Genomic DNA, 69,220 nt, shown 5'->3' with positions numbered 1-69,220 from the left:
ATTCCCCCCTAATTTGTTTTTATACAAACTGTAACATACCCAAATGGTAACATACTATGCACATTGCTTCTTTCTGCACCTTGTGTTTTCCTCTTAACAATAGACCTTCCGGGTCAGTCAGAATTAGTCCTCAGAGGGGAGCTTAATTTTTAAAATAGCCACAGAATATTTCATCCTCTGCAGGTACCATCAGTGTCATCACTGAACACTTAGGTGTGTCTAATCTAATGCTGTTACAAACAAAGCTACAATTTCCCCCAAATCATAGACTGGCTTCAAAACTAGGATATCTTGAGTGCACCCGAGGTAAGGGAAAGAGAAATCCCACATTTCTGTAGACACCTCTTTAAAGAAGTACAGCTGTGCATGGGAACAGAGCTGGGGAAGGAGATGTGGGGTTCAGAAAGGGCATTCGGAAGATGGGAGATGGTTCAAGGGAAGGAATACAAGAGGGTAATTCAATAAAGAGTGCATAGGGTTGGGGGAGGGGGCGGCCAGGAAGAGGCTCTGCTGTGATATTTTAGCAGGTGTAGAAGGATGACTTAAAATGGTATCAGTCTCCGTCCTGGGTGCTGTGCAAGCACCAGGATGGGTGGATGGATAGATGGACACAGGCCATAAGGAAGGTTCCACTCCAGCAGGGAAGCTACTGTGTTTCACAAATCAGTTGCAATATTGCTAGAAAGCAGTTGATTCTGTTTCCGAGGTACAAAGATCTACAAACTTCCCACTGGGGTGCCTGCTGGTGGAGTTTTCTCACATTTCCAACGGTTCCCTGGGTTCCCGAAAAAACATTAGCTGGGGAGAGGAGAATGATACTTTGCCTGAAATTTGTACATTTTCCCATAGGGATTAAATGACATGTGTGCCCTGGAAGGCTTAAAAAAAAATCAGAAATAAATAAATAAAAATCCCAAGAAGAATTTATATTCCTGATGGCTTTGCTGATGGTCTTGTAAATTGTATATTTAATCAAAGGCACTCAAATGTCTTTTTTTTTTAACTATTGAAGAGCCATTTAAATGTCAACATAAGTGATTCCCTCCCAAATAGTGCTGTTTATACATTACTTCCCCTAATAGACCATAATGATTCATAAGGAGGCATTTCGCGCCTCCAAATTGTAGGCCTATTGAAATATAAATTAAGATGATAAATAATTTGACCTTACCTGAGAGTACTAAGTATTTACATGTGTCAAATACGAAATTACCCTGAATATCAGGGTCCCTAAAAAGGGCTTCCTCTCCTGGCTGAATTCAATAAATGACAAAGGTTTAGAAATTTCCTTTAGCGTGTGTAGGAAGAAGAGGGGCATACACAAAAGAATGAGCCCGGGGACCCGGCGGTCCTCGCGCTCCAGGCAGACTTCCCATTGGGCCGGCGGGGGGTGGGGGGCGGTGGAGCGCGGATTTCCACCCACCTCCCGGGTAGTGAAAGGCGGGTGCCGGCCGCCCCCGCACGCTCCGCGCATTCTGGCTCTCCCCCTCCTCCCGCAAAGCCGCTGGAGTTTCTAAACATGGAGTTTGAGCAGGAACTTTGCCAGGCCGAGCTCGCGGCCCTCCCGGATCCCCGCCGCGCGGGATTCGCTCTGTCGGCGGCGCCGCCTCCCCGCCCCCCACGCCCTCGGGGAGCCGCTGCCCCAGCGGTCTCCAGCTCCGCGGAACCACTCCGCCGGGTTCAGAACCCGAGAAGGTGCGGAGCCTTCCGGGCTCAGCGCCCCCGCCCCACCCTGCCCGGGCCCCGGAGAGTGGCAGCTGGGCGCCCTCGGCGGGGCCCGAGCCGAAGCCACCCGCGGGGCCTGTTCGTTGCCCGCCGCCTGTGCTCGGGGCCCGGGGCTCGGCGAGCTCTCCGCTTCCCCGGCCGGGGCCGAGAAGCGGGGGTCGCCGAGGCGGCAGAGGGGGGGTAGGCCTAGTTGGCCGCTCGCGCCGGGTTTTTGTTTTGTTTTGAAGCCGGGCGTGGGGGAGGGGCAGCACCTTGTCAATGAGAAATTTCCTGTTCGCAAGACTCCGCTTGCAGAGTTTCTGTCCTGCCCTTGAACTGACAAGTGGATCTCGGCAGGGTTGGCCCCCGAGTCCGTCCAGCTGCGCCGGGCGCGCGCGGGAGGTGGGGGCGGGGGCACCTTCGCTGCGGCGCCGAGGCCCCGGGAGCCCGGCAGAGCGGGGCCGCCGCCTGCCCTCCCGGTTCCCGGGCGCACCCGTGAGTGCCGAGCCGAACGGTGACTAATCTGCGGCTCCGGGCCTCTTGGCGCGCAGCCCGGGCTCGCCTCCCGCCCCCTCGTCCCGCCTCCCCCCCCCCCCCCCACGCCGCCGTCCTCGCGGCCCCGCCGCGCCGAGCTCCGCCTGGAGGATCGCGCGGGCCAGCGCCGCCGCCGCCGCCGCCGCCACTGCGTTCCCGAGAGTGTGGGAAGCGGGTCGAGGCAAGCGGCTCCCAGCCGTCTCTCCAGTCGGCCTTCTTCGACCCAAGCCCGAGTGTGCGTGTGTTTCCTTCCCCGTAAGCACTTTGATCAGCGTTTCCTCAGCGCCGCCGAGGAGCCAGGGCGAATCCGAGCTTTTAACCGCCTGCGCGCCGCCCCACGGTGGGCTCCGTGGGGAGGGCGCCGCGGGGAGGCTGGTCGGCACGGGGGCGATCAGTTTGGTTTGGCAAGCCCGAGTATGGAGGAGCCCAACAGAAACTGAGGAGCTTGCCCAAGCGCGGGCAGGCTCTCCTGGGGAGAGCAGGCCGCGAGGCCCCGGGCGCCTCGTTAATGTTCAAGCCCGCCCCGGGGCCGCACAGTAACCCGACCTGCCCGGCGAGGCAAGGTGCGGGCGTGAGAGTCCCAGCAGACGGAGGCTTCTGGAGGGAATCAAGACGCCCCGGGGGGGGGGGGGAGGGGACCCGCCTCCACGCACCCTGGCCGCTGGCGCGTGGACGGCTCCCAACCCGGGGCGGGGGACCTTGCGCTCGCCCCGCGCCCTCGGCTCTGGCCGCTGCTCCCTCCCTCCGCTGGCCAGGCCTCGCCGGGGAGTTAATGATTGATTTACTGGCTCCGCGCGGCCGGCGCCCTCCCAGCTATTTGTCCTAGCTGAGGAGTTGCTGGCGAGCGGCGCAGAGGCCGGGAGAGCGGGGGTCGCCGGGGATGGGAAGCCGCGTTGCCGACGGGAAGAGCGGCCACTTGATTAGCCTCTCCTGAGCGGCTCTCTCCGTGTCCCGGGCGAGCCCGCTGGAGGCCCGGGCCAGGCGAAGGGAGCATTGGGAAGCGCCACACGTAAACGGGTTGGCAGCTGGTGATTAGGCCGCCCGGTTTTATGAGTCATAATGGGCCGCCCGCCTGGCCCTCAACCTGCTCGCTGTGGACTCGGCGCGCTGGGGTCCAGGCGGTGGACCTTTCTGGGCCGCGCATTGGGGGGATGATGCTCTGGGGGGCCTCGGCCGCGGAAGGCGTTGCGCAGGGTTTCCTCTCATTTCTCGCAGAAAGCAACACAAACACCCTAAATCAAACCGCTCCGACAACCGAGGGCTCCACACAGACACATCAATAAGGATTTCGCCTCCCGCGTTCGAACGCACTGAAACACTTGTCCTATTTTTATGCAAATGACACCACACAAATAGATCTCGCAGGCCCGGCAGTGGGGCGAGAGGAGGAGGGGCGCCGCCGCCCCAGCCTGGGGGCTGTGGAGGGGGAGGGAGTCCCAAGCCCGCACCCCGGGGCCCGCGCCGGCTCGGGCGCAGGGGGCTGGTACTGGCCAGGCGGCCCGCCCCGCGCGCGGTGGCTCCCTGCCAGCGCCGCCAAGTCGGCCGCGTCCCCAGGCTGCCTGCAGAGGCGGATTAGGGAAGGAGCGAAGCGAGCCTGTGACTAATCGCGGGGCCTCGGACCGGAGCACCAAGGCCATGTGCGACTGACAGGATCGACACTAGCAGAGGACACGGCGACGCCTCGCTTAATTGCAGGCTTAAAAAACTGCCGCCTGAGCAGATCCGGTGCGGAGAGCCAAGGCGTGCGCGCTGGGCTGGGGAGCGCGCCTGGGGGAGGGGTGACGGGACCTGCTCTCTTGCCCAGGGGAGGGAGGTCTGGCATTTCCTGGATCCAGGGATCTGGCCCTCCCGTCCACGACTCTGCAGGGTCGTCCCACCCTTCGTGCGGGCCGTGTAGCTGAGTTGGCTAGCAGAGTACGTTCCAGCTCCCAGGCCTAGGTTTCTGACCCTTTGCCCCGTGGAGCCCCCGTTCCCCCTCCTTCTCGCCCTAGATCCTATAAAGGAGGCTGTACGGTTGGGGGTGAGAGATTCCAACAAACCCTTAATAGAAAAGCCACACACACAAACCACTTTCTTCTCTTCCCTCCCCTTCCTCCCCGCCGGCTGATACAAAGCCCCGAATGACCAAAGGGAGGGAGAGGCCCATCAGGGCTGCAAGGATGGAGGTTACCGAGTGCCCCGAAACTCGGGGCTCGCAGACACGCACCCTAGGCTCTTCACCCCTGGTCACCGTCCCTCTGGCCCAGACCTCCTTCCTGGACCGCCGAGGCCTCTCACGGGAGAAGGGGAAGCGTCGGCAGACCGGCTGGCCTGTGTCTGTGAGGGGAGGGGTGAAGGGAGGGAAAGGCGGGGTGGCGGGGAACCCAGCGAGAGAAGTTTCCACCACGCTCTGGTCGGCTTCTGCCAAAATCCCCGGGCCCCTCCCCGCCCGCACCGCCTTCCGTTGCCACCACAAGTTTGGTTTAACGAGAGCTCGGGACAAAAGCAAACGTTTTCTATAGACCCGGAAAACAAAGGGGAAAGAGACGCGCGGGGCCGCCGAGAAGCGGCTGCTAGCGTAATGGTGTCGGGCCGACAGCAGAGCATTAGAACTGCAAAAGCCGCGCGGGCGGGAGGAAGTGCGAGGCGGGAGGCGGGAGCGCGGGGAGGGCGGGCGGGGGAGGGGCGCTGCGCCATGTTTCCGTGTCACCCGCCGAGTCGCCGGCGCTGGACTCGGCCGCCGGCTCCCGCCTGCCTCCGTAACAGCAGAAAGCGTGCGATTAGCAGCCAGACAGGCGGGGACTCCGGGCCCGCGGGGCCGCCGCACACGCCGCCCGCGGCCGGGGCCTGCGCCCCCCCGCCCGCCGGGTAATCATCCTCCTCGCTGCAGCGCTGTGTGCACTCTCATTAGAGCAAGGAGGCTTTTCTCTGCGCACTCGCTCGGCCCCCGCTGGCAAAACAACGCCTTCCCCGGCCGGGCCCTGGGCCAGGAGCGCCAGGGAGGGCGGAACGGGGGAGGGGGGGGGTGAGGCAGGGCAAGCAGCGCAGGTCATCTCGGCCGCCCGATCTTCTCCGGGCATGGAGAAGATGCGGAGGGTCTATCCGCCCTCCCCACCCTGAATGGCAAAGTCCGAATCCCATACCAGCCCCTTCGGGGGAGGGGGAGGAGGTGCGGGTGCCGCCATGACCCACTCTCGTCCCCCGCCGGAGGCTAGAGTCGGGGCCGAGGGGAGATGAGTGTGTCTGGTTTGGAGAGCGGGGGCGGACACTGGGAAGGCTCCCAAAACAGGTTTTGCCCCATCTGTCTTGCGAACGACCTCTTAAGGACAGAAGTCGGATCCCAGGGGTGGCGGCCCTTCGATCCCCCGGAGACCCGAGCCCCCAGGCTTCGAGCGTGATCGCATAGAAAGGGTGGGAGATGGGGGCGGCCGAGACACGGCTGCGCCTGGCCCGGAGCTTCGGAGCCCCGTGCTCTCTCCTCCGCGATCTCTGCACACAACAGTAGGCAGCCTCTCTCGGCACCACGCGCCCAGCTGCAGGGCCCCGGGAGCAGGTGTTCCTGCCCGGCCGGAGTGGCGGCTCCGAGCCCCTCCCGTCCCAGCTGCGGGGCTGGGATTGGGGGCGGGGCGGGGGGGGCTCTTATGGCGGTCACCGAAGGAGGTCTCCCTGGACCGCGAGAAGGGTCCTCCGGGCTTAATTGGGGATGCCCCAGGGCGAGAGCGGCCGCCCGGGGCCAGGAGGGATGGAGGGTGACGCGCGGCCAGCCCTCGTCTGGAACAACCCTGGGGGCCAGCAGAGGCCGCTCCGGGCGGCGCGAGGGCTTCCGGTCCCGGTGACTGCGGCGGCGGCGGCGGGGCGGCTGGGAAGTTCCCGGGGCGGCCGCGAGGAGCACCCTCCCCTGGCTGCTGCCTCCGCGCAGCTTTCGGAGCAGCGCCCTAGGAGCTTCTCGGCGTCCGGCAGCGCCGCTCTCGGCTGGAGCGGGGACGGGGCTTGCGGGGTGGTCCCGGCCCAGCCCCCCAGCGCGGAGGAGGAGGAGGCGGGGGCCGGAGACCCCGCGGGAGCTGCGGCGCGCCTCCCTGCCCCCTCTCCTCGCCGCCGCCGCGGCCGCTGATATGGCGGGCACGTGAAGCGCAGCTCGGCGCCTCGGCGTCAGCCAGGGAGCGGCCCGCCCCGGCGGCTCAGCTTACCCGCCGGCCCAGGAACGCGGAACCGAGCCCGGCCGGGTCCCGCAGAGCCCGCGTCCCCGCCCCGCTCCCCGATCGCTGCGGCCCCGCACCCCTCCCCGCCCGCGCCCGGCCTTGGGGCCGCGCCAGACGGCTCGCCCGAGGGGAACTCAGGCTGACTAATGGGACGCGTGTAGGCCTTACGTGAGGCCCGGCTGTCAGCGGATGCCCGTTCGCTCGGCGCCTACGCCGCGGCCAGGCTTTTCGGGGAAGGGCAAGAGGAGGGGTTTCCCCGCTCGGCGGTTTCGGCTCCCCGGGGGACAATCCGGCCGCGGCTGGACCCGGGCTGTAGGTCGCACAGCCTGGCCCGGAGGGGGCAGACTCGGTGTGCTGTCTGGCGCCGAGGCGCGAGCCCGGGATGGAGGGCGAGGTGGTGGGAGCCTAGGAGCTCTGAGCCCGAGATGAGCACTGTGGCTCAGCCACTCGGCCGGGGGCGCCCGCCTTGATGTTTGCGATCTGGAGCCAGCGCCTGGGCTGGGGGGAGTTTACAGGCTGCCCTGAGAGCCTGGAGTTCAATACCGAAACCTCCCTAAGCAAATACAAAGTCTTCCGGAAATCCCTTCGTGAAATATTTGTGCGGGGGTGGGGGGTGGGGAGGATTTTACGAAACTCCCCGAGAGTCCGGTTCGGCTGAGAGTTCTCGGGTTCTGGTGTGCATGATATGATAACCTTTTCCTTCCTTGATGGGGGACTGCAAAACCCAGCAGAGTGTCTTATCATTTCGCATTAACAACCGCTTCGTGTCGACATAGGTCTATAAGCCTCCCAAATATACTAACTACCTGTTTAGCTTCAACACGCGAGCGCGATGGAGAAACACAACACTGGTCAGTAACTAAGAGCAGAAAGCCGGGCTGCGAGCTTGAGGTCGGACGCAGGATAAACCCTCATCACGTATCCCTGGTTTTATTCAGCCTAATTACACTAGTAATCCTGCCTACCCCTCCACGAGAAAGCCTGAAACCCTGCAGTCGAGGTGCGACTTTTCCTGAGGAGCCCCGCGGACGGGGAAGGGTTTGCTGGTGTAGAGGAGGTGGGTTTTAAATGTCACTTCCAAATGAAAATGCTTTCCTTCAGCCTCTTTCTTTCTCTCTCTCTTTTTCTTTCTTTCTTTCTTTTTTTTTTTTTTTTGATGCAGTTTTCGAAAGCATTTTTTCGAGATAAGAAGTGACCGATCAAAATCGCTGAGGGGAGGTTGTAAGCAGCCGCTTTGCCCCAGCTTAGCGTTATCTTATCTTTCACACTTGCATGGCGGAAAAAAAATTGGCTTATCTTTATCCCCACCCCCTTCTCGCCTTAATTGCTAAAAAACACTGGTGTGTTAAATGGGGAGGAAGGAGGTCTCCGGATTGTCAGTGGAAAAGCAAGATTCAAAATGTGGGAGCCTGGGGTGGGGGAGGGGGGAGAACAAGGGTGGCAGGATTTTTATTCTTTCTTCCAGGCCTTTCTAGTATAACTAGAGGGTCCAGTCTAGCATGGAAGGCTTCGATGGCCAGATTAAAAAAGAAAAAAAAATTCTGGGGATGGCCTTGGGTCGTGTGGTTTTCCCTAGGCCCTGCTTTCTCGGTGCTACGTTTACCAGCCTCTCCTTCCCTTGTCTCAAAAGCTGGCGGTGGGTCTCGGGTTGAGGCCTCTCACTCTGCCTTCATTCCTCCTCCCCATACACATCCCCCCTTTGGGGAGGGGGATGCAAGACTGGGACTCATGGCCTGCTGGAAATCATTAAAATATATGCGAGTGTCTGCAAACACACACTTTTAAATCATGGCGTTTCCCCTCCACGCTGGTATATTTAAACTCCAGAGCGAGCTGGATCCCCTCCCTCTCTCTCAGTCGTTTGTCTGTGTCACCGACAGGCCGCTAATGGCCGGGCTTCCAGGCGCTGTGCATTATGCATTAGCCTCCTCCCTCCGCCGCACACAGAAGGTTCTGTCAGGCCTCGCAACACAAACCACCCTGCGCCCCCCTCCCCCCGCACTCACGGCCAGGGGCTGCGCGGCTGCTAACGCGCTGGGCTCAGGGGATGGGGAGGAGTCCCCTAGGGGCGAAGGCAGAGCAGAGTAGGCCGGAGGGGGAATGGGAGCAGGTAAAAAGTGCCGTGGATCAGGCCGCGTGGAATCCCCTCCTGGCGCTGGCCCCAAGCTTTGCTCCCGGCTGACCTTCCCCGAAGCCACCACCCGGGGCCACTCACCTCCGCGCCCGACTTTGCGGGGGCCTTACAGGTTTCTAGAGACAGATCAGCGCCGCACTTCCCTAAGCGGGGCCCTATTCCCTTTCTGCCCTAAGGGAGAGGCTGGTGGAGCCTTCTAGATCCCTCCAGTCCCCAGGTGATGCCCGCGAAGGGGCTGGGGCTCCCGGGGATGCATTTCCGCAGGGCTCCCCTGGGAGTGGAGGAGGGAAGCTGGATACAAAATGGCTGGGGAGGAAAGCCAGCCTGCTGGGTCCGCAACCCAGGAGTTGATGGTTCTCCGCCCCCTTACCTCGCTGTTCCCACTCACTGCCCCCCACCCCCCGACCCCGGCAGGGTCAAATAGGAGCGGGAGGCCCACTTGCTAGGTAAGCAGCTGGGGCGGGTCGCAGCGTCTGGGTTTATCTGTGGGAGCATGCGGCCCCGCGCTGTGGCTTTGAGGGCTCTTAAGCCAGGACCAGGTGGAGCTCAAGACAAGGCCTCCTTGAAGCCTCCCGGTATTTATGCTCATTAGGCTGACACCCATTGACTCAGCGAACCCCTCAGTGTAAACCAAAGGGCAGCTCACTCAGGGGTGCCTGGGTTGGAGGAGCCCAGAGCCTGCCACTAATAGAGCCCAGACCAGAAATTGCAAGAGGTGGTTAGTTGGTGCTATCATGCTGGGCCTGCCTCTTGGACCCTCCTCCCTGAAACACCCAATGACCCCTCAAAGGCTAGGCAGAAAGAACAGCCATCTTCAACCTGGGGACCCCTAAGTCTAGGAGACTTCTGTACAGAAAGCAGCTACCTTTAGATGTTTCCAGATGACTGAACTCCCCGGAACAAGGAAGCCCTGTGCTTGGAGGGGGTGGGCTAGTAAATCTTCCGGGGCCGGTAGGTAAGCCTAGAGTTCTTTCACAAAGAATCAATGAAGACTGTTAGTATGTGTTGTTGAAAATAGTTACCGTTAAGAGGCTGCCTCATACCATATGAAGTGAAAATACATTATCTGTGATCACCCAGATCCCACCTATCACAATAATCAGCGGCATAAATGTGAGAACAGTCTCTGAAGAGCATCACCAGGGGCCTACAGAGCCTTATGCTTTAGATCCTATGCATAGGTTACAAATGAACCGCGTCCACAATGCTGGAACCCCAGGGTCCCCCAAATACCAGGTAAGGACCTCACCATGGGATGTGTGGCTTTCCCCCCAGACTTGGGCGGTGGTTGATGGTGTTGAAGGGGTCCTGGCAGGTCTTACACAATCAGCCTGGGTCAAAAAGTGTGGCCAGGCTCCAGGCCTGCTCCCTGAGGCACCAACCTGCTTGCCTAGTTGCAGAGGTGGGATAGAATCTGCACCAGAGAGTGCCTGAGAGCCCGAGGTCGAACCATATGTTCTAACCAGGAGACACTTTCCAAGGGAACAAGAGGCAGGTGGGAGAGGGTTAGCCCCGCGCCTCTCCTTTCGGAGCCCGTTTCTTTCTTTCTCCACTGCCCATGCTGCCTCCCCTCCCTTGCGCTCACTCACGGCCTCTCGCCGCCTCCTCTTCTGCTTTCATTGAAATCCTCCCGTTGCTGAGCGCTGGGTATAGTGGCCTGACCCCCAGGTCAGCTCCCAGGGGACTCCTGGGAGGGCAGGGGAGGAGGGAGCCCTGGAAGGCCACGGCTGCATGACACTCTGCTGGCTCCAAGGTGTCCCCAGCTCCTGGAGTCCCTTCCTGAATGGGGGATGCAGGATGGGACTGCCCTGTGTGAGCTTTCTCCTCCTCCACCCTGGAACAATTCCAACTACCCAGGCCAATAGGTGTAAACTCCCCAACCCTTCCCTGCCTTAGAGCACCTCCGGAAAATCTCACATTTTAATTCCCAGTGAGTCACGAACCACCTTCCCCACACACACACTCGTGCCTCTTAGGACTCCCTTAATAAGATATTTTTAAAATCCCACAGAGTTGGAAAATGTATCCCTCAGAGATGGAAGCAAAACCCTTTAATCCCACCAGCCCGCACAGGGATACCAGGGAGGCTCGGCTCCTTAAAAAAAGTCGGGGGGGGGGTTGCGGGTGGTGAACACTGCAAATTACGTCAAAGGCGAATTTACTGGCCTGTTTGTCTCCAGCATCAAATTTCTCCCACAGTCAGCCCTCCTCGCGGCCCCCTCGAATTTACAGCACCGCACCCCCGCCCCAATTCATTTTAACTCTAGGACTTCTAAAGTTAGACAAACAGGCCCCTTTGTCAGCAGCCCCAGGAGGCCACAGGGTTCTGAGAGGCTGCAGGCTCCGCGTCTCGCTTAGTTCCTGGATTTTCCAAAAGTTCTGGACGGCTACATGCAACTCCGGGAAAAGCCTGTGCCTGGGGGGAGAGTTGGGGAGGCATGGGAAGGGGAGAGAAGGTGGCCGGGCATGGTGCCAGGGTCTCTGCGGCGGCCTAACCGAGCCGGAAGAGCCTGGCACGGTTCCACACTCACCCAGGACAGCTCTCCTGCGAGGCCCACAGTGGCACGGCGGCCTCCTCGCCTGGAACCACGTTCAGAGACTTTCCCCACAAATACCCAACTTCAGCCTTCCCAGTTATTTTAGACTTGTTTTGAATAAAAGGAGTCGCTTCAAAAAGAAATGTTGCTACAACACACAACCAGAGGCCTTTTCTCCAGCTGTGTCTGTAACTCGCATGCGTTCAGTCTAATAACTTTTAATGTCTGGCCCTAAAATGTCTTTATAAAAAATAGCTTTACAGCATAATAGTCCAGGTGTCTTTCTGCTTGTTACCGGAGATTAAAAAAATGTGTGGGTTAGCTTTCAGAGACATCCACCTCCAGAAAGACCGGGAAGAAAAAGGCGTGCATGCCATTATGCAGGCGCGGGTCCTGGAAGTGGTGGCGGCCCAGCAGGGCTGGGCACTGTTCTCAGGGGGCACTTGCCCGCCTGTCTTTTACATCAGTTGTTATAAGCAGCTCTGGAGCATGAAGATTTAATTCGGCCCGAAGTTTCGGGTTTCAAACGGTAGAGATGTTTCACTTCTGCTTTGAAAGGGGCTCTTTTTATAACTATGTACTGAGAACTAAAACAGAATAAATAACATCGCACCTAACACCAGTCCCGCAGTCAGTATTAAGTCTAATTTTTGAAAGGGCTCTGCTAGCTAGAGCTGATTTTGGCCTTGACCTTGACTTCGTAATCAACTTGAGATGCTTTTGATTATTTTTGGCATGGAGACACTCCAGGATATTTTAAAACTTTCCGTGTGGATTTACAAGCTACCTCCATTTCGGATTGATGTTCTCATCGTGCCTGCACCATCTTGTCCTTAGGCAGAAAGAGACTTCCCCCACCCTCAGCATAAAAAGACTCTAGCGAAGAGCCCAGTAGGATCATCTTTTGCGGTGAGGTCCGGGCCCCCGGACTGGGTGCGGCTAGGCCGGAACACCCCTCCCCCACTCCCACCCATTCCCGCCAGCTTCACGAACTGGGGCTTCACGGCTCGCCCTAGAGGCTCTGCGCTCCGGGGAGGCCGGAACCTCGCCTCTCCGCCTCCCCCTCCCGCCCGCCGGCCCCCGCCCTCCCCCCGCGGCCAGCGCCGCGCCGGGTGCGCTGGAGAAGCTCAATACGAGTCAATTGAATTGAACTGCTGCGGGCGCAGGCTGTACGCCGCCGCCGAGCACCGATCAGCACGACGTTACCGAGTGGAAATTTATGGGGCGAACGGTGTAAGCCAAAAGTTGCTCCCTGCCAAGGAAAATAAAACGCGGGAGATAATCTCCCGAGGCCGGGGTGAGGGGCCAGGACGGAGCCTCCAAGCATCAGAGGTGCAGACTACGAAAATATCCGTGAACGGGGGAGAAATTCTGGCGGATCTCCGCTCCCCTGCCGCCCCCACCCCCGCTTCCTTGTGCCCCACGGACTGCCTTCCCCACCCCACGCCCCCACCCCTGCCTCTCCAAACAATTCCCACACAATTGAAACGTCCGGGGAACTCGGGTGCGGAGTTCGGGCGAAACGGCCACCGGGGCCCGGCGCGGTGTTTCCAGGTGGCTCTGGACACCAGAATGGGCCAGGGCTCCTCCCGCAGGAAGGGGCGACCCAGGGCGAGGGTGGGCGCCGACGCGCACTCGCCGGGCTCTGCCGGGTCTCGGAGGGGACGCACGAGCGGGAGAGCGCAGCGCTGGTGGCGAGAGGAGGCAGCGGCGGCTGCCGCTGGGGTTTGACAGCTTTGGCTGCGCGGAGTGCGAGGCGCTTTATGGTAATTGCGGTCCTCCACTGGCCTTCTGGGTAGCGAGGGGAGTCTCGGCGCGCGGGGGGGAGAGCTGCCCCCGCCGCCCCCCATCCCCTCGGCTCGGGATCAGCGGGCCGCCCTCGCCACCGCCGCCCGAGCCGGTCTCCGGCTCGCCCAGGACGCGCGCCCGGGCCGGGTGTGCGCAGCCAACTCGGTCCGAGCGGGGGAGGGGAGGGCAAGGGGCGAGGTGGGGAGCCACCCAAGTGGTCCGGGCTCCGGACCCAGAGAGGCGAAACGCTCCCGGCCGGGAATCGATGACGGCTGGGGAAACTCGGGCAAACCTTTCCTGGGGAATCACCCCTCCGCAACCCCACCGCCGAGGCGCCGCAGCGGAGGGTGAGCGGAGGCTGGGGGAGCTCAAACTTGCGAGAGCTGGAGGCGGCGGCGGCGGGCGGGCGGCTGTCGCCCGAGCGCTGCGCCTGCGGGGGGAGGGGAGGCGGCTGCTGGGAGGGAGGGAGGGAGGGAGGGCGGGCGGAGGGAGGGGGAGGAGGAAGAGGAGGGAACCGAGGAGGGGGACGCGTTGGGATCGCGGCGTGCGGCGGCAGACGGAGCCCGGGCTCCCAGCGGCAAGGTGAGGCAGAGCTACGCTCCTCGCTGAACGCGGGCCGAGCTCGGCGGCTGCGGGGGAGACGCGCCGGAGCCCAGACCGCGACCGAGAGCCGGAGCGAGGCGGGCGGCGGCGGCGGAGGGGGAGCCCGCGAGCCGCCGGGCGGGGAGCCCAAGCCGCGCTGTCGCCGCGCAGGGACGACTTGGCCAACACACACACACACACACACACACACACACACACACACACACACACGCACTCGCACACTCACATACACCCAGCCCGAGCGGGCGCTCGCGGCGATCCGTCAACATGGCGCTGGGGCTCCTGCCCGAGCGCGGGCGGCAGCAGCAGCGGCGCGGGAGCTGCTGAGCCCGGCCGAGCCCGGCCCAGCCCCGGGAGCCCGGAGGATCGCGCGGGGCCGTCGCCACCTGCCCGGAGGCTTTGAGCCCGCCCCGCCCCGCCCCGCCCCCACCCGGCCCAGAGCCCACCCCTCGGCGGGGCCGACCCCGAGGGCAGCCGGCTGGCAGCAGACGGCGAGGGAGACGAGCGAGCGCGGCGCCGCGAGCGGGCTGCGGGCAGCCGGGGACGGCAAACTTTGCTGCTCGCCGCGCTTCCCCGGCCCGGCTCCTTCTCCGCTAGCTAACGTCGCCACCCCACTTTCCTTCAACCCCGCACACCTCTCCCCACCCAGCCATCCGCCCCTCGCTCCTCGCCACCTCGACTCTGCTCGCGGAGGAGGGGGGGGGGGGAGGAAAACTTCAAAGCGCCGGATCGCAGGCTCCCTGCCTACTCCCCGGCCGGGGATTTCAGGTCAGTGCTCGGAACACCTTTCCCCGGGGAGGCAGGCAGCGCGGGAGGCGGGCGGGCGGGCGGGCGCGCCGCGAGCTGCAGTCGGTCCCCTCCCTCGGGGCCCCCGCCCGCAGCGGGTCGCTCCTCCGATTCTCTCGCGTACCCCGTGCAGCTCGAAGCTTTCGCCTCGCGCTTCCCTTCGGCTGCTTGGCTCGCTTTCGTTTTATCTCCTAGCTGTAAGTTATTAAAAATGCAGCCACCCTAAGCGGCCCCGCGTGGGCCCCGGGGAGGGAGGGGCGCGGCGAGGGGGCCTGCCGCCTCCCCGGGGGCCGGGAGGAGAGCAGGGAGTTCGCGGAGTGGAAGTTTGCAGCCCGTGTGTGTCTGTGTGCGCGGGAGCGCGGTCGCCGCTGAGCGCCGCGAGTCGGGCGCAGGAGGGGGGGGGGCGGCTGGGCTGGAAGCTGGGAAGCTCGGTTCGGCGTTAGCTCGCGAGCAGGAAGGGGAGGGCGGCGGGTTCCCGTCTGCTTTCTTTTTCGACTCGGGAAAGAACTGTAAAAACCCCCAGCCGCCGCCGCCTGGTCTCGCCTCTCCAGGGGCCGGTCGTTCCTCCTAGTGGAACGACGGCGTGTGCGTGCGCGAGGGTGTGTGGCGGGCGCCCCGGGCCGAGCCGAGCTCGACCTGCTGCCGCCGCCGCCGCCGCGCAGCTCGGGAGGGGAGTCCCGGGTTTTTTCTTGGCTTGCCCCAAAGCGCGAATCACGTGGATTTTAAAAAAAGAGGGGGGGAGAAACTACTAGGAAATCGAGCCGAGCGAGGGGTTCCGACTCGTCCCGCCCGCCCGCCAGGTCAGACGCTTTGTTTTTTAAATGTTCTTGTGAAATTATAATCCGCGACTCCCTCCCACTCCCACGCCCTCCCCGACGTTGCGGGGTAGTTTTTAAGTTGAGAGCCGGGGGGGGGAGCGGAGAGGTTGGGGATAGAATGTGCGGGGGCGGCGGCGGGAAGGGAGGGCGCGGACGGCGGGGAGGGGGGGCAGAGACCGCGGCCCTCCACTGGGCAGTGGGGAGTCTGGTGGGGAAGCTGTTTGGGCGTGTGCGTGTCTGCGGCCGGAGGAAGTTGGTCCCACTCGGAGGGCGTGCGGCGCAGAGGCTGAGGGCGAAGAGGAACTTGCGCACCCGGGCGCGATCCTCGGCCGAGGCGGGGAGGGCGAGGCGCTGCCGCGCCGCGGGGCCCGCGCTCGGAGCAGGCGGGCCGCTGCGCCGCAGAGCCTCCGCCAACTCGGGGGCTCAGGGCGGCGGCGACGTACGCCTGCTGTTTACCAAGCAAGCCCTGGGGCGCTGTGTGCGGAGTAGGGCGGCTCGAGGCACGCGTGGTCCCGGCGGGCCTCCCGCCGTTCGCACTTTCGAGTGGGCACTTCCCCGGGTCTCCGAGACGGCGGAGTCTGGCCGCGTGTAGGCCGAGGCCGGGCGAGGCTTAATTTGCTGTTAATGAATCTTTTCCAGAAGTCCGCGATCTCCAGCTAGAGGCTGTGAGTGCCTGCGCGCGAGGGCGCGCGCCGCCGGCGTCTGAAGGGTGGGGGTTGGGGGAATTGAAGAGCGAAGGAAGGGGGAGGGTTATGTGTATTTAAAAACAAACCTTAAAAAGAAACCAGCGCGCTTCAAATAGGTATTCTCACAGCCTCTCTATGTCTAGACCAGACAGCTCAGGGTTTTAGCTGGTTTTTTTTTTCTTTTTCTTTTCTCTTTCTTTTTTCTTTTTCTTTCTTTCTTTCTTTTTTTTTTTAAGAGAAGGCGAGAGGAAGGGTAGTGGTATTCGGTGCTAGGGGTAGCCTCTTGTCGAAAAATCCTGAAAAATGGCCTAGAAGTGAAAACAGGGAGGAAATGGCCCACCCCAGAAGGTAGTGGGTGGCGAACGCAGACAGAGTTGGGTATTTCTAGCCATCTGACACTTCCTGTGGCACTGGAAACGGACACCGCGGGCCGAAATCAATCCTTACGAGGTGTTGGATTCGGTTTTGCCAGCGGAATTGCTTGTGTGGAAGGCATTTTAATTGTCGGCCTCGGAGACTTATGTACGTGGGCACTTGGAGAATACGTTTGTTTCTCGACCCTTCCCACTCCTATCCCGACCTGTTATCTGGTCTGGGCTTTGCAGTGTCGGTTTTCGTGTTTATTTTGGGCACGATTTCACCGCGTGGAGGGACCGGGGGCTGGGGAGGGGAGGAGATGGCGGTGATTAATATGCCGTCCAGCTTTAACGTGAGGCTGGCCTTAAGTGTGCGGGTATCCGCCGCCCCTCGCCGGGATTGCCTGGGGTAGTGAGGGGAGCGCGCGGGGTTCGGGCGCCAGGCGCTCGGCAGGCAAGTCGGGGCTGGGGCTCGCACGGCCCCTGCGCTGTCCTTTGAGGCGCTGTCACCAGTAGGTGACTGAGAGTTAATTAGGAAGTGTTCTCCGGATCAATGGGCCGCACAGCTCATTAGCGATTCTCCCCAGCCCTTTGCAGGGCCGGCCGGGCCTCTGCCTCCCACACAGGCCGGGGCCCCGCGGCCCGGGCTTCGGAGAGCGCGACTGGAAAGTGGGGAGGGACGGGCAACGAGGGGCGGCGGTGAGGCGAGTGTAACTTCTCCCGGCTGCGCGTTGCGTGCGGCGCTGCGAGGCCCGCGCAGCCCGCTCTTTCTTCCTGCTCTCGGTCGCCTCGACTGTGTCTTTAACTCGCTCCTGCTCGCGTCGCTGCCTGGCTGCTCCTCCCCGCCTCCCTCGCCTATCTCTTGTTCTCTAAGCACGACGCCTGTGCTCCCCGCCCAGTTTGGGATTAGACAAGATAAAAATAGGACTGCCCAGCGCGCAGAGCTGTGACTGCCCCGGCAGCCGGGCTGGCGGGAGCGCCGGGGGCCGGGGCCAGGGCCGGCAAGAACCTGCGGTGCGCTCGGGGCGGCCCGCGCCCGTAGGCTCCCACCCCCGACCCCGCAGGCGCGGTCACGCTCCTTGGGTTCTGTCCGCCGGGTACCGTGCGAGCAGGGGGACCTGAGCAGGGTCTCCGCGCTCTCGCGGGTGTTGTTGGTGTGCCTGTGATAGATCGGTCTAGACAGGCATGCAGGCTCCCTCCCGGCTGAAGGACGGGAAGGGGGGGCGGCGGGCCGCGGAGGCGGCGGCAGACTCCCGTGAGCAGCGAGTGAGCGAGCAAGCCTGCGGGCCCAGCGAGCGGGGTGGAGGGAAGGCTGTGAGGATTTCTCTTAACCCTTTAAAGGCAGTGGGGGAGTGTGATGGGGGGTGGGGGGCAAAGTTCGTGGTAGAAATTCCTGGAGGCAGAGTACCCCCCCCCCGGGGGGGAGCAGGGCGGTAGTCTGGGCCTAGGGTTTTCCTTTCTCTTCTGTGCTTACACGCTCGCATCCTGGTGCATTGGACTCGATTCTTCGACAAACCAAACGCAGCTGCTAGGTGATCTACTTTGACCCAGGACTTCTCAACGGGAGGGAGGCGTGAACACACACAGTGGGCACCCCTCACTTAAGGAACTGAGTTTGGGAGATGCAGAGCTAGACCTCCCAGAGGGAATTTGTGCAGACGATCTAGTAATGGGAAGGTCGGCTCAGAGCCGTACTGGGGTGGGGCTTCTGACCAGGACTGCTGCAGACGGAAGAATTGAGGCTGAAATGCCAGGCCAGTGGGTACAGGTATGCGTTGGAGACAGCCAAGAGACTTGAGTTGTCTGCATAAATAGATGCACTTTTAACCATGAACTTGTGGGGAGTTCGAATCAGATAATGTGCAAGGAGACTACCTCTAAACAGGAGTTGGGTAGGGATGTGTACAAGATCGAGCATTTGTATGCACAGTCGTGGGGTCAGCCTTGGACGGGTCTAGAAATTTAAACTCTACAGACAGTGGTCTAGTTCTTTTTAGAGGTAGAAATTGGTGGGTGGGTTACCCTATATATAAATAAATAATTAGTTAACACACCTCTGCCTCCTTCCTCATCCTCTTTCAGGGTTTGTGGTCCAGGGGATCCTCTAGTTATATTTAAACTGCAAACCCCTGTTGGTCTAGCCTGGGAACGGGCCACACATTACTGGCAAAGCAAGAATGTAAGTAGTGGGGAGGTGTAGGCGCTAGACAGGAATGTTCAGATTAAGATGTGGGCCCAGATGACATGTGCTGAGACAAATCAAGACACTCGGGCTCCGATGCCCACATGGAACAAGAGATACAGAAGAGATAAAGAACTGGCCAAGAAGAATGTAAACACGGGTATGCAAATATGGGGATCTATAGTGATATTCTAAGAGAAAATCCCAGACTTTGTTGAGCTGGAAACTGGGGCAGAATTTCTGTAAGTGCGTTCCAGAGACAAAAGCCCATTTAAAGGTGTGAAGAGGGTCACTTGGAAACACAAAAAGCATTCATATGCATACATCCATGCTTAGATACACAGGCTGAATGACAAAAACTCCTCCTTGGCCGAGGAAGACTTTCCTGCCGGGGGAGACCAGCGTGGGCGCGGAAGTGTGGGCCGCCCAAACACCTTCGTGCACTCCCTCGCAGGGAAAAAACTGTGTGGTAGGCTGGAGGGAAACTGAGGGCAAAAGCGGCCTAGCTAAGGGTGGATGGCCCTTGCTCACTAACAGGACTTCTGGTTATAGTTTCTTCCCTTTCAGGGTAGGGAACAGGGCATGTGTGGAGCAGATAGGAGGATCTCTGACAGATTTTGAGTTCTTGACCTTGAGTGGATGGATGGTGGAGGAAAAAGAGGAGTAGGTCGGAAGGAATAGATAGATGGGGCCCTGCTCTGAAGTCCTGTTTGCTAATGTGGCTGTGAGCCTGGTGGACTGATAAAGATAGAACCGAAAGAAGTGCGAAGTTCGGCCTCCGGGAGGAATAAAGAGGAGGTATGCTTTCATTTTGGTATGCTTTAATTTTTTTTTTCCCCTTTTCTGGAGGAGACCTTGCGGGGACGGCCTGTGTAGGGTGGATTAGCAGGCGCCTGTGTGACCCCCAGACGCTCACGTAAACCAGGGTAGGGTTGGGTTTGCCCGCGGCGTCGACTTGCCGCGGTCCCTCTTTGTCTGAGCCCAGCCGGGAATTCCAGCTTTTATTGGGAAGACCGCACTCGGGTGGAGCCCGCGCCGGGTCGGGCGGGGCAGGGCTGGGCTGGGCGGGAGGCTCGCAGGCCGCCGTGCCGCCCCAACTCCGGGACGGTCCTCAGGAGCGCGAGGCAGCCCTGACAATGCCACCTCGGTGATTTCCTCGAGGGCGCCGGGCCCGGCCGAGCTAGCCAGGCGCGGTGGGGGCGGGGTGGGGGGGGGAAACTCGAAGGTCCACTACGGCCGCGGAGCCCCACCGCTCCCTCCCGCCGGCCCCACCCCTCCCCCCTGCCAGCCCGAGGCCGAAAGGAGCTCAGGAGGCCCTTTGTTAGGCCCCAGGGTCACACTCGTGCCCTGGGGGCCGCAGAGGGGCCGGAGAGCGGTGCTCTCGGCCAGAAAGGACCTTATCCTTGCTCCAAGGCCTCCGCCGCCCGCTCACACGGTTCGGGTAGGGGAGGCCGAGGCCCTGCCCAGCTGCTTTGCGGGTGTGTATGGCCCTCAGGATTCCGTCTGTCTGCGGAGCAGGCTGTGCTGCTGGGGCCTAGGTGGCGGAGGCGGCGGGGTTGAGAAGCTGCTGGGGCAGGAGTGGACGGCCTCCTCGGGCTGCCCCGCTGGTTGGTAGCCCAGCCGTCTTCCGCGCCAGTACTTGGCCGGAGACTTCCCGCGGCCACCAGCCCGGCCCGACGGCTTTTTGCTGATTGTCCCCAACGTGTTTCCTCTAGAAGGGATATCTGACTTTGTGCTGGATGGGAATTAATGAACGATGCTTTTCTGCGATATTTCTGTAGAACGTCCCCCTTTCCCATCCCAAGCTCATCTGTGCCTGTCCCCAGTCGAGGAGGTCTCCGAAAAGGGGGTCCCTCACTTGGTTATTTTTTTGAGCCATGTCTCCCCGAGCCAACCATCCCCTCCCCACCCCCCAGCACCCACGGGCTCAGCTCCCCTTGATTAGACTAGCGGGGAAGTCCGCTGGAAGATCCTGACAGCATAAAATATAATTTGTGATCTAAAAGACAGTTTCCAGTATAATCTCATTATGCACCACAGACTCCCGGTGTTATTTTGTGGAAGGCGGACAATGATCAATTTACATTGACCCGGGGCTGGGCGAGCTTTTAGATGGTAATTGCCATATTGATTTGCATGCAAAAAGGAGACCTGCTAAAATTAAAGACCGGAAGCTAAATTAAACTAAATTTATTGTCTAGGTGCAAACCAGAGAAACTACTGGGGGAGGGGGTGAGTCAGGTCGGGGTGCCAGGGGCAGAGCAGGTGAAAGTCCCAGAGAGCTTCCAGAGGTCACGGATTGGGGAGCGATCTTTGCCCTTGTGATTTCATCATGTGAGGAGGGGGACTTGTTTAGGGTAGGGGGACCCAGCAGGAAAAAGTTATAAACAGGCACCATCGCATTGAAGGCACTGGGGTCTTTTAATGCTAATAGTAACTGGCGAGGGGAGGAGAGGTTTATAGGGTTATAGGGGTCTTCCTGCACCATTTCCGGCAAGCCCCTATTTCTATTGTTCTGCCCGAGCGCTCGCAATCGTGCCAGGGACACCCGAAACTCTTGCAACTAAAGAGTTTTTTAAAAAAAAAAGAAGCAGCAGCGGCAGCAGCAGCCCACGGCCTTTCCCGCCCCACTCCCTCCCCTCCCCCCTGCGTAACTTCTGTCGGAGAGCGCGCGAGTGTGGGGCGCACTGCACGCGCGCCGCGGCCAGGCCGGGACGGTTGGCGGCTGCGGGAGTTCCTCCCCGGTCGCGACAGCCCCACGCTCTGCCGGACGCCGATCGTTTTGGGAAGTCGCCCGCTCCAGGTGACTCCAGGTGGCTCAAGGTGTGTGTGGGGGGTCTTCCGGGGCCTCTGTGTCGCGGAGCCGTGGCGGGGGTCGCCTCCCCCGAGGTTTGGAAGGGCCTGCTTCGAGCTGGGGGCGGGGGGGGCGGCGGGGGGGCGGGGGGGCGGGGGGGCGGAGTCTGGAAACCCTGCCCCCATCGCCAACGCCAGAAAGTTTAAGAGAGAGCGAGTGAGCGAGAGACAGAGCCACTGGCGGGGAGCCAGGGGCAGCCGGGCTGCCGGGCGGCCGGGGGCGTGTTTGGCTGGCTAGTGGGGTGAGGACCCGGCGCCGCCATTGCCTCGATCCCTCCAGCTACCGGGGCCCTTGCCCGCCCAGTCGCTCCGGGAGCCATTTCGCACATCCGGAGCCTCGGCCTCTTGGAGGAGCCACGGGGTCGAAGCCGGGAAGGCCCGCAGGGGCAGCCGACTGTCCGGTGTCCCTGCCCTTCCCGGTCGCCACCGAGCCGAGCAGGAGATGGCCCTGTGGAGCTTGGGTCGTCGGGTGTGGAGAGTTCCTGGAGCATCTGAAAGCCTGGGGCAGATCTGGAAGTTGGGGATGGGCCCGGGTGGCGACGTTAGGCCCAGATCCCCGCTTCCCCGCTTCTGCGATAAGTTGGAGAAATGAAAGATAACCCCAGTTCCTTGCTTGGCTCAGGGCTTGGCCTTTTGTGGGATCCAGTAGGGCCTGGTATCTTAGGAGCCCCTTCCCTCTTAATTTCCTCCTCCCACCCCACTTTGGTCCTTGGGGTTTTTCCCTAAAACCCTGGGAAAGGTAGGTGTAGGCACTCTTTGCAAAGGGCTTTTGCTCTATCCAGATAATTTGATTTATTGCCTTATGTGGCAAAACTAGGGTGGCGGGCCCAGCCCTAGTACCAGGAGTCAGCACTTTTTACAGAACCCTGAGAGGAGCCACCCACCTACCCTTGCCTGTTCTGGGGTCCTGGAAGTGGAGCTTTGTTGGAAGCCCTGACCTCACCTCACACCAGGGTATTTTCGGGTAGGGAGATGGGTAGGAAGTGTCGGAAATGGGGAAAAGACTGCAAGGGGACTAAGAGATGACTGGCTGTAGGGGAAACTGGGTTCTGGTCTCCTTGTGGACTAAGTTACATAGGTGTTCAGCGCTTCCCTCTTACCCTGCCCTCGAATACAAGGGCTCAGGAAGCTTTCCAAAACTCGTGGGGATCTCAGATGGCACAATTAGACCAATAATTGGCTCCTCTCCGCAACTCCAGGACTGAGTTTGACCGTGGCCCATTTTTACTAGCTGTGTGACCTTGGGGGCAAGTTATTTATGGCCTCTGAGCCTCAGTAAGTTTCTTCATTTGTAAGACTGGGAATAATTATCCACCTTTAGGATCAAAGAAGACTACTTGGCACATAGTAGGCCCTGAGGATTTAGGGAGTGCTTTGAATGACTGGTGGTGTTCTGGAGGTTGTGCCTGCATTCCCCGCTGCCCTCGAGAGCCCCTGAGACCAGCCTAGGCCGGGGTGGGGGGGGGGGCAGCGCGGGAAACGCAGGTTAAATTTGCCTCCGAGGCTTCTCCTCTGGTCTGCCTTCTTGGGCTGCTCTTTGTTTTGTAGTTCTTTGCGTTCTTCGCTCTAAAGGGTTCCATATGAAAGGGCTTGGAGTTTTTTTTTTTCCCTCCCCTAAGTGGGGTCATTATATGGTTAGGAATTGATTCCAGAACCGGGAACCTATCTAGGTGCTCTCTGGTCAGCCTCCCCGTCCTTCTTGCAGGGCAGAGGGGAGCCAGTGGTCAGAGGGGAGAGACCTGGTTGGAGGAGGTGAGGGGGGTGGCCTGCTGTGGAGGCCAGAGGTGCTGTGGTTTGTTTGATAGGGATTAAGCCCGGATGTTACGAGGTCTCAGTGTGGTTTTCAATAAAGTCTGCCAGGGATTGCTGTTTTTTAAATATACACACACACACACACACACACATATATCGATATGTATTTTTAAAAATTACCAGCATGAGAAGAAAACCAGACCTGTATGGATCCAGGCCGGTAGTAAGCTACTGTGATCAGGTTTCCTCCTTGACTCCCAGAGGGGAAGTCAGCGTTTGATTGAAGCTACACTTGGTTCTTGACTCTCAGGGGATGCCTGCTCTGAAACAGGAGCCCTCCCTCTCTCTTCTCCTCTCCCCCCCACCCTCCTCCTCCCTCTTTTTCCCTTCTTCCCCTAAAAGCCTTTGTGCTGAAAGAGCTTCAGTAGGCACGAATCCCTGGTCCCTCTCTAAAGAATGCCTTCCAGCCTTTGCTGACATTGTTTTGTGAACAGTGGGTTTTACCAGGCCAGCAGTTTTTTCCCCGCATCTTAGCTCACTATTTTAGAGGTAAGAGTATGGCCACGGTGCGCCTAACTGCGCTGATTTCCACACCGTAGAGCCGGGGGCCTTACCTGTAATCTGAAGACACCTTAACCTTTACCCTAGATGCCCCCAGAGGGGGTGAAGGTGGGAAGAGCCAGGACCCCCGGGGTTGTCGTTGAGGGTCTGTTTGTTTTTCTGGGGCAAGGGAGGCAGAGGGTGGAGAGGGATCCGAGTCAGAGAGGAGGGACGGTCCAGCCTTGGGTCTAATTTAAAACTTGGTCTCACTGGAGCAGCTCTTAGGCACTCAACAGTTCTGTACAAATGCAAACTTGAAATAGCTCTAGGCCTACGTCATTTAGGACAGAATAAATGAAGTACAGAAATGTCCAAACTATGCAAATCCTGGAGTTGTCTGCCCTCCCATAAACACATGACAAGTGCCAAGGCATTTCCAGTCAAAACAGCCGTGGAACCAGCAGCCTCCGTCCTTTGTATTTATTATTTTATTAACAGCATTTTACACAGCAGTTAACAAGCACAGCCGTGCCCGCTTTGCGCCCCAGCTCGCTCTCGGCAGACCGGGGTGGGGGGGCCTGGATGGAGGGTGGGGGGGAGGGGTGGTCCCTAAAGGAGCCGGCTAGCTGGAGGAGTTTGTGCAGTTGGGTAAGGGAAAAGTATAGCGTTTGGGGCTTTCTGCTGGCCTGAAGGAGAAGACAGCTCAAGTGAGCCTTTGGAGGAAGAGATCCTCTCTCCTTCCCGAGAGGGAAGTTGCACAGATGTGGTTATGTCTGGTCTCTGCCGGGATTCCAGAAGGTGAAACAGTATCTTTTCAGGATTCTGTCTGCCCATCAGTTACTGGAGATTTTCAAAGAATAAGTATTTGTCTGCTATCGTGAGTCTATATCCTGGTGGAAAGTTTATAACGAAAAGTAATGCCTTTCTTAAGTCATAAAATGAGCCTTGTATGATTATTTAATTAAAATCTATTTAAGGACCGATTAGGCGTGTAATTTGCGCTAATAATGACGATTATGGAAATGTTCGACTTAACCAAAAATCATAAAGGAGACATTTTGATCAGTGGGGCGGCCAGTAAGTACGCATAGAGTTGGACCATTTTTTCCGAGGCGCCCGAGGGCCTGGGGCTGCGGGCCGCATAAAGTGCAGAGCCGCCTGGCCTCTGCGACCTGGCTCAGGGAGCGTCTGGCCTCCCTGCCCCAGCCCCGAGCCCGGCCGGCGCTCCCCCCCCCTCCCTGGGCAGCCCACGCTTTGCTGAGCATAGAAAGCGACCCTGGGAGTCTGAACCACCTCCCTTCCCAGCCGAGGGTGTGGGGGAGGGGTGCTTCCCCCCCAGCCACCAGGAGGGGCAAACTCTGGGAGAGGGCTGATAAACCACACCGAAATCCCGGCGACATGGCTGTGCTCTTTCGCTTTTACAATCAGCGGCGACAAACTGCACGCTGCCTTGGCTGGCCTCGGCTGGAGCTGGAAGGGTGGGGGGAGGGGGGTCCCCTTGTTCCGGAGAAACCTGCCAGCTGCTGGGCTTGGTGCGAAGGCAGTGGAGGCAGACACAATGCTGCTGTTGTTGGTTTGATCTCGAACTGTGGATTGTTAGTCTGGCTTTAACTATGCGGTAAGGGGGGAATGTGAAGGCTGTTTACAGCGAGTGCAAATAATGTGACAGCTGTTGGTGCACGAGCAGCGTGCGGACGGCTGCAGAGGTGGCCGCTGCTTTCTGGCCGCGGTATCCTCCTCATCCTCTGATGGGGGAAAAAGTCAGCCACGGGGCTCACCGCCGCATGCAACACCCCCCCCCCACCACCGTGCGCCCCAACACACACCTTGACGGCTCCCAGAATCAGTGTGGAGGTTCAGGTCGGTGTGTGGTGTGTCGTGCTTTAGGGGGATTGTCCCGCAGGGGTGGTGGGAGAGAGGGCCCACAGGGTCCTGAGTGTCCCTCTCCAGAGGGGTGTGGCCAGGATCGCTGGACCTTGGTCTTCAGGTGCTCGGAGGCCCAATTTTTAAGACTGGGGGGCATAACTTGCAGCCCTAAGGAAGCTTGTTGGAAACAATGTGTTATTAACCGAAGGCTTTCTAGAAGTTGCAGAGACGCTCTGGTGGCCCTCTTTTCCCCCTTGGAAATGGCCCTGCTAACTGAGACAAGTTAGAGAGACAGGCGGGCGCCACGTTCTGTGCACTCACCACTCTTTTCCTCAGGGCTGGAAACACTGTGTGTAGGTTCAGGACCCAGAGGGGGGTGTTTTGGGGTGTGGGGGTGGAGAAAGGGGTGCATTTTGGCTTCTGATTACCCACACCCCTTAACCTTCCCTCGCAAGCCCTCCCGTTTCCAAGAGCACATTGGCCTTCAGCTTCAGGACACAAAGGTGTGGCCCTGAGGTGTGCCCACGGCGCCTCCCACTCTGACTTGATCAGTGAGATGCCCACAGCCACAGGCTTCCTCTGAGCTCCCGGTGACCCGCTAGGTGCTGGGAGGAGGCTCCAGAGTGGGAGGGAGAGCAGTTGGTGGTGGCAGTCACCTCTTGTCTGCACCAGTTCTGGAGATGCAGGGCTGGCCCAGGCAGGTGGGTTCAGGATGGCCAGAGACCCAGTTGGTCCTGCCTCTGAGGAGTCCTGGGGCCAAAGTGGTGTCAGAGTTGCTCCCCTCCCCCTCCCAAGGTGGGAGCCCTCACAGCCCTGCCCCGCCTCACCAGGCTTTGGAGGATCATTTAGAGCTGATTGAATTCTGTAGCATGGCCTTTCTCTGTGACTCTGGTCCCCGGGTGTACAGCCTCCAAGGAGAGCTGCAAATGGAGTTTGTTGCCCCCAGCCCCCCCAGGTCTCCCCTCTCTGAATCCTAACGTGGACTTCTGCATCCGGTTGGGTTCCCCAGTGGGGAGCTGGGAGATGCTTCTGGAGTGATACATGAACTTCAGTGCCAGTTCTATAAATTGGTCTCTTTTTATGACGTGTGCCATTTTCTGTAGGAATGTTGCTTGCAAAACGAGTTTCGCCTTGGAGGAAAGGCGGAAAGATAAACAAGCCTGTAACGCCAAAACACTGGCAGTCTTTCCCTCCTTCCAGCTCTCTTAAAGCAGCCGGGCTGTATTTCCAGGATTAGACTCGTGCTTGTGAAGAGGGACTCTGGTTGGCTTTTTTTTTTTCCCCAAGCAAATGCAAATTAGAGAAAAATAATTTTCTTTCAACGATATGCAATGTATTAGTCACTTGTTATCGTGCTCGGAGGCAGGCCTCATTTGCGCGTCTGCCAGCTCGCTCACATCTGCTCGGCGCTGTTCGGGGCATTTTAACCTTGGCGGTGTCGTGTCTAGTCCCACGGATCAAGGAGGAGTAATTAAGGTCTGAACAGCTACAGAAATTCACGGGCCCCCATCTCTGCCGTCATGGTTCCACAGCTTTGTTTGGGGGGGGGTGTTCCGAATCCCAAGATTGAGTAGCAGACATGGGGTTTCTTTTGTTCCTTGTCAAGAAAGTGGGAGCCCCCTCTTGTCCTCTGACCCTCATTCCCAGCCCTCCCAGAACTCACAGGCAGCGCACAGCCAGCCAGGGAACCCAGGGTGCGGATCACGGGCCGTGTGTGAGTCATCTTTTTTGCGTAAAAAGTTCCTTTGTGCCTCCCGGGTACTCCTGATAGCTGTTGTTAGTATCTTCACACTATAGCTTGTCCCTCTGGTGGAGGAGGGGGGGCATGGAGTGTGTTGTATTCCTGCAAGACCCTGGTGGAGATGGCAGTGCATAGACACCCCTTCTGGAGTTGGGATACGGATGGTTTATTCTGGATTTCCCCCCAGGTTGTGGAGGCTCCCAAGTGGCAACCCAACTCTCTCCTCTGGTGGGATTAGCCCAGAGGAGGTGTGGGGTTTTTTTGCGGGGTGGCGGGGGGAGTAAGAGTGATTAATCGCATTCCACCCAGGTGTTCCTGTCCCGGGCTGCCTCCCGTTGAGGGACACCAGCTTCCAGATGGGCCCTCTCTTGCCCACGTGGTGGTGTGGGACACAACCCTGAAAGAAAGTGAAAGGAACAAAAACCCAAGGCGGTGGCTTGCCTCGGTGTCAGGGGAGAAGGGCAAGTGTCCCGTGTTGGTCCAATAGCCGACCCTGGGTGGGGGGGTAGTGGTGCATGGCAGGAACCCACCGCCAGTTTGGCAGCCACTCTCCCCGTGGGTCCTTGCAGGGGCCTCCCCTCCTGGAACCCCTTCCCACTTTACAATTGGCTACACTTGGCTAGCCCAGGGCGCGGGCGGCGGGGGGGGGGCACGTCTGCGGAGAATAACACTCGGGTCTGCTCAGAAGGATCCCAGGATGATGGCCAGGAGGGTCTGCGTGCGCCCACCCAAAGTTCCTTTTTGTCAGATATTCAGCGGCGGGGGCCCGGGAAAGGGGAAGCCTAGAGGAGCGCGCGGGCCGCAGGGCCCGAGAGGTTAACTGGGGTGGGGAGCAGGGGGGACGGACACTGGGGATTGCGGAGTTCGGGCCGCCTCCCGGAGAGAGCCGGAGTTCCTGGAAGGCGGGGCGGGGGAGCGTCGCGAGGGTGCGGGCGTCTGCCGTGGCGCGGCCCCCGCGCGGAGACCTCGGCGGAGGAGCCGCGAGGAGGGGCGGGCGAGCCCGGAGCAGCATGGGTGTGTGTGGTGGGAGAGAAAATCCCTTTGTTGCCGACCGATCGCGCTCGGGGCTGAGGCGGGGGGAGGGGGCGCCCTTCCCCCGCTCGCCCTCGCAGCCGCCGCCGCCGCCGCCGCCGCTGCCGAGGGCCAAGTTCACCCCCCCCGACCGACCCCAGCGGCTCTCTGCTCCGACCCAGGCGCCCTAGGAGGAGGCAGGGAAGGTTCTGGTTTGCTCGAAAGGTCAGGGCCGCGCGAGTTTCTCATCCTCCTCGCTCCCTCTCCCCTCCTGCTCCTCAGCTCAGTCTGTTACTAATGCAAAACTTGTGGCGTGGGTGGGGACGCCCCCGGAGGCAATGGCCCTGGCTTGGAGTGTGCAAAGAGAAAGCGCCTCGGCCGGCTGGATCTCTCCTCCCAAACCCCCACCCCCTCTGACACCCTTGGAGGGCTGGAGGACCGAGCCAGCCACCAACATCAGCCACACCCCCAGAAGCCTGTGGCCCTGTCCAGAAGTGGGGGGGAGGGGGCAGTCTTGGGGTCCCCCTCGCCCTGCAGCTATATGTCTGGGGGGCGGAAAGCAGCCCCAGGAGGACCCGCCCACAACCGTGCACATCCGGGAGAGCGTTTTTCCTCTCATCTTCTACCCCCACACGGCCCCCCTCCCCCCATCCTAAAATAGGAACTTCTTCACCCCTCCCTTCCTTGACACCAGGAGAGAAGTGCTGCTGTGCGTGACTCAGTCTGCTCTTGGAGCAGCCCCAGGAAGGGCTCCCGCGGGGTTCGCTTTGGGCTTTGATGAAATCCACACAAGTCTGCTGAAGGTCACCCCTCCCTGGCCTGGGCCCCTCTGTGTCCCTGCCTCAGCCTTCCCACGCAAAAAAACTGTGTGGCGATCTGGGGATGGCACACAGTATGCCTGGTGGACTCAGATGCTGCTTGAGGGGGTTCGACGTGGAGGGCACTAGCTCTTGCCAGGTGAAACTCGTCAGCAGTGCGGTTTAATTCTCTGGAAAACACGGTGCCAAATATTTACAGATGAGGGGACCAAGGTTGAAGAGGTTCGGCCACCTGCCCAGGGACATGCTGTGGATGAGGGTAGGAGCTGGGAGACTGTGGTGGTGACCATGTTCTTGCATGATCTCCACAGAGAGCCAGCTCTGACGTGAGGGAGTCCCCTTCCCCAGCACACCCTGCATGCAAGCTGTCTGGGCTCTCTGATGTCAGCTAGGCCTTCTGAGCCAGGAACAACCCCCCCCCAGGCCTTCTTGGCCCCTTACTGGATAACCACCTGATGGGTGCAAGGGGCGCCAGGTGAGAGAGACCCTTGGAAGGGCCACCATTATTGCTTGCGAAGGAGTTGGGATGGTTTGATGGTGACTTGACACCTGTGATGTGCAAGGGCGGAGGCAGTAAAAGTGGCCTGGTGCCAGGAGGAGCCCAGTGGAGAGACAGGAAGGGTGCCAAACTTGGTCTGATGCTGCCTCCCCCCCCCCCCCCCCCCCCCGCGCATCCCAGCCACTCACAGTCATTGCCGCTTACCTTTCCAACCTGCTGTTGTTGTCTGTCTGGGTAGATCGCCTTTAAAGAAAAACCAGACAGCTCTCTCTGTCTCCTTGGGGCATAATGGTGTCCTCGTGGCCGGAATGGGTGGGATGGTAGTGACTGGTCCTGCTCCGTGGGCCTCTCCTGTCACAAGCTTGGCAGTGCCTCTTCTCAGGGATGACAGCTCCTAATTTTGGTCCCTCCGACCTCTTTCTGCCAGTCATGTCCTTTCACGGGTGACCATGCCAAACCGAGTACTCGAAGCATAACCCTTGGCTTCCAGAGCAGGTGACTGCCCACGTTTGTTGCGGAAGACCCAGGCTCCCTCCTGCTTTCAGTTACTGGTGCTTTCAGTTACTGCCATTCAGAGAGCCAGAGTCCGCCCTCGGGGGCCGGGGGCTTTTGCAAAGCCTGGTCTCTCCCCGGAACTGGGTGTTCCAGTGGGCAACCACTCCAGTTCCTGCTGTTCTTCAGAACCCACCAGACGCCCTCAGTCTCCCTGTCCGACCTCTTCTCTCTCAGCCACCTTCCCCATCCCTGTCCTTCATCCTTGGCCCCCATCTCTCCACTACTGGAAAAAGGGTTAAAACCTCATAGCCAGGGTGTAGCTTTAGCAGCTAACATGGAAACAGGTTGGTGCTTGTAAAGTGCTTTTCTTGAGTGACCTCACACATCTTGGCACTTCTACTCTGCACGTGGAAGAGCGGGCAGTGGGGGGGGGCGGGGGTTGGTGCACGCTGAGAGAAGTAAGGGCAAACAAGCCTCTCATAGTGGCATAGTGCCTGCTATGTTTGTCATCTAAATCACATTATTTGTCCTCTCCACCGCCGCCCAAGGGTCAGCGAAGTCAGTTTTGAAGTACTTTCCCTTAGAGTTTAAAAAAAAAAAAAAAAGACCCTAACTATTTCAACAGCCCCTTCTAGAAGTGAAGTGGGATGAGCATCGCTGTATCTCCGCCTCTCAGTCTCTTTGTTGTTTCTCACCCTGGCCTCCCCTCAGCTCCACATCCCGGAGAGGTTGGCGGGGGAGGTCCCCAGGGCCTCGACCCCGACCCCGGTGGGGTTGGACTCTGTGTGGCCTCTGCCGCCCGCCCGCCCGCCCAGGATGTTCCTGCTGGGGATTCCCACCGGGATCCTCGGGGCTCCCCTCTCCCAGAGCAGGCTCTCACCCCAGAGAAGGGCCTTCTGGCCAGCCCGGGCCCTGGCTCATTGGCCCTTCCTGCTCGGCTCCATCTTTGGCCAGGAACCTGAAGAGTTAAAAGTCTTTAGCTTGTTGCAATGAAATTATGGCTGGCAGTGGCGCCGCTGTTTGTTCAACAGACCTCCACTTTTAAACAGTTCACAAAAAGTTCATGGGGCAGCTCAAGATTGTGTGTGTGTGTGTGTGTGTGTGTGTGTGTGTGTGTGTGTGTAGTCAGCAGGACCCAGCAGTGGACCTCCCCCTCCCTTGTTTCTTCGTGTTCAGCCTCCTCCCTCTGCCCCCTCCCCGCCACTCCATCTGACCCTGTGCACGCGCGCTTGAAACCACTTCATTAGGTCACCTAAATGTGTGGCGTTAATGTTGAAAAGTCCACAGGAAGGGCCCCAGAAGGGTGGGGGTGGGGGTGAGGGTGAGGAGGGCTTTGAAAGCACCCAGTGCTCCCAGGTGTCCCTACATCACCTTCACCCTTCCGTCAAGTCTGGGCTGCCCCTTCGCAAGAAAAGCCCCTTTTTTCCGGGCGGGGGCATGAAGGCAGCACCCTTCCTGTTTCCTCACTCAGGTGCTCAGAGGTCCTTGTCACAAGGTGGTGGCTACAGGAGGTGGGGAGGTTATGGCTTGTTTAAGGGGAGGCCACTTTGGGGACTGCGGAAGTTTGAGGTCTCAGAGGGGCTCTCGCGCGCGCGCACACACACACACACACACACACACACATACACAGTTTTTCCTTTCCTCATCATTTTCTTAAGGACTTGATCTAGTGATGCTTTTTGCTCCTGGTGTAATTTCTGCTTTTCCTCCCTGCACGTGGCGGGAGAGGCTGGTTCCGTGCCGTCATTCCCACTGCCAGTCCCCCTGTTGCAGCTGGTGACCAGGACGCCTGCCTTCTGCCTCCTGTGCACCAAGGAATGTTGCTCTACCTTCCCAATCAAGCCACCCAGAATGTCTTCCTTTTGTTAGAAGGGGCGGCAGGGGTTGGGGAGGGGACAGTCTCCTTTGGATGTGCCTTGTGGTCATCCCTGGACTAAGTGGTGTCCCCCCCCCCCCCAGCTCGATCTGTAGGTTTGGAAGAAGGAAGAGAAGCTATTGAGCTCCCACGGAACCTTCTTCAAGACCCCAGCTGGTCTTTTCAGGGCACCGTGGCTAGCCCCTTGGAAGGAAAAGAAGGCGCTTTCTCTGAATCCCACCAGGCCTGCTGCAACTGCCTAGTTAGGCCTCCTCCTCCTCCTCCTCCTCCTCCTCCTCCTCCTCCAGCCTCGTCATTGTTGGGCTCCAACTCCGTGCCGCGTGTCTGTGTATGTGGCTCCTGATTAACAGACGGTGTTCTGTGTATAGGGGGGCCGACAGGGATACTGGTGGACAAAAGGCCTAGTTAGGACAAAGAACTGCTGAAGGACAGACCAGCCTGGCTTTTGGATTCAGGTCTCCCAGGTGCTCCCCCACTCCCAGCCTCAGTTACTCCCAGAAAGAGTCCCCGGACCCTGGAGCCTCCAACCAGTCCGACCTGGCAGTCTGCTCCTTGTGCTCAAGTGTAAAAGCAAGCATTTGCATATTTTTCCCTGCTAACAAAGGAAATGTGTCGACTTCGGGAACATTTGGGCTTTCGGAAACTGTGTGGGTGGGTGTGTGCGGGAGGAGAAAGAAAAGTTCCCCCTACGATCTGCACACACCGCTGATTTCAGAGTCCGCTTTGGGGCCGGGGGAAAATTGGCCTGGCCTGCGGGCCCGGCCCGGACAAGGGAGATGACGACGTGTTTGTGCGCCGGGGAATTGCCCAGGGCCATCGGTCCCAGGCATTAAAGGCTCCCTACTTATTAACCCAGCATTTAACAGCAGGATATGGGCTGAAGCGCAGTCAAAAGAAACGGCTCAACCTCCAAAGAGCAATTAAAATCCTGCACGAGGATAAATCACGCGCCGTGATAATCCTGTTAATAAAATGCAGCTTGTCCTGACCCTTCACTCATGCAGCAAACTAGAATGTGATGTGGGTGGGGGTGGTGGGCAGAGAAGGTAAGGAAGGGCGGGGAGAGGTGCTCTCCCCTCCTCTGCCGGGGCTGCCTCCCCCTCCCCGTAGGTGGAAAATCGGTGGCTTTTGCCTGCTCCCAGCGTGCCAGTGGCTCGCAGCCCAGCAGCCTGGACTGTTAAGACTTCCGCGCTCCCTGATGATTTCTTGTCCCCAGCGAGCAGGCGTTCATGGATTTACTCAGCCGCCTCCCTCTGCAGCTCCCAGGCCAAACCACCCGTGGTCTGGTGCTTCATCTGATCGAGGGCTGGGTGGGGTGTTTCGCTGGCCCACCGACCCTGAGTAACCGTCGATCTGTTAGGTCGGCCCACACCACCGCCCCAGAGGCACAGGGTAGTTTGGGTTACCACGCCTGACTCTTGTGCCTTCCCCCAGCCCTGATCCTCTTAGACCGCGCCCCTCCCCCCGCACCCCAGTGGAAGATTCGGCGTGTGGCCCCCCAAGATTGCTGCCCAGCAAGCTGCCAAACGTGTTCCCCAAAGGCTGGGGAAGGACAAGGCAGGGGTGGCCAGGGGTGGTGGTGGGGAAGTGTGCAGTTGCCGCGGATGGTATGGCGCGTGGCCCTTTAACCCCCTCCCCACCCACAGGAAAGTCGCGTGGGCTGCCCCTGTACCCTTTGGGTCAGGTGCGTTCGCTGACTCCCAGACATCTGTAGAACATGGAGCGCAGCCTGCCTTCCCGACTCTGCATTCTGTATGAATTGCCTAGAAAGCGGGCCTCTCTGGTTCCCTGTTCAGCTCTTTATTCAACCTCCCGGGATTTTTTTTTTTTTTTTTTTTTTTTTTTAAACAGACTAGACGCTTGAAGAAAAGCTGCCATCCAAGAAGACGACATGCTTTCAGCAACCCCCCTGTATGGGAACGTTCACAGCTGGATGAACAGCGAGAGGGTCCGCATGTGTGGGATCAACGAAGACAGGTGAATGTGCCCTGTCTGGCTGAGGCCTGGGGAGAGAGGGTGGGTGCCGCCCCGCCCCCACCCCATGCTCCAGAGCCCTGCTGAAGCCCCCCCTTACCTTCTCAGAGCCAGAGTGGGCCCAAAAGAGGTGGGGGAGAACGATCTCCCGCCTAGCTGGCGGCCCTTGATTTACAGTTTTAACAGGCAACCCGGCTCAGCGAAGCATTGCCGCCCTTTAAAAGATTAGCCCCTAAAGCGGCCTTTCAGTGCACTTTCGTCCTTAATTTATTATTTCATATTTATGAAGGAGAATTAATCCCAGTCTATATGCTGCTTTAACTCTAAATGTCAGGAGTGTGGGCCCAGGTGGATCGGCATTCGATGTGCTTTTAAAACAAATAGTTTGCTCAGTAATAAATGGGGAGATGGCCACCCCTTACTCCATTCAAGCCCCGGGTTTCTCGGTGTCCTCTACCGCCTACTCGGCGAGGCCATCGGCTCCTGGTTTCAGTCACCCGACAGCTCCGCTGGGCTCCCTAATCAGTGATTTTGGAGTGTGGGGTAGCAGCAGCTAAGCGGCGGGGGCCTGAAGCTGCTCTTGGGGTATCCGCTGCTGCCTGTCAGCGATTTTATCCTGGGGATTTGGAAGTTGGCACCGCACGCTTGCTGTATTGATGCTGTCTGATAACAAGTCCCAGGACGGCTGCGGCAGCCTGGCACAGATGGGCGGCTTTGCTCCGGAGCCCGGAGCGGCTGACATGACATTTGTAGGCTCTTCGTGTGTATCCCCTGTCGCTGTGAGACGGGCAGTCACATACGGCTTCATTATCACCAGGGAAACCAGTTTTGTAGACCATGGTACCTAACTTTGGGGAAAAGTTTTGAAAGCCCACCCTGGTGAGGAGCACAGAAGTGGCCGGCACAGCCGGCCCTGTGACTGCAGCCTTGTGTCTCCACTTCGGCCTTCGGCCATTGAGCCTCCCTGATGGCTGACCTCAGGTAGAGCTTCAGAGGGCCCTGCTAGGACAGCGGAGCTGCAGATTGGCCTCTGTGGCCTCTTCTCTAGAGAAAACAACGGTGCAGGATCTTGGTTTCCCGCGGCCCGCTGGCCTGGGGCACTGTCTGGGATTCCCTGGCCCCGTGGTGCCCTGCCTTGCCTTTGTTTTCTCCCAGCCCAGCTGAAGCACCATTTGGGGCCGGCTTTCAATAGGGGCCGCTGGGGAGGAATTGTTCGGTGAGGGCGGTTTGAGGAACGGAGTTATTAGAAACTGGTCCATTCGGGGGCGATCTGTGAAAGATGGATTAAGTGGGGGAATGCTTTCACGAAGTTTCGTGTGTCCTTTTCACGTAGGAAAATTCCTGTAAATGATGGTGACGCTTCAAAGGCCAGACTGGAACTGAGGGAAGAAAATCCCTTGAACCACAACGTGGTAAGAGACGAGGCTTTAGTCTGAATATCCATCGATCTTTAATCCCTGGTGCATCAATTTGCATGCCACCAAGGGGTCTTTTGGGGGTGGGGCAGGGCCGGGCGGGGCTGAGTAGGATGCTGCTTCTACAGGACCTGGCCCTCACCAGAGCTCTTCTTGGCCCTGCACTCCCGGTGACACGCTGGCCGTGTCCCGGGAGTGTCCGGGTCAACCACCCGTAGCGACCCGGTGGGATATGTGCCTCCTTTCCTTGGCTAAGCCACGGGCTGCCTCCATGCTCCCTGAAGCTCGATAAATTTCCAGCCTCCAAGCAGACCCTTAGGGTTTCCTTTTCCAGTAAAATACGAAACACAGACCTGTCTTCAGACAGCAGGGAGAGGAAGTCAAAAGGCACTACCACAGTTTGACCCCTGGCCTCTTTATTGATTTAGAAATGAGACAGCTAAAGTCCTCCTTCCCTGCCATCCCACCAAAGATTGTTTCTTGCTTGTTATGTTAAATAATCACCATGCTTCCCTACCTGGGGGGTGGGGGAGGGAACCCAGTGAGCACCACCCCGCCCCCCCAACATAAGGGCCTGGGAGGTTCAGGTGCCCCCCTACCGGCCCATGAGGGTGGTGCCTAGAGTAGCAGAGCTGGCGTCCTCTCTGTTGCAGCCGAGAATTTTTGCTGAGAAAGTCAATTTTTCCGAGTTAATAGATGACTAAATTTAATGTATAGGCCCCAAGTCTAAAGGGATCAACCTTTTACAGGCTTTCAGGATACTAGCTGAATCAAGGTGAGAAGGCAGGCAGCAAAGGTTTTTGGATAAGTGGGCCAGGGACAGTGGGCCCCCGTGGAGCCTCTCTTTTTAACCCTTTGTGCTCAGATGTGGAGGCTGATGTCACGTGAACCTAGCTGGCGGTTTCTCCTCGGGAAGGGCCCTGCAGCTTTGATGGGGGCGCCACGAGTTAACACCTGTGTTCTTCTTCCACAAAGGTGGAGGCCACTACGGCCCATCGGATCGATGGCCTGGCCGCGCTCAGCATGGACCGCACCGGCCTGATCCGGGAAGGGCTGCGTGTCCCCGGCAACATCGTCTACTCTAGCTTGTGCGGACTGGGCTCAGAGAAAGGTCGGGAGGCTGCCACGAGCACTCTGGGTGGTCTTGGGTTCTCGTCCGAGAGAAATCCGGAAATGCAGTTCAAACCGAACACCCCTGAGACGGTGGAGGCTTCCGCTGTCTCCGGAAAGGCCCCCAATGGCTTCAGTGCTATCTACAAAACACCCCCCGGGATACAAAAAAGTGCTGTGCCCACAGCAGAAACGCTGGGCTTGGACAGGCCTGCCAGCGACAAACAGAGCCCTCTCAACATCAATGGTGCTAGTTACCTGCGGCTGCCCTGGGTCAACCCTTACATGGAGGGGGCCACGCCAGCCATCTACCCTTTCCTCGACTCGCCAAATAAGTATTCCCTGAACATGTACAAGGCCTTGCTACCTCAGCAGTCCTACAGCTTGGCCCAGCCGCTGTATTCTCCGGTCTGCACCAACGGGGAGCGCTTTCTCTACCTGCCGCCGCCTCACTACGTCAGTCCCCACATCCCGTCGTCCCTGGCTTCGCCCATGAGGCTCTCAACGCCTTCGGCCTCCCCGGCCATCCCACCTCTGGTCCACTGCGCAGACAAAAGCCTGCCCTGGAAGATGGGCGTCAGTCCTGGGAACCCCGTCGAGTCCCATGCCTATCCCCACATCCAGAACAGTAAGCAGCCGAGAGTGTCCTCCACCAAGGGGGTCACCAGCGGTCTGCCTGGGGACACAGCGCTCCTGCTGCCCCCTTCGCCTCGACCTTCGCCCCGGGTCCACCTTCCCTCCCAGCCCGCTGCAGACACTTACTCCGAATTTCATAAGCACTACGCCAGGATCTCCACCTCGCCGTCTGTCACCCTGTCGAAGCCATACATGACAGTCAGCAGTGAGTTCCCCTCGGCCAGGGTCTCCAATGGCAAGTACCCGAAGGGCCCGGAAGGGGCCGAAGGGGCCCAGTTGGTTCCCGGGCACACCCGGAAAGCGGCGGGCCAGGACAGAAAAGACGGTGGCTCCCCTCCTCTGTTGGAGAAGCAGACGGTTACCAAAGATGTCACCGATAAGCCACTGGACTTGTCCGCGAAGGTGGTGGACGTGGATGCTTCCAAAGCCGACCACATGAAGAAGATGGCCCCCACGGTCCTCGTGCACAGCCGAGCTGGAAGCGGCTTAGTGCTGTCCGGCAGTGAGATTCCGAAAGAAACCCTATCTCCTCCCGGAAACGGCTGTGCTATCTATAGATCTGAAATCATCAGCACGGCTCCCTCGTCCTGGGTGGTGCCCGGGCCTAGCCCTAATGAAGAGAACAACGGCAAAGGCCTGCCGCTGAAAAACAAGGCTTTGGACTGGGCGATCCCGCAGCAGCGGAGCTCGTCGTGTCCCCGCATGGGTGGCACGGACGCTGTGGTCACCAACGTCTCGGGCTCGGTCTCGAGCGCCGGCCGCCCGGCCTCTGCGTCGCCGGCCCCCAATGCCAATGCGGATGGCTGCAAGACCAGCAGGAGCTCCATGGACACCACGCCATCCGTCATTCAGCACGTGGGCCAGCCCCTGACCACACCTGCCAAGCACAGCAGCAGCACCAGCAGCAAGGGCGCCAAAGCCAGCAACCCGGAGCCGAGCTTCAAAGCAAACGAGAATGGCCTCCCGCCAAGCTCGATCTTTCTGTCGCCAAACGAGGCGTTTAGGTCCCCACCGATTCCCTACCCCAGGAGTTACCTCCCTTACCCGGCGCCCGAGGGCATCGCTATAAGCCCCCTCTCCTTACACGGCAAGGGACCTGTCTACCCTCACCCAGTCTTGCTGCCCAACGGCAGTCTATTCCCTGGGCATCTTGCCCCGAAGCCCGGACTGCCCTACGGGCTGCCCACAGGCCGACCGGAGTTTGTGACCTACCAGGACGCGCTGGGGTTGGGCATGGTGCACCCCATGTTGATACCTCACACGCCCATCGAGATTACTAAGGAGGAGAAACCGGAGAGGAGGTCCCGCTCCCACGAGAGGCGCTACGAGGACCCAGCCCTCCGGAGCCGGTTTTCCGAGATGCTGGAGGCGAGCAGCACCAAGCTACAGCCAGAAGTCCCCTCCGACAAGAACCTGAAGCCCAGCCCCAGCTGGAACCAAGGGAAAACGGTAGTCAAGAGCGACAAACTTGTCTATGTAGACCTCCTCCGGGAGGAGGCGGACGCTAAAACAGATGCGAACGCGGCCAAGCCGGGCTTCGCGGCCGAGAGCGTGGGCCAGAGCGCCGAGCCCAGTAAGGCCCCGGCCGAGCCAGCCCTGCAGTCACACCGCGATTTCGTCGCCCTGAGGGAGGAGTTGGGGCGCATCAGTGATTTCCACGAAGCTTACGCTTTCAAGCAGGCCCCGGGCCAGTCAGTCTTCAGCTTAAGCAAGGAGAACATTCCGGTGGGAACCACCAAGGAGAACCTGGGGCTGCCCGTCTCCACTCCCTTCCTGGAGCCGACTCTGGCGAGTGATGGCCCACCCGTGACTTTTGGGAAAACCCCAGAGGATCCCAAACCGTTTTGCGTGGGCAGCGCCCCGCCGAGTGTGGACGTCACCCCTACCTATACCAAAGACGGAGCCGACGATGCCGAATCCACCGATGGCAAAGTTCTCAAACCCAAGCCATCGAAGCTGGCAAAGAGGATCGCAAATTCCGCTGGTTATGTGGGTGACCGATTCAAGTGTGTCACTACCGAACTGTACGCAGATTCCAGCCAGCTCAGTCGGGAGCAGCGCGCCTTGCAGGTGAGCCGTCCCCCCCCGCCCCCCCACCCCCAAATTTCAGTGACTTTACCAGTTGTCAGTTCTGTTTTTGTTAATGTGGAAAGAGGATTGGGGGAGTATGGTAGGGCAGGGCGCCGGGCAGATTTTGGTTAATGAAAGTTTATGGTCACGTAAATATATGACACGTGTTCAGTAAGGGGACGTGAGTGGTAGCACTTAGGAGGTTCACGTGTCCAGACACTTGCCGTTATCCTATAGATGCTAAGAGAGCTCCACGCAGACGCTGCTAACAGAAGTATTAATGATTGCAAAGGTTACCTAAAGACTGCATGACGTCCCCTATCAGTTGCTTTGACTTCTCTGCCATTACTGTATGTTAACGAATAATGCCTAGCAATACTGCTTAGAAATGTCTTACGCGATACTCGGTGGAGATGTGTGGCAGCCGCATGTCTGGGATTCGGGCAATTTTTTTTTTTCACCCCCCCCCCCAAAAAAACAAAAAAACCTCGCTTAAAGGGATAGAGTTATGTGTTTAACTTGCTAGTCAATGATAGATGTTTTATAGGAATTTCCTTAAGATATTTTACTTTTAATTAAAAGATAAATAAAGCCAAATTGTGTTGCAATGTGAAGAAAAAAATTGGTTTATGCTTATAAAAATGGATGAAGTTATCTAAATGATCCATTGAGTGCCCATTTTAATTACATAGATGGAAGGATTACAAGAGGACAGTATTTTATGTCTACCCGCTGCTTACTGTGAGGTCAGTTCTTCAAATTTTTATTACTAGAATCTTACATAAACCTTTTGAGTTAAATTTCATTTCCAAATATACAAAGGGAAGTTTGTGGGCCATGGTCGTCTTTTATTCATTGTGCATTTTGTTTTCTTTTCTGTTGTTTTTGTTTTGTTTTCCTTTGCGTTGTGTTTCTGTTTTGTTTTTATTTACCTCCAAACGAGAATGTCTCTGTGCTATGGTGTATGCGTGGCTACACATACACAGCGCGTTTCTCTCTCTATCTACATATGGCTTCACGAGTACAGACTGTGTGATTGCTTACGTATAGCTATTCTTACGTTTTTATCTATTACGTTTTAAAATATCTCAGTCGTATCATAAATTGTGGTTGGTTTTGGGCAAACTTTTCTTTGAAACTACTTTCCTTTAAGGTAAGGCAAATGAAATAGCTTTTATGGTAAGGTGTCGTGTTTTTTTTTTTTCTCCCCCTGTCTCCGTTCTCTTTCTAGCGTGCAATGATGCGCTTCTCAGAGCTGGAGATGAAAGAGAGAGAAGGTGGCCACCCGACAGCCAAAGACTCCGAGGTGTGCAAATTCAGCCCTGCCGACTGGGACAGGTTGAAAGGAAATCAGGACAAAAAGCCAAAGTCGGTCGCCCTGGAAGAGGCCATTGCCGACCAGAATGACAATGAGAGATGTAAGTAAACCCCCATCGGCTTACCGGTGGCGCGTGGGGTGGGGGGCACTGCTCCTAGAGCTCAGGGAGGCAACAGGGAAGTGGTTCATTGCTGCGGCCCTGTGACGGGTGGGCTGCTCAGAGAAACAGGCCTCTGTCACCGGCCCAGAAGGGAAGGACCGATCGATTGTCTGTTTGAACGAGGTGGCGTCCAGGGACGGAGGCACCCGTGGAAGACAACTTCCTGGGACGCTTCTCCTTTTCTAGGGAAATACCGGTCCTGTAGTTAGTAACGTTCTGATACGATACCAGCAGGAGAATGACCACGGGAGATATAAGCGTGGCCGTGTGTGTTGTGTCCTGTTTTGTGGTGGGTGCAGATAAGCTGCCCTGCCCTTTTCGGTACCAGTGGGTTGATACTTCCAGCCAAAGGCGCTTCCCCACCCACCATAGCGATAGCCTCCCATGGAACGGAGGGTTCTCGTGTTCTCCCTCCAGAGATAAAGATTTTGTTAAAATGGGACGGGGGTCTATTGAGGGCACCAGAGAGATGAAATCATTGTTTTCGGTGGCACGTTTGTTGGCCACGGTTAGATGTTGACAGCACGATCCAGGGGTGTGGAATAAACCACTATAAAGAGGGGGTCTTCCCACCAGACAGAGGTGGTATTCTGTTGGGGGGGGCGCAAAACAGGGAGGAAGCTAGGGCTTTTCTCAAATTGCTCTTCGGGCCCAGTAGTGGGTCCCCCACTGTGGTCTGGGACCATGGGATTTGCTCACGAGATGTCCCTGGCCACCACGGTGTGTGGGTGGCAAGTGGAGAAGGTCTTTTTCCGTCTCTTTTAAATGTGCATGCGTGGGGGCCCAAAGGGCGCTCCAGACCTTGGAAGCCTTACTGGTGAGGGTCAGTTTGGGTGTCTGGCTGAGTGTCAGGGAGACAGGAGTGCAGAATCCTCCTGACACAGGGCAGGCAAGGATGGGAGACGCATTTGTGCGGGCTCCGTGCTGTTGGGCGTCGTGGGTTTGGCGTTCATTGGTGCCTGGTGGCGTTGGGGGGAGAATTTGTGGTCCCGGATGGAGTTTAGGAGACTTTGTGGCCCCGGAGAGGGCGCTTCTCACTGCCGAGGGCACAGACCACCCCTCCCCCGCCCCCCACAGTCAGCCTTGGGGTCAGACAAAGGCCTGTGGCCAGGTTTCTGGGTAGGCCACGCCAGGACCATTTGTTCTCCTTCAGTCTCAGAAGAAGGGAGTTTTTGTTGCTAGTCAGTGGCAGGGACTCTGATGTGCCTGGAGTAAAGATTTCTTTACTCTTCCACCTCAGGGGGATTGATAGGGGAGTGTGGAGGGTCTGCGCTGCTGTTCGGTAAAGCAGAAACGAGGACAGCCCTTTGTTTCGGACTTGCCCATAATGCCAGCTCTTGGTGAAGCCTCTCAGGGAGACCTGGTAGATGTGGGCAAAGCTGAGTTAACAGGTAGGAGCCTCTCTGAGGGGAGAGGGAGTGGGTGAGGTAGGCTGGAGGAAGGGAGCAGGAAGTTAGGCAGCCTTGAGTCTTCTTGCCCTTCGTCTGGGTTTCGAGTAACTTGGCCAGACCCAGGGTGGCTGCCGTTCTTCCCATCTCACTCACCCTGGCTGCCTTCCCAGGGAAGTTTATGTCCTCCGCATCTTTCCTGCTGATCCTAGAGACGAGTACTCGGTCTGGTCAATGGAGAAGGAGAGCCCAGATGACTCAGAAAGGCCTCCCTCCTCCCCTCCCCGGAGTCCCTCTAGGCTCAGTCCGTTGGGCTCTTTTCCTGGAGCACCCGGGACACGCAGCAAGGCTTGGGTCATCACCAGGGGCAGGAGGATTGGGGAAGGTGGGGGGGCTCACTTTAAAAGATGGGGGCAAGTCACCATCCCCAGTCTCCTGGGGACTTGGCAGTTTGTGGTTGGTCAGGAGGAGTGACCTGGAGGAACCGTTGTCCTTGCTGTCACCTCCTCAACTAGGGAACAGCAGGTGCTGGATCCATTTGTCTGCAAGTTAACGCGTTGTCTTGTCCTTTTGGCCCTCGTGTCTTGAGCCCACGTGGGCTCGGGCCCTGCTCCACATTGGTTCTCTCCTCACAGGGGTCCATGTGGCTGAGAGCCAAGCTGTGAGCACGTGGGAGCTGGGGTGGGGGTGGAGTGGGGGTGGGCAGGGGCTCTGAGGAGGTTTTGGGGTGCCTTCCAGATGCCTTCCTTCTCCCCAGACTTCCCTTCCCTCCCGCAGACCCCAGGAGCTTCTCCGATGGTGGGTGCTTCCGGGAGGGGCTGGCCTGACAGGAGCGAATGCAGTCAGAAACACCACAGTCGGGATTTTCATGTGCTTTTCGTGGTCAGAGTCAGTTTTTATTTTAAAAGTCCAGCTGATTCCTTAGGAGGCTCTGCCGCTTTGGAAGTTTATCAGTAGAGGAAACATCAGTGGCATTCTGAAGGTGGGGAGGGACAGGGACAGTCCCTTCCCCCATGAACCGGGAGCGATGGTCTCCCTTGGCAGCCACTTGGCTGGGGCAGACCCGGGATCTGCCCTGTCGTGGTGCCTGGGCGGGACCTGGAAGAAGCCTCGGTCAGAGGACTTCACGAAGCTTTTCTCAGGCCGAGCGCCTGCGTGTTGGTGAACTACATTGAGTTTGGGACCAGAAGTTCCCCTTGTGCCCCTTTTGTAGAGGCCGTGAGTCCCCACAAGGTTTGCCTTTACCGGGGGTGCTACAGTCAAATGCAGAGGAGGGAGTTCCCATCATGGGGAACTCTCCTACCTTGTTGAGGGCTCACTGGGAGGGGGGTGGGGGACTGGCCCCTGACAGCGGGGGTGGGTGCTTTGCTGCCCCCAGTGAGGCATAAAGGTTGCCATGGCGAGCTTTCTGTGAGGTGGCGCTATGACACAATCAGGACAAATTGTGGGAGGCCCTTGAGTCACGGGACCGGCGCCACAGGGAGCAGGTGTTAAGCCACGAACCACACAGCCACATTGATGTCTGCTTCAATCAGGTGACCAAGAGCGTGTGCCGTCCCGCCTGTAGAAGGGCTGAAAGTAGTGGCGGTGGCCGACCCAGTGGTTAGTTCCCCTGTGTGTCCAGCTCTCTGTCTCCTTCGCTCTCAAGGGTAACCCCCATGAGCTCTGGCCAGAACGGTTTCATCTCCGAGCTCTGGGTCGGGTTTGTGATGTGGAGTCTCCCCCCTCCCCAACCTTAGCCGGTGGCGGTGTGTCTCCTGGTTACTCCTGGTGGCTGCTCTTCAGGGTTCTTACTGAGGCAGGTCTTGGCTCGGTCCAGTTGGGATCTTTGCCTGAGAGGCTCAGGAGCTGTGGGAAGGATGGTGGACCCTAGTCTGGGGAAAGAACCTCTAGCGAAACAGGGAAGACAGTAGCTCAGTGATGTGTGAGTAGGTGATTTCGTCAAGCTGTGACTGTAGCGGCAGGAGGGTTCCTGGGGGCGCACGGTTGCGGCTTCGCTCTCTCTCCTTGTGGGTGACGGGGTGCCCTCTGCCCTCAGGCGGCAGCTTCTCAGTGGGAAGCTTGGAGGAGACCTGGGGAAGGGCTCTTGTCCGCTTGTTGGGGACACTGTGGTGTAGCGAGGAACAGGGAGTCAAGGTCTCCAGTTGGTGGCTGCTTGCTGACCAAGGCAAAAGGTCGGGCAGGCTAGGTCGACGTGAACTGCATGGTTTGCAAGTTTGCAGCTGGGCTGAAGATGCACGGAAAGCCTTCTCCTGGAGCAAGGCGTACCTCATTAGGGGACCTGGGGCTGTTAGAGGTACAGGTGATTATGACACCTGCAGTTAAGAGTGTAAAATCCAGAAGTGGCATCTTGGGAGGGAGAGAGGCATAAACGGATCAGGGCGCGTCTCAGGTGTGGGCCAAGGTGGCCAGGGCCCCACACCAGCTAAGCTGCTGCCTGACTGTGACCCTAGAAGGTGTCCATCACCTCCCGGTCACCTCTGCTTTCAGATCACCTGCTTTGATCCATCTTTCCTACCTTGGGGAGGGGACGACGCGTACACTGAATTAACTTTAAAATGGCATAAGCTGGTTCCTATATTTGTGCACTGATCCCTGGCGCCTCCCACGGGGCTCTCTGTGAAGGCCGACCAGAGATGCCAAATGGTGTCAACCGGGAGGGCTCACGTCTTCAGATTTTATGCAGTGGGGCTAACATGAAAGCTAGTCTGACAGTCTTGGCGTCCCGTCCGTTCGTTCCAGTGATTTCCCCAGCCTCTCTCTTCACTGGTCTTGGCCTGTGTTTATGAAGCCCAGCCCGGGAGGCAGCTGGCGGTAATAGTCCCACTTTACAAGTGAAGGGGGCCGAGTTGTACAGTAGAGCTGTTACTGCTGGAGCAGTTAGGAGGGTCACAGAGCAGCGGGCGTGTAATACTCACAGCCCACCCCTCTGCTTCCCCGGGCCCAACGTGGGCCGCCCACAGCCATGACAGCAGACCCACATGGTTGGGTCCTTCCACCATTGAGAGCACAGCCTAGCCAGGGCCAGGGATCGATCCCACCCCCCGACACACACACGCAACTGACCACCACTAAATGGTGGTGATGTCCCCAGGAAAAAGCCGATTGGGGAACCATGTGGGCTGGTCAGGAGCAGGGAGGGATATTTGAAGTAGCCCCCGGGGGTGGGGGTCGGGAACGGAAAAGGAAAGGAATGGAGTTGGCATATGAAGAGTGTGTTTCTGACTTCATCGAGAGATGGACTCACACAGTTCTGCTCAGTGTTAGCAGAATACCGAGCCCCCGCTCCTTAACATCCCAGCAATGCTTAGGGAATTAAGTGTGTATTAGAAGAAAGGTGACCCACACCTTTGGGGAGCCATTTCTTAGGCTAGAGAAACAGCAGCGCGTGTCGAGCTGAGGTGATTTAAGGAAAGGTCCCGAGGTGAGGAACCCACCCACGGGGCATAGGGAGCGCTGGAGGGAGCAGTGCAAGGAGACAAACCTGTCGGCCAAGGGGGCGGAGCCTGGTGTTTAGAATGTCCTCAGGTGCTTGCCTGTGAAGGAAGGCATGAATGGAGTGCCAGGTGGGGTAACTGGCGTCCCCGTGGGTGTGCATGGTGTCACCGAGGTGTGTGTGGGGGGTGGGGGTCGGCTAACATACACTCTTTCCACTTTTTCCCTTCCCCCAATGTGAGAATTTCTTCGAAATTGCCCTTGACCCTCGTGTGCACACCAAGAAGCCTCTCCTTTGGCTTCCCCAGGCTCCTCTTTCCATCTCCCTTGGTCCCCCAGCTTCTCTGCCTGCCAACACTCCCTGCCCCAGCCCCCCTCCTTCACTATCTCCCAGTTGACCCAAGGGGACACAGATGCGGTCCCTTCTGCAGATGACATGTAGGAGCTATTTGTTCTCTTTATTACGCAGCCTTCCTTTTATTTCAAAATAATGCCCTCAGCAAATGTTGCCCGAGAGATTTCTTCGGTCAGCCCTGGCTTGGTTGGCTCTTGCTGCAGGGTCACCTGCCCCCCTGCGGGAAGGGGCCCGGAAGGGACCTAAGCGTCGTGGAAATTGTGGTGATGCCTCATCTTCCGATTCTCCTCGTGCCCCAACTATTAAAAGGTGCAAGGAGAAAGTTGAGCATCGTAGATGTCTCCACTTTTTGCTTAGCTGTCCTAGTTCTGGGACCTTCTGTCTTGGTGGCCTTTGTGCTTCCAACGTGTGAGGGCCCCGGTGTTCTGGAGAAGGGTCTGTGGGTGGCAGATTACCATGGATGGGCATGGAGGTCCTGTGTTCTCACGGTGACCTTTGGGCCTTCATTCCTTGTCCCCCCCTCCCCACCAGGCGAATACAGTGCTGGCAACAAACATGATCCTTTTGAAGCTCCAGAGGACAAAGATCTTCCTGTGGAGAAATACTTCGTGGACAGGCAGCCTGTGAGCGAGTCCCCCACTGACCAGGCGGCTGTGGACATGCCGCACAGCCCCACCCTCCGGCTGGACAGAAAGCGCAAAGTCTCAGGTGATAGCAGCCACACCGAGATGGCTGTGGAAGAGGTGCCCGAGGACCCTCTGCTGAAAGCCAAGCGGAAACGGGTCTCCAAAGGTGAGCTCAGTTGGCTTCGGCTGCCTGCGCATGAGGCGGGGTGGGGGTGGGGGTGGGGGGTGGCCAGACCCAAACTGCGCTGCCCGCCCTCGCTGTGGGGCGCCCAGGGGGAGTCCCTCGTGCGGAGCAGTGGTGGTCCCCCATTCCCGCCCTGGAGCCCTGGGAAAGCCGCTCGTGCCTCCCCTGTGCCCAAAGCCAGATGCAGGAGCTTGAGCCCAAAGATGGCCAAAGATACGGAATAAGTCCCCTCCCGAAAGACTTGGTGACCAGCTCCGGCAGAGGCAGGGACCGCTCACTCCCCTTCCCACCCCCACCCCTATTAGCGATGCGTAAGACAATTTGTTCCCCCCCCCAGGGGGCTTTTTGATTAATTTGTAGTTATTTCTCCATTAGATGACTGGCCTGAGAGGGAAATGACAAACAGTTCCTCTAACCACTTAGAAGACCCACATTATAGTGAGCTGACCAACCTGAAGGTGTGCATTGAATTAACAGGGCTCCATCCTAAAAAGCAACGCCACTTGCTGCACCTTAGAGAGCGCTGGGAGCAGCAGGTGTCGGCAGCAGAGAGCAAACCTGGCCGCCAGGGCAGGAAGGAAGTGACCCAGGCGGTTCAGCCTGAGGTCACCGCCCAGGGCAATAACAGCCCTGAAGAGAAACCCGGCAGGAAAAGGGCTGAGGCCAAAGGCAACAGAAGCTGGTCGGAGGAGTCCCTCAAATCCAGTGACAATGAACAAGGTACGCAGAGGCCGCCCCGCTCCTGCAGGGTGGGTCGCTGGCCTTCCCGTGGGCAAGGGCCCCAGGAGGAGCCGAGTGCCAGAGAAATGGACAGAGACCAGGTCAGGTCGTGGCGGGCAGGGAGTGCTTTCCTTCGAGATCCTTCCAACCTCCCGCCCTGCCCTGGGGAGGGAGTGTATAGTGAGGGGAGCTCAGGAGGGAGCTTGTCGTCTGGGCGACCCCATGGGGCTGGCCAGCACCCTCCGTCCAGCCTCAGCCTGTGTCTGCTCATTTAGGTCCTGAGCACCCAGCTCCCCTCACCGCACCCCCACCCCGGCCCCGTGGGTGGGGGGGTGGGAGATCTGGAAGAGCTGGCTCCTGCCCTCCTGTCCAGGTCCTTTGAGGAAACTTGGGGCCACTTGGCGTTTTGTGGGTTAAGCTATTTGCCGTTTGAATGTGGGATAATTAAAATATTAATGCTTTGGGAACATAATTGGTATATCTTTAAAAACTGAAGCCGCTCCAGTGATCAGTGCTAACAATGGGCTTTTCTTTCTGCACCGGCTACAACTGTGTAACGCCCGCTTCTTCTCCCCCTCCCTCCTTCCCGCCCGCCACCCCCTCCGGATTTAGGCTTGCCTGTGTTCTCCGGCTCTCCGCCCATGAAGAGCCTTTCATCCACCAATGCGAGCGGCAAAAAGCAGACTCAGCCAAGCTGCACGCCAGCCTCGAGGCCGCCTGCCAAACAGCAGAAAATTAAAGAAAGCCAGAAGACAGATGTGCTGTGCACAGACGAAGAAGAGGATTGCCAGGCTGCTTCCCTGCTGCAGAAATTCACCGACAACAGCGAGAAACCATCCGGGAAGAGACTGTGCAAAACCAAGCATCTGATCCCGCAGGAGCCCAGGCAGGGCTTGTCCCTAGCGGGAGACTACTATGTGGAGAACACGGATGGCAAGGTACCTCTTGCCTCCCCCCCACCCCCGCTCCCCTCTGAGCCCGGGACAGCATACCCCACCTGCCTGCCACCCCTGTGCTTCTGGGGACAGAGCTGCGCTTTCTCCACGTTCCTCCCCCAAATATCACACCCCCCCCGCCCAGGGCCCCTCCGTGCAACCCTCTCTTCTTCCCCAAAACAAAAGCAAGGGGGAAAGTTCCTCCCTCGTTCAGGTCTGTCACTTGGGAAGGCGGGTCAGTGAAGCCTGGCTTAACTGTGCGCACACCCCATTTTGTGACAGGTGACCGTCCGGAGGTTCCGGAAGCGGCCCGAGCCCAGTTCCGACTACGATCTGTCGCCAGCCAAGCAGGACCAGAAGCCCTTCGACCGTTTGCAACAGTTGCTGCCAGCTTCCCAGTCCACGCAGCTGCCACGCTCCAGCTCCCCTCCAGAGACCACACAGTCGCGCCCGATGCCTCCAGAAGCTCGGAGACTCATCGTCAATAAGAATGCGGGCGAGACCCTCTTGCAGCGGGCCGCCAGGCTTGGCTATGAGGTGAGGGGCCTTGTTGGGGGTTGCCTGGATCCCAGGAGCCCTGGCCGTGGCTCCTCGAGGCTGTGGCGGGGGGGCAGTGGCGGGGTCCGGGCGCAGCCCCCTCCTCACCCGGGACTGGGCTGGTATTCCAGCGGGGTGTTTGCATTCGCCCCGCTCGCGCTCCCGGCTCCCGCCGCTTTGCGGGCTTGTTCAGTCGCCACGTGAAGAGAAAGGCCTCTCTGATGTTCACGTCGTGTTCAGGCAGGTAGGCTGCCTCGGCACCCTCCAGTCTCGCTCACTTATCTCTGATACAAAATCTGACATACCCAGGGCTCAGCGACTGGGGGAATTTTAATGAGCCCTTTTGGATTCTGATTAGCAAGGGGGAGAGAAGTTATTAGCTCTATTTTGGGTTGCCTGTGCTGTTCCGGGCAAAGCGGTGCCCCTGTCAGGAGGGGGCAGGAGATGTCCAGGTAGGGCTTGGGGTTGGGGGGCAAACCTGAAGAGTCTTTTTTTTTCCCAGAGGGCATGTGGGGGGGGGTGCAGAGCAGGGGGAGGGGTAGGATGGGAGCAGGGCTCGGTCTGTGCCTAAGACTCACCGCCCCCTCCCCCAGCCAGCTCCTCTCCCAGACCACCTCACGCTGCTAGACTTGCCCTCTGAGAGATATATTACCCCCCTCTGCCCCTCGCGGCTCCCCCCCTACGCTTGTCAGATGAAATTGTGATGTAAGAGCCCACAGGGCAAAGGCATTTTTTATGCTGGCATCAGCCCTCTGGGAGTTGAATGGTGGAAAAAAGAGGGCTCAGCAGGCTGAGTGTGGAGGTGTGGCCCAGGGCTGCGATGAGGGCCCGAGGGGTGAGGGCTCACGGGATGGGCCCGGAGTCCCGGCCCCCATACCTTGGCCAGCTCTGTGGCTCCATCTGCTGTGTGGGGGAGCCCTTCCTGGTGTGACCGCCTTGACCCCCAAGCGAGACACACACCCCCTTCTCCCTCCCCAGGCATGACTTGGTAGGAAGTCCAGAGCACCCGTGATTTCTTAGTTTGAGGGTAGTGTTGGTAGACCGTTAAAGGTGCTATTGTTGATGCCTCTTCTGGTGGTGTTCCTCTTCTGGAGATCTCTGGATTGCCTGGAGAGAACTCTCTGGAATGATTTTTACTTAGGGGAGGTGAAGTCCCCATGGCAGCTGGTTGGCTTCCCGTGAGCTGAGAGCTGCAGCACCTAGGATGACCGGCAGATACCTTACCCAACGCTGAGCTAGTTAGACCCCGAGTGCCCGGCATTATTAGCTCCTTGGGTCACGACTGGTCGTGGTTGAGAAAAGGGGTCTGTGTTCCCGGCAAACACTGGATGAGAGGAGGGAGAGCAGGAGGGTAGGGCTCCCCACTTCACTTCTGATCTTGGCATTTCCAGCAGTCTCCACTTGGGCCCAGAGACCTAGGGAGACCCTTGTTGGTTCTCTAAGGAAGTTTCCGTTTTGGTTTTCCTGTGGAACCAGCGGGTCTGAGGCCTGGACCAAGGAGCATTTACTCGATCCATGCATTTTTAAGCGATGTAGTAGGCCTCTGATGGCACCTGAACCCTTGGAAATGTTTATGTCCTGACAACTGTAGGTGGGGGGTTCCCTTCACGCCTTAAGTTCAGCATGTAAGTTGCATAGATTACCAGTTTTGACGTTGAGCATGTATGTAGTGACTTTTAACTCCCAACTTTCTGGGATTTCGTTGGGGAGAATTTAAAACGTCGTGGGGCTGGCCACTTAGATTTGGCAGTCTAAATCTTTGAAAGTTGAAGGACCGTTTATTTAACGCCGGAAAGGCATGTGTCATGAAAGCACTGACTTGGAAGAGTCTTACCGAAGTTTGTTTGTACCACCATGCGTTTTTGCTTAGCTAGAGATGCTGTGTGTCCTGAAAAGGGTGTCGGAGCTTTGTGTTGGGCTTCTCTGCTCCTTGAGGTTCAGAAACACCCTCTACATAAAATAGAGCACTTGCGTGGCTGGAGACACTCGAAGCTTTTCCCTCCTGATAGAAAGGCTTCTGTTTCTTAGGCTAAAATGCCCGTGTGCAACCACATGCTTGTGCGTTTAGTGGTGATGGTTAAATTTTCTATGAATTGAATAAATCATGTTTTTAAAAAAGTTAATGAGGCATTTAATTAATTAACAATGTCGGGTTTATGGCCTTTATGGTTACATTTTGCGGTTAATGGCATTCAGCTTATAGCCGCTTAACAGAGAATTGTCCAACGAAAACAGTTTAATTTTGTTTGGAAATGGGTGGGCTGCCCTTCAAACACTCCCATTTCTAGTGCAGAACATAAGCCAGGAACTGTGTTGGGTGGACAGCCTTGCCCAGCCTCTTCACCATCGTCTCTGTGGATGACAGCAGTGGCCAGGCGATAGGCCGCTGCCCTCCCAGCGAGGAGGCCATAGTTCGTTAGGCCGCTTGACCCCCTAACTAGACTGGGGCTTTCAGGCTGCTCATCGCAGCTGGATTGCGTCCCTCTTGCAGGGGCCCTCTTGGGCCTTCTGAATCTTCCCCAATGACCAGGTGCCAGAAGACTTAAGCTGTAAGTCTAGCACGTGATGTCCGTTGAACTTGGGGCTCTTAATCTCTCCAGACCTTAGTTTCCCCAAGCATGGAAGGAGAACAGTGCCACCTTCCCTTCCGGCTGTCGCGGAGGTTACTGTGGGGTAACAGGTGACATCCTCATTTGGGGAAACTGACAAGTGCTGAATATATCACAGCGCAGTGATGGCAAAGCCCTGTGGCCGTCCTGTGCCTGCTACCTCTCCTGCTGCCCTCCCGGAGAAGGGAGTCAACTTACCTACCCATCAGCTTGGCCGTCCTTTGATTTCGAGCCTCGAAATCAGCCTGGTAGCGATGGGGGTTTCCAGGTGAAGGCCATAATTGTCAGAGCAAATAAACCCCGGTTGATAGGACACCAGGCAGGCCGCCGGGACCCGGGTAAATTGATCTGCGCACAGCAGTCGGTGGCGCTCGGACCTGATCTGGAGCCACGTGACGAGGCCTCTCCCTGGCTGGGGCACACAACTCATTAGCTTGCAGCCGTCCACTCGAGTCTGGCTAGTGAGGGCCTGCTAAAAGAGCAGCAGCTTCATGCGGTATCCTGGATACGAGGGCTCGGGGCAGGTGGCCTGGGAGCCCGGAGGATTGTGGGCTTTCTGGCAGGTTGGGCTCCCAAACGGAGAAACGTATCTGTGGGCATGCCTTCTTTCTTCCGCCTCCTGTTTCGGAGGGGAGCTGCTGTGGTGTGACCTGAAGCCACAGGACACTGATGGCCAGCTCTGCCAGCATGCCACATGAGGTTCACGGGGTGAGCATATGGAACATTCTAGTTAGCTCCCAAGTAAGTGGTCGCTTTGGATAGGGCCTAGGAAGGGCCTGAAAGGTTTGTAGATCCCAGCTTACATCTGTGGGTGGCGGGAATGACCCCTGTTTGGGGTTTAACAGAGGAGTTATTTCAAAGTTGTCACAGGGAGGCCTGCTCGGGCCCCATCTAGCTCCCCCTTGGCAAGTAGACCGTGTGTAGGCCAGCCCCGCTCAGCCCCAGCTCTGGGAGCCTGACAGCTCTCTGCTGGGCATGACTTGTAGGAGAGCAGGGCCGTGTGTTTTCTGGTGGCAGATGTTGTTCTGTGTGTTTGAAAACTTTCTTAATCAAGGTAATAAAACATGGAATAAATTACTGCTCTGCTTACCAGGAGCGGTTCATATTAATATTTTAACACACCAAAGAAGTCAGATTAATAACAGTGATTCTAACGCAACCCGTTGACACAGAATACTTTCTGAGATGGCGGGGGGAAGGGCGGACTTGTTTTGTTTAGTTCTCGAGACGCGTAGGTTGCAGCGTGCGGCTTTTCGGATCCCTGTCTTTATTAACTTAAGTAGCTATGCAAATATCCCATATTGATTTTGCTCCCAGTGGGGCGGCACAAGGTGAAGGAGAGGCTGGGGTTATCTGAAGTGTGTCCCGTCCTTTCTCGATGTTCAGCCGTGGTGCAGAGAGAGCCTCTCTCTTGGACCCTGCTTACCCCGCAAGCAGGAGCACGGGGGGACTTGGCTGACCTAACCCACCGCCCCTCCTTGTCTGTGTGAAGGAATGTTCTCTGGCTAATTTAATCTCTGTGCATCGGTCATCTGTACTTTTTACCTTTTTCTCTCCACTACCACCTACTGAATGCACCCACGGACTCCGTCACACGTGCTCTTGACACCTTCACCAGCACAGCCCCCACCGGCCCGAACTGCTCTTGGGCTCAGGGACCCAGGGGCACGTGCGTGCACCTCTGAGAGTGGGCACTGCCAGGGTCTGGAGGGGTCACCCTTGTAGGCACAGGGGTCTGATGGCGTCCCCCTCCCGCTCCACTATAGGAGGTGGTCTTGTACTGCCTAGAGAACAAGATCTGTGATGTGAACCATCGAGACAACGCGGGCTACTGCGCCCTGCACGAGGCTTGTGCAAGGGGATGGCTCAACATCGTACGACACCTTCTGGAATATGGCGCGGACGTCAACTGCAGCGCCCAGGATGGAACCAGGTCAGTGGCATTGGTTCTCGGGGCATGGGGAATACTCCAGAAGGAAGGTGGAGAGCGATAACCTAAGTACATTGATGGCGGAGTCTTCCAGAACGGAATCAAGCAGACCTTTGTGGCAAACGTAGATGGAACTCTAAAAATTACTAAGGGCTGCCCTGGACTGAAAGTCCTGAAGATGTCAGAGCTTGTGTGATAAACTGAGGGTGTCGCTTTTTAACCCCTACCCCCTTTGTCAACATCTGTGAAATCACCATGTGTGAAATAACGTGTGAATAGGTAGTCTCAGGAGCACATACAGACAGAGGGCCAACGGCCACTGGCTCCGTAGGACCTGCTATGTCCACTGGCATCCCCACGCCTGTCCCCTACCCTGTCCTTGACCTCAGGTCAGAGGCCCAGGTCGAAGTCAGCCCTAGCTTCTTTCCCGGTTGCATGTGGGATGCAGCCGGGAGGCAGGGCCTAGGGTTTTTCTGACAGGGGTAAAATTAGCAAAACTGCAAGGTATTTGGTGTCTCGTGGTTTCCAAACAGGATTCCCCCAAGATGGGACTGCAGGCAGCATTCTGACCCCAGTGGACAGGGGCCAGAAGACTGTACCCTCCCGAGATCTCACTGCCCCTGCCCCGCCCGGGACTCTGCTTCTGGGCCAGAGGCGGGCTCATTCATCTCTGAACTGCTGGCACGCCGCTTTCTGGAGAGGCTCCACTTTGTACCTAGTTTTCTTTTTTAAAAAGGAGTAGGATTTACCCTTTATTACTTTTATTATTATTATTATTATTATTATTATTATGGTAGAACAATTGCTTGGCTTTTTGGCTTCCATGATGGTGTGAGTCCCTCACCCCGACCCCACCCCAGCCCTAAATTCTTTTTTCCCAGTCTGTGTCACTACTTCAAGTTCATTGAAAATAGTTTCATTTTAGCTTGAGTTCCCCCTTGGGCCCTGGATTAAAATAGATTTGCATTTGGGAATTGGGCTTGAAATTGGCCCTTCCACCTGCTTCGGAAAGGGTTATGTGTAGAAATAGCAGAGTAAGTCCTTGCTTGACCTTGGGCCACTCCCGGGGCCTCCATTTCCCTGTCCTGAATGGCAGCGGCTCAGCTCCTTGGTGAAGAGGGTGCCTGCGAGGCCTGACGCGCACACGTCCGGTGGCGAGCACAGATTTAATCCTAATACGCGTGTCTCCTAGACCTCTCCATGATGCCGTTGAAAACGATCACTTGGAAATTGTCCGCTTGCTCCTCTCCTATGGTGCTGACCCCACTTTGGCTACATACTCAGGTAGAACCATCATGAAAATGACCCACAGCGAACTTATGGAAAAGTTTTTAACAGGTACGACAAACTTCAGGAGATGGTCTTAGTAGTCCAGCTGTTTTCTATGGTTTCTTCACACACTTCTGTCGGGGGACTGCCCCTTCCTCACGGGGCCCGCTTTCCTTCACTTTAAGGGACACTTGCTGGGGAAAGTTAGTCTGTCCGAGAACGGATACGTAATTCAGAGGACAGATACGTACTGTCTTTGCCTACGAGGGCTGAGAAAATTCTTTGCTTACCCATCTAGCCTTTTTGGTGGGCCGGGGGCAGGGAGGGTGGTCCGTCTGTCTGGAAAGCAGGTGGACGGGTATGTAGGTCTGGGCCCACGTGGCTGAGAACAGGGAATTGGAAGCATTGCCCAAGAGCGAGCACTGTGGGGTAGACAGGAAGCGCTGCGCGTGCCAGCCCTCACAGGGAAATGCCCCCTACCTTGGCCAGCGTTTCATTCTCCTACGGCGGGTTTTATCTTGTTTTTCTCCTTCCAGATTATTTAAATGACCTACAGGGTCGCAATGACGAAGACTCCAATGGCTCTTGGGAATTCTATGGCAGCTCTGTGTGTGGTGAGCAGTTGTCCTTTTCCGTTCAGTGGCAAGTGAATGAGTTACAGAACTTTCTGGTGTGGGCGAGGGCTGGTGGGCAGCGGGTGCTATAAGCAGGACTGAGTTGGGCAAGTTTTTCAGAGTCCTCTTTTGACAACAGCCGACCTCTCGCGGCTGCTTGCTGATATCTTTCTGTCTCATCTGCCCTCCCTTAGAACCAGATGACGAGAGTGGCTATGATGTTTTAGCGAACCCCCCGGGACCGGAGGACCAGGATGACGACGATGAGGCCTACAGCGATGTGTTTGAATTTGAGTTTTCGGAAAGCCCCCTCTTACCGTGTTACAACATCCAAGTGTCTGTCGCTCAGGGGTGAGCATGGCTGTCACGTGCTTGAGAACTAGCTGGGCTGCTCGGGGGAGGGGGAGGGGCAGGGGTTAGAAACCCCTTTCAGCAGGTGAGGGTGGGTGGGTGAATGAATGCCGTGAACCCCACATTTCTAGAAAAGGTGTGTGGGGGGAGTATAGCATGGTCTAACTGCCCTTATCAGGGACCCCCCCCCCCCCCCGCCGCCAAGGACATTGAATTCAGTGACTGGAATTTCACAGAAGAGTTGGGGCACCTCGGGTCCTTAAGTCACTAAACTTGGAAAGGGGTCCTCTTCAGGAGCCCCCCATAACATGCCACTGTAGGGACCTTCCAAGACATTTGCAGTCTGTTGGCCTCTGCTGATATACCCCCTTCTCATGTAAGACCGAAAAGAACATTCTGTGGTACCTGGGATCTTGAGTGTCCTTGGACATGGCTAGACCCAGCCTTGCCCTGATGGTTGGGCCCTGGGGCCGCAGATGACCAGTCCCTTGGGGGTGTGTACACGACAGGGGACTCTTTGGCTGCATGTTGACACAGGTGCTTAATGAGTAACCTCCTCCTCAGATTCCAAAGTCGTAAACACGCATGCTGCTACAGTGACATGTTATTCGTGATAGAAGTCCTAAAGCCTGGCAGGGTATCTGGGAGGAATGTCACACCTTCCTTCTCAGAAGCGACACTCCCAGGAGTCCCGAGGGGTGGGGGTGGAGGCGCAGGCATCGGGAAGGGAAGGCCAGCCGGCCAGCCTCCTGTGTTGTGTTGATAATGCTTCCCTTCGGGAGGGTTGGGGCAGAGGACAGGAGAGACCCGAGGGGCCTCTGTGGGTGGCGGTCGGGCTGGGATACAGAAGGCTTCCCACGGTGATCAGAGTGAGGTGCTCGCCCTGGAGAGGGGTCACCCGAGAGCTGTGGCCAGAGTTGCGTGAGCAGGTGTTTGCCTGTCAGCCTCTGGCCACCCCAGGACTCCCCGAGATGAGGCTTCTTTCAAGGTGCTGTCCCTGCTCCTGTCTAAGTCCGGCCGGTCCTCTCTCGATGGTCGCTTCACAAATCCAGATACATCCCACCTCCTCACCAGTTCTTCTGGGGATGGTGAGACCCGGGGTCGGGGTCCCGGCAGGGTCCCCACAGGAGCGGCCAGCCCATCCTCGTGGGGGTTCCTAGCTCCAGGCACCTTCAGCTTGCCCCAGAAGCTCGAGCCACTCTCCTGTCTCATCTGCAGGCCTCGAAACTGGCTGCTGCTCTCGGATGTGCTCAAGAAGCTGAAAATGTCCTCCCGCATCTTCCGCTGCAATTTCCCCAACGTGGAAGTTGTCACCATCGCCGAGGCCGAATTTTACCGGCAGGTGTCGGCCAGTCTCCTGTTCTCGTGCTCCAAAGACCTGGAGGCCTTTAACCCCGAGAGCAAGGAGCTCTTAGACCTGGTGGAGTTCACCAGCGAGCTGCAGACTCTGCTGGGCTCGTCCGTGGAGTGGCTGCACCCGAGCGACGGGGCGTCAGATGACTACTGGTGAGCTGGCTGGGCCCGCCGTGTACAGTGTGTCATAGTGTTAATCTCTGTGCATATGTGTCATAATACGACTATTTCTGTAAAGAAAGGACACTATTACATAGGAAAATATCTCTTCTTTATATAAGAGAAACGACTCCACAGTCAGAAGGACTTAGTAACGTGTTCTGTTTCTGTCTCTGTTTTGGTTTTCTCTTGTTTTCTTGTTTGTTTTTGTTTCTCCTTTTTAAACCTCTCCATCGGTTTGTATGAAGTTGTTACAATGTCTCTTCACTTTTCAAATGCATACCTGCTTCTGGGATATGTTCGTTTCTACTTGGAACATTAGTTTTCTTTTCATTTCTTTTTTAAGGAAAACAAAAATATGAGGAAAAGGAGCTGCACGCTTGGACTCAGTGTCCCACAAAGCTCCCGTGACCGCGACCACCATGGTTTCAAGTGTGGCCACAACCCCGTGGTTGGTTTGGGGGCGTGAATTGGGTGAAGGCACTTGGCAATTGTTGTAACTTTTATGTTATGTTTACAGAGTACCTGCTCAGGCCAGGGAAATGCTATTGGATGTAATCCAGTAGCGTGTAATATAAATTCAGACCATAGCCACACACAACAACTAATTGTATGAAACTTTTATATCCTAATTTAAAAGCTGTGAAATTAGTTTTCACGCATCAAACCGGATTGTTTATATGTTTAAACATTTTATGCTCTTATTTAAAGAAGACTTTGAGCTATTTTTTTCTGTACCCTGTAAAATATTGAAAACTAACATAATATGTTGAGGTTGCTTGAAAATGTACATAAAACTAAAATTTTCTGAATTGTGTGTTTATGTTTGAAATCTGTGTTTTAACTTTGTAAGTAAATTCTCTGCCTTTGTATTTATATTTTACAAAAATTTTCTTAAAAGGCAATAAACCTGTTGAGGAAAGGAGAAAACAGAAGCACCTTGTCTCCCATGTTTCCCTACAACATTACTGTTGTCACAGATGCTTTTTAAGTGACAGTGATGGTCAGGCCCCCACAGAGAACTTCAGAGGAATCTGTAGTGCCTAGAAACCAAAGCAGACGGAAGAGTTCAGGGGACTTTACTCTGAACAAAGTTTTGAGGCCTATTCTAAATACATTTGGATGTCTCTCGGATCCTTCTCTTCCCAGCTTTTTCTCTTGATGCCCAGGTACTCCCTTACATTGTCTTTGGCCATGACGGCGGCGGACTGTAGTAATTCCATCATGGCCAACCCTTCATCTTTAGAGGAGCGATCCTTCCAGAAACCGGGAGCATTGCGTCCCTTCTCTCTCCAGACCTCATGTCTTTTTGGTACCTTTTGCAGTCCAGACCTATAGTTTTGACCACCCTGACACTCAACCGCCCTTCCTTTTCCAGCAGTATCTGTGCTGGGTTCTCTCGGTTGGCGCTCAGTTTCTGTCCCATGTCCTTTTACATCCTTCCTTCATTGCAGAGGCTGGAAAGCTGAGAGCTGCTAGACTCCCTTGCAGCTAGGATCTCAGCATCTGTTTGGTTTGGAAGGCAGAGGGAGGGAGAGGCATCCTCCTGCTCTGGTAGCTGCCGACAAGCCTGGAGAGCTCATTGAGACACACTGGCTGGCTGGCGTGACTAGACCAGCCTTCCAACATCGAGTCTTCAAAAGCAGTTGGGGCCGTGGCAGCCGCTTGCCAATGCCCGGATGACAACCCTGGCGGATTATAGTGGAACCCAGGGGGTCCCTCCCAAAGATTTTATAAGCATGTGCTTCCTTGTATCAAAGCCGCTGGTGCTCAGAATGCCCTGAGTGCTTTCTGGGCCTACATGGAACGCTGAGAACACGAAAGTAGAGCAGATGGACCGAGGCGCTGGGGGCTGGGAGGAGGCCGCAGGGATGATACGGTGGAGTGGGGTCTCGAAGCGCGCAAAGGGTGGCGTTGGCAGGCCTCAGCAGGCGGGAACAGCGAGGCAGAGCTGGGAACGGAAACATCTAGCACCATCGGATAGCCTGGCGTGTGCAGTGAGAGAGCTTCTTGTTGGGGAAGGCTTGGAGTACCTATAACATTTGGGATGGGTCCTGAAGACAAAAGGCAGCCAACAAGTGGTTTTGATCTATTAATGCTTCCGGGAGTGCCCGGATGGTTCGGTCGGTTAAGCATCTGCCTTCAGCTTGCGCTGATCTCGGGGTCCTGAGATCAAGCCCTGCATCATGTTCTCTGCTCAGCAGGGAGCTTGCTTCTATCTCTGCCTCTCCACCTGCTCTTGCGCGTGCGTGTTCTCTTTCTCTTTCTCAAATAAATAAATAAAAATCATTAACGCTTCCATTTAGAAAAAAATCCACTTTCATTGTTAAGAAAACAATCCATGCCTTTGGCTAACTGAACATTTAATAAAAAATAAGTAGCCCCCCCCCCAAAATAAATAAAGTTCTTTTGAGCAGTAAAAAAAAAAACGGAGGGAGGTGGGGCACCTGGGTGGCTTAGTGGGTTAAAGCCTCTGCCTTTGGCTCAGGTCATGATCCCAGGGTCCTGGGATTGAGCCCCTCATCGGGCTCTCTGCTCAGCAGGAAGCCTGCTTCTCCGTCTCTCTCTCTACCTGCCTCTCTGCCTACTTGTGATCTCTGTCAAATAAATAAATAAAATCTTAAAAAAAAAAAAAAAAAGAAAGAAAGAAACGGAGGGAGGGAGGAAGGAAAGAAGGAAACCACACATTTCAAAAATACAGGCTCCTGTCCTCCCTCCCAGCCACATTTTCTGCCCATCTCCCACTCAGGTATCACAAAGAACCCGATAATCATATGCCGAGTTCTTGTGTTTTAGGAAGTCACTTCCAACAGCAGGTGAGAGTGGCAAAAAGGTAAAAACAAATAGCAAGACCCGTCACCCAGGCCCTCGGAGATAATTGAAGCACAGGAGGACCAGTGACCCCAAACCAAAGGAAAGAAGAATGCCAAGGCATTCAGCTCTGTAATAGTTTGGGTTAAACTAACGACAAAGGTAGTTTTATATTTGGGCCGGAGGCAAAGGAGGGCTCAAGGCCAGCTGAGGTTCCATCCCAGATGAGGGGCATTTTTAGTAATCAGGCCAAGAAAACAGGTGGGAGCCCCAGGTTTAAGGGATGGGTGGGGGAGTAATGCACTTGGTTCAGGAAACACTGGAGGCGGTGGTTCCCGCGGCTGGAGGAGCGTTAGAGAGATAAAGAACGAGGATTGAACCGCCAGCATGTGTGGAAACACGGATGAAGGAGGGCCCAAGCATTGACCGTGGGTACAGAGGAGATAGCACAGGTCTAGAAGCTCCCCTGTGGGAATCAAGGGGACACAGGCGTAGACCGTGAAGACGCAGGGTAAGACATGGAGACCCCCGTGGCTGCGGTGGGACCACAGGGAGAGCGAGTCAGTCACTGCTCACCCCGGACAGAGGGCAGAGGTATGGTTCCTTCTGCTTCTGAAGGCGTCCCTGAAGGTGTCCTGTCCCTCTCCCAGGTAGACTGTGGCTGTGACCGCTGGAACCTGAGCAGCCTCCCTCGACCAAGAAATGTGGGAGTCAAATTCTCCATGTGTTGGGTCCCCAAGGCCCTGGAGTGACAGAGCCACCACCCCAGCCCTGCCCTCCCCTGCCTGGCTTTTATGTGGGAGACAAGGAAGTGATGATGTCGAGCCAGGCCACTGTTAATTTTGAATTGTTCTACTACTCCACCCAAATCTCACCTTCATCTACTTCCCACCTGTGTGAACTTTGAGTTTGTTCTCTATTGGCAAATTGTCCTAATAGTTGTTCATAGTAAGGGACCAGAGACATCCAAGTCTCTATCAATGGGGTTTTCTGGGTAGATAGTTCAATGAAAAGACAAGGTGAAGAAAAGTAAGCATGGTTTCATGCTGTTCAAGTTGGGAATGGGGAATTAACCCTAGACACATATCTGTTTTATTTTAAAAATGAAACACCTTTGAAAAAAATGCTTACGTCTGGGGAAAATAGAGCTGGCCGCAAGTGAAAGAGGATAGAAGCTATGCATCTCTGAATTTCCTTATCGTATAGATTTGACTTTAGAGTTTCTGTAGTTTTCAACTGTAAGCAATGCCTGCAAATCAAAAAGCAAAAGGAAGCAAACCTAACTTGGACCCCAGTTGGTAGCACAACCACACAGGGAAAGGATGATTTCAAGTGACTTTAGAACACAATCAATTGATTATATAATCCTTTGTGGATTTACCTTGAGGACAGAAAAGGGCAAAAAAAACAAAAACAAAAAACATTTCAAATGTGTTTCGGTAATCCTATCCTTGGTGGTGGCATCCGCATTGTTATTCTGAGCTGGTCCTGTTTGTGTTGTGAGATAAAGCAGAGAAGTATCTGTTGTTGTTGGTAGCTGAGATTTGCAGTGAGGGAGAAGGGAGATGCAAATGTACGATTGGTGAGGTTGAATACAAATTACACAGTCCTGAAGCTGAATTAGAAGTAGTATCACTATGAAGTCGTGATGAATTTTATCTTAAAAAAATATATCGGGAAAAAAAAAAAAAATATATCGGGGCGCCCAGCTGGCTTAGTCGGCAGAGCACGTGCCTCTCAATCTCAGGGTCGCAAGTTCGAGCCCCACATTGGGTGCAGGGGTTACTTAAAAATAAATCTTTAAGAAATATATTTCGTTCCAAAAATATATATCGTAGCTCTGTCTACTGAAAAGGCCCAGAAACAATGACCTTTAGAAATGGGCACCACTATGTCACAGACTGTGGTTTCTAAATACCTTATCCCACTACAAAGAATTGAGCTCCCTTCTAGCAATGGTTGACTGCAGTTTGGGGAGGGAGACAGTTGGAGGGGAGTATAGGTGTACACAATCAGCTGGTGGGGCTTTATCAGGAAGACAGCAGCCAACTTGGAGAAGCCCCCCGATAGGATAAATGTGAGCCTCCCGAAGGGAAAACATGTCACCTCCTCTGAAGTTGTCTTGCTAAAAATTTGAATCTGAAGACTGATCAAGGCTCTAGAGCAGTGGTCCCCAATAGAAATATAATGTGAGGGGGGCCTGGGTGGCTCAGTGGTTGGGTGTGTCTGTCTTAGGCTCAGGTCATGATCCCAGGGTCCTGGGTTGGAGCCCCATGTAGGGGCTTTCTGCTCAGTGGGGAGCCTGCTTCTCCCTCTCCCTCTGCCTGCAGCTCCCCCAGCTTGTGCTCTCTCTTTCTCTCTCAAATAAATAAAATCTTTAAAAATAATAATAAACCATTAAAAAAAACCCAACATATATTTTGCGCACACACACACACACACACCACTTTCTAATTTCCACTGGCCACATTTCAAGTGCTCGATAGCCCATGTGGCTAGTGGCTACCATATTGGACAATGCGGGTCTCTATCTAATCACAATTTACAGGAAATACAGGGGCAGAAGAACATGGTAGGATGCTATGGGCATGAATTCAACCCAAGTCAGACTGAGGCTCTACAAGACACACGATTCCATTTCCTCAAATAAAGTGTAAAGAGGAAACATGGAGGGGAACCTGCAGACTAACAGACTTAAGATAAACACTAAGAGTTGTGGAATATGGATCTCAGAGTCTTATTTGAACAAACTAAGAAACAAAATATTTGTGAAAACCAGGGGTGCCTGGCTGGCTCAGTTGATAGAGCACACAACTCTCAATCTCAGCGTGTCCTGAGTTCAAGCCCCACGATGGGCATTGAGTTTACTTAAAAATAAATTGGGGCGCCTGGGTGGCTCAATCGATGAAGCTTCTGCCTTCGGCTCAGGTCATAGCCCCACGTCGGGCTCCCTACTTAGCAGGGAGTCTGCTTCTCCCTCTGCCCCTCACCCCACTCTTGTGCTCTCTCTCTTGCTCTCCTTCTCTCTCTCAAATAAATAAAATTGTTAAAATTAAATAGAATTTTTAAAAGATACATTTGTGAAAGCCAGGGAAATAGAAACACTGAACATTTTTGGTGGAGTCCTTATCTTTTAGTAAAAACGCTAAAATATTTATGAGTGAAATAAGAAGATATCTGGGATTTGCATCAAAATCATCTGGGAGGAGGGGTAAGGAAGGAGGTATAGACGAAACAAGCCTGATCATCTGTTGGTAATTGTTGAAGCTGGTGATAGGTACATGGGGGGTTATTTCCATTATACTCTTTTTCTCATTTTAGTTGTATTTGAAATTTTCTACAATAAAAAAATTTTTTATGGGGCACCTTGGCTGGTTCCATTGGTAGAGCATGCAACTCTTGACCTCACGGTTGTGAGTTCGAGCCTCACATTGGGTGTGGAACCTGCTTAAAAAAAAAAAACGTTAAAAAAATGTTTTAAATGAACATCAGTACTTATCTTTCAGAGTTGTCAGAATTAAATGTAGAGCACCAAGCACAATGCCCAATAGATACTAGGCACTGGATAAATGTTTAGGTTCCTCCTCTTATTTTATTTAATTTTTTAAAAAGATTTTATTTATTTATTTGACAGACAAAGATCACAAGTATGCAGAGAGGCAGGCAGGGGGGTGGGAGGGAAGCAGGCTCCCCGCTGAGCAGAGAGCCCAATGTGGGGCTTGATCCCAGGACCCTGAGATCATGACCTGAGCTGAAGGCAGAGGCTTAACCCACTGAGCCACCCAGGCGCCCCTAGTTTCCTCCTTTTAAAAAAGCTGGACACTTGGGGTGCCTGGCTGGCTCAGCCAGTGGAGCATGTGACTTGGGATTGTAAATTTGAGCCCCACGTTGGGTGTGGAGATTACTTAAAAAAATCTTGGGGCGCCTGGATAGCTCAGTCGGTTAAGCATTTGCTTTCGGCTCAGGGTCATGATCCCAGGAGTCCCAGGATTGAGCCCTGCGTCGGGCTCCCCTGCAGGAGTCTGCTTCTCCCCCTGCCTCTGCCTGCTCATGTTGTCTTCTCTCTCTCTCTCTCAAATAAATAAATAATTTTAAAAAAAAGTCTTAAAACTGGGGCATCTGAGTGGCTCAGTGGGTTAAACCTCTGCCGTCGACTCTGGTCATGGTCTCAGGGTCCTGGGATTGAGCCCGAATCGGGCTCTCTGCTCCTCGGGGAGCCTGCTTCCCCCTCTCTCTCTGCCTGCCTCTCTGCCTACTTGTGATCTCTGTCAAATAAATAAAATCTTTAAAAGAAAATTACTGCAAAGTTACCTTGAACTCTACTTAGCAGATTTCCTGTAGTGGTATTTGTATTGTCATTCTGAATGTATTTTGTGTGCATTGTAGGACAAAGCAAAAACATCGGTGATGTTGGAAACCATTGTGTGAGAAGAGATATACGAACATAGAACGGAGGAAAGAGAAAATACCTTGTGATGTCGGATTTGAATTGTCAACTCAAGATTAAATAAAACAAATATGATGTGGATTTTTAAGGTCTCTCTACTAAAAAGTCCGAAAAAACATTGATGCTCCAGTAACAATGAGCACATCAAGTAGTAAGTTCTTGGTTTCTAAATACCATTCTCCATCAAGAACCAGGAACTGCTTGAAGAAATGGCTGCCCCCGAGTCTGTAGCAAGGAGCCTACAAAGTGAGCCTTGCCTGTGGGGGACAGACTGACATGTGTGTTGAGTCCAGACACGGCATCGTCTCCATAGTGTTCTTGTCAACAATGTGTAACCCGAATCCTATCATGAGGAGACGGACAACTAGCCTAGCCTTCCTTTATTTTATTTTTATTTTTTTTTTAAGATTTTATTTATTTATTTGACAGACAGAGATCACAAGCAGGCAGAGAGGCAGGCACGGAGAGAGAAGGGGAAGCAGGCTCCCTGCTGAGCAGAGAGCCAGATGCGGGGCTCTATCCCAGGACGCTGGGATCATGACCTGAGCAGAAGGCAGAGGCTTTAACTCACTGAGCCACCCAGGCGCCCGCCTTCCTTTATTTTTATTTTTTAATCCATTCATGAAAAGCAAACGCAGAAGGGAATGTTCTGGATTAGAGAAGATGAAGAGACAAGGCAATCAAATGCAACACATGAAACTTGTTAGAATTCTAGGACAGAGAAAAAAGTTGCTATAAAATTCTTTGAGGGGGCACTTGGGTGACTCACTCAGTTAAGTGTCTGACTCTTGGTTTCAGCTCAGGTCATGACCTTGGGGTCATGAGATCAGGGAGAGAAGACTTGGCACAGTTTGCTTAGAATTCTCTCTCTCCCTCTGCCCCTTGCACTCTCTCTTGCTCTCTTTCTAAAAACAAACAAAATCTTTAAAAAGTATAAATAAAACACTTTGGGGACTACTGGAGAAATTTTAAAAAATCAATCTTAATGAGGTATAATTTACATAAAGTTTCCTGGTGCCCCTTTGCTTTCAATGATCCCCTCACCTCAGGCAACCACTGATGTGATTTTTCTCACTATAGAGTTAAATGGGAAATTGAAAGAAAGGCTATAAATTAGAGGGTATTATTGAGTAAACATAAATTTTCTTAGTGATGACGGCATTGCGGTTATGTAAGAAAATGTTCTTCTAGGGCGATGTACGCTAGGGTGTTTAGGGGTGAATTTTCATGACATCTGGAATTTACTTGCAAATGGTTCAGCAAAGAGTACACACACACACACACACACACACAGATAACAAAAGCATGGCAAAATATTACTAATTGTGAATCGAGGTAAAGCGTATATTAAGCTGTTCTTTCAACTTTTCTATAGGTTTGAAATTTTTCAAAATATTAAGTTGAAGGGAAAAAAGGAAAAAAATTGTAATTTTCATCTCAGCCTTTTTTCAACGCCTCTCAAAGTGGCTTCCTGAGGGAAAGATGAGAGAAAGGCAGGTTAAAACATTTATTACCTTGTCACTCTTCTTTTTTCTAAGAGGTATTAGGATACTGCCAAAACCAGAAGGCCCAAGAGGTTTCGGGCTCCTCTCCATCACGGCCCCTCCTGAAGCCCAGGTTCAGAGTTTGGGGGGTTGGGTGTGGGTCTGGATGTGGGGGAGGGGGATGTCTCTCCTTCTTATGGTGAAGTCACCCCCCTGTCTTAATTCATTCAGGCTGCTGTAATAACAGAGGACACTAGAGTGGTAGCTCCTCACCAACGGAGATTTCTTTTTTTTAATATTTTATTTTTTTGAGTGAGAGAGAGAGCGAGCATGAGCAGGGGGAGGGGCAGAGGGAGAGGGAGAAGCGGACCCCCATGCTGAGCAGGGAGCCAGCTCCAACATTGGATTCCATCCCAGGACCGCGGGGGTCATGACCAGAGCCAAAGGCAGAGGCTTCACTGACTGAGTCACCCAGGCGCCCCTGATGGCTGTTTTCTTACCGTGTCCTCGCATGGCGGAAAAGTAGCCCTCCAGTCCTGTGGCCCCTTTTATCAGGACACTAACCCCGTTTGTGAGGGCTCCACCCTCATGACCTAGTCACCTCCCCGAAGGTTCTACTTCCTAAGACCTTCACATCAGGGGTAGGGGCAGGAGTCGGGGGACACACACATTCAGTTCCTAACACTCCTCTTCCCAGGGCCCCCTGGTTCGCACAAACAGATTTCTGAGGATAGATTGGGCCTCCAGGGCTCCACCCAGGCTGCCAGAGCCAAGCCCCTGGTCAGGGCTGCGGGCCCTCCACAAGAGCGCTCTGCTCACACCTGCCCCTGGGGGCTCACACCTGCCCCTGGGGGCACGGTCCCCAACTGCCCCAAGCTGCCTGCTGTCCCGGATCCCGCCCCACGTTCAGGCCAAGACCACACTTCCTGTGGGCTCTTCCCATCCAGGGACCGAGCACAGCAGCCACGCTGCAGCCGACTCATTCTGGCAAGACGTGGGGCTCCTCCAATGGGCACCTGCGCTTACGACCCAAGGGCTGACTGAACGGGAACCGCACCCCATCCATAGTCACCCCCCACCCCCGCCCTGCCTCTGCAAGTGTCCCACCTGTCCTCCCCTCACCTTTTCCTGCTTCATCTCCCAAGACGCGCTTTCCTGTCCCGTTCCACCTTGCATCTGCTTCTTGGCCGACCTAAAGGAACACACTTTCCCTCTGTCCCACACGCTATGAGAAAGGACTGGGGCCAGGGTTGGCAGGGCCCAGATCTGCTTCCGGAGGCTGGCGTTTTTCCTCCGTAGGCTTGTATTAAAGAGAGGAAGAAAAGGAAAAAGAATGAAGACGCCGGCTCGAGATGCATGGGCAGGCCAGGGAAGGCCTCTCCGGGGACGGGGTGTTTGAGCAGACGAGTGGATAAATAAATTGGCTTACAGTCAGCCAGCGAGATAGTAGACGCCGGCTACGGCAACCAACACAGATGCATGTCACAGACGTAACTGATCAAAATAGAAGGTAATTTACAGAAGAATGCGCATGGCATGACACATTTATGTAACATTGCAGACAGGCACAATCCCGTTATAGTCTTAATGGGCTTCTGACTAGTTAGTAAAGATATAAAAACAAGAAGAGGAGTGATACATACCTAATTCAGGATAGTTGTCACCTAGGGGGGCAGTAGAGGGAGGGAAACGGTTACCAGATGGGGGAGGAGGGGAAGGAGGAAGAAAGAGAGGAAGGAAGGGAGGGAGGGAGGGAGAGAAAAGAAAGAAAAAAGAAAAAGGAAGGAAGGAAGGAAGGAAGGAAGGAAGGAAGGAAGGAAGGAAAGAAGGAGAAAGCTATCAAGCAAGCATGGTCAGGATATGAACTTTGGAAGCAGAAGTTTCTTCTAAAACCTGTGTGGTGCTTAAAATAACAGAAGTAAACCGTTTCTGGTCTTTGGGCACATCCTACGTCTACAGTCCCAGAAGGAACATCCTAAGAGTTTGCAATGATCTCTTATCTGCATGGCTTTTCGCTGCAGATTAATCTTGCTGGCAGGCAGGAGCACGACCCCGAACACATTTTGGAGGCAACTGTAAGACTAGGGAATTGTCCCAAGGCTTGACTTTTGCCTCTGCCTCTGCCCACCCCCCAACTCCACTGGATTTGCAAGGTCTGTCCAAGTGCTACTAATGCTCCCACCCAAAGGCTTCAGGGTAAAAGGATGAGAACTTTCTAAGCTGGCCTGGTGGCTGCTTACACCCCTGGATTTCAGTTCTCCAATGAAAGCAGCAAGGAAGGTTCCCGTCACTCCTTCCTTTTGCTGCCTTTCTCTTTCCCCATCTTCCACTTGATTTCTTCTAATATTGCATTTTTAAAAGATTTTATTTATTTATTTGACAGAGAGAGAGATCACAAGTAGGCAGAGGCAGGCAGAGAGAGAGGGAAGCAGGCTCCCCGCTGAGCAGAGAGCATGATGCGGGGCTCGATCCCAGGACCCTGAGATCAGGACCTGAGCTGAAGGCAGAGAGGCTTAACCCACTGAGCCACCCAGGCGCCCCTTAAAGTTTTTTCTTAAGTGGGCTCCACACCCAACATGGGGCTCAAACTCACGATCCCAAGTTCAAAAGTCTCATGCCCTACTGACTGAGCCAGCCAGGTGCCCCTCATTCTGTTCCTTCTACCCATTCTCCCCTCCTTGCTGGCCCCTGTTCCACTTGTGACAGATGCATAAAAGTCACCCCATCTTATTACATTTTATTGTAATTCTCTGTTGATGTGTCTGTTGTCCTTCTTCAGCACGTTAGCTCCTTCTTTTGAAAGTAGGATAGAAAAAGGTCAACAACGTGATAGAAAAATGCACACGATGTAACCAGAAGGGTCATAGGAATTAATGCAGATGGCCTTTAAACATATGAAAAGATGTTTAGTCTTGCTAATAGTAAGAAGAATGTGAATTACTACGTTACCCCTTCTTACCTGTCACATGGACATGAGCCCAAAAGCTTGACAACATGCTCTGTAGGTGAGGTGGTGTGAAAATAGGACTTTTCGTACATTGATGGTTGGAATACAAAATGGTCCAGCCATTATAGGGGGAAACTTGTCAACAGCAAGCGAATTTATACATGCTTTTACCCTTTGGTCTGGCAATCACACTTCTAGGAACTCATCCCAAAGATATTACTATAAAATATATGAGAAGATGTATGCAGAAAGCTATACTTTGTAGCAGTTTTCTTGTTTTGTTTTGTTTTTTGTTTTCAAGATTTTAGGATGCCTGGTGCCCCTGTAGTAGTTTTTGTAAAAGCAAAAGATTGGAAGCAGCTCACATACTATTAATCAAGGACTGGTTGAATAAAACGACAGTCAGCCCCAAATGTTATGGCTTATACTGGCATAAGAACATATGGAACAATGAAATAGTATAGAATAGAGAGCCTCAGAAATCACCCCTCACATAGATAGTTAACCGACTTTTGGCAAGGGTGCCGGGACTATTCAGTGGGGGAGAGGATATTCTTTTTAACAAACGATGCTGGGAAAACTGAATCCATGCGCAAAAGATGAAGCTGGACCCCTACCTCACACCG

The 69,220-nt window shown here is 55.8% G+C and overlaps 1 protein-coding gene across 3 annotated transcripts; it reads left to right on the top strand.

Moving 5' to 3' along the window:
* The first annotated feature begins 13,944 nt into the window (after nucleotides 1–13,944).
* Nucleotides 13,945–64,243, top strand: BCOR (BCL6 corepressor). Of its 3 annotated transcripts, none has more exons than XM_080794780.1 (16): nucleotides 13,945–14,246; nucleotides 33,609–33,734; nucleotides 35,065–35,143; nucleotides 36,122–38,962; nucleotides 39,655–39,708; nucleotides 40,194–40,380; nucleotides 46,150–46,410; nucleotides 46,906–47,148; nucleotides 47,761–48,086; nucleotides 48,366–48,620; nucleotides 52,996–53,162; nucleotides 54,352–54,497; nucleotides 54,965–55,042; nucleotides 55,237–55,393; nucleotides 56,612–56,899; nucleotides 64,103–64,243. In XM_080794780.1, exons 2-16 carry the CDS (start codon nucleotides 33,649–33,651, stop codon nucleotides 64,122–64,124), a joined length of 5,190 nt encoding a protein of 1,729 aa, XP_080650906.1. In that variant the 5' UTR covers nucleotides 13,945–14,246; nucleotides 33,609–33,648; the 3' UTR covers nucleotides 64,125–64,243. The 3 variants fall into 3 exon arrangements, with proteins under 3 accessions (XP_080650906.1, XP_080650905.1, XP_080650907.1); XM_080794779.1 differs by having other exon boundaries at nucleotides 46,804–47,148; XM_080794781.1 differs by lacking the exon at nucleotides 64,103–64,243 and adding an exon at nucleotides 57,252–57,842.
* The last annotated feature ends 4,977 nt before the right edge of the window (nucleotides 64,244–69,220 follow it).

Source organism: Martes martes, assembly GCF_963455335.1.
Source record: "Martes martes genome assembly, chromosome: X".
Classification (NCBI taxonomy): Eukaryota; Metazoa; Chordata; class Mammalia; order Carnivora; family Mustelidae; genus Martes; species Martes martes.
Note: the sequence above shows the minus strand (reverse complement) of the source record. Positions and strands in the feature narration are given on the sequence as shown.

What these genes read in the sequence shown, in the direction of transcription:
- BCOR (XM_080794779.1), top strand. Translation starts at nt 33,649, where the DNA reads ATGCTTTCAGCAACCCCCCTGTATGGGAACGTTCACAGCTGGATGAAC. An exon ending in GCGGAAACGGGTCTCCAAAG is followed by an intron (nt 46,411 to 46,803) that starts GTGAGCTCAGTT and finishes TTTCTCCATTAG; the next exon opens with ATGACTGGCCTGAGAGGGAA. An exon ending in GGGGCGTCAGATGACTACTG is followed by an intron (nt 56,900 to 64,102) that starts GTGAGCTGGCTG and finishes TGTGCATTGTAG; the next exon opens with GACAAAGCAAAAACATCGGT.